General features: G+C 38.5%; 3 protein-coding genes and 1 pseudogene across 3 annotated transcripts in view; all 4 read right to left on the bottom strand.

The window, feature by feature from the left end:
- LOC109697443 (NXPE family member 1) overlaps nt 1–1,195 on the bottom strand; it is a 12,317-nt gene extending 11,122 nt beyond the window's left edge. The window contains exon 1 of the mRNA XM_020181051.2: nt 1,100–1,195. Within this exon, the coding sequence (XP_020036640.2) occupies nt 1,100–1,195 (96 nt within the window). The remainder of the gene's footprint in view (nt 1–1,099) is intronic.
- Nucleotides 1,196–15,672: 14,477 nt separating this feature from the next.
- Nucleotides 15,673–23,586, bottom strand: LOC109697444 (NXPE family member 4). Its single transcript, XM_074059628.1, is given in 13 exon segments — nt 15,673–15,956; nt 15,959–16,108; nt 16,111–16,202; nt 18,659–18,726; nt 18,729–18,800; nt 18,802–18,863; nt 20,132–20,208; nt 20,401–20,440; nt 22,154–22,471; nt 22,474–22,554; nt 22,557–22,721; nt 22,724–22,824; nt 23,453–23,586. Coding segments are annotated over 13 exon segments (1,644 nt in total).
- Nucleotides 23,587–36,176: 12,590 nt separating this feature from the next.
- Nucleotides 36,177–43,604, bottom strand: LOC109678938 (NXPE family member 4-like; annotated as a pseudogene).
- A 1,551-nt stretch (nt 43,605–45,155) lies between these two features.
- LOC109678937 (NXPE family member 4-like) lies at nt 45,156–62,464 on the bottom strand. The gene is made up of 5 exons (XM_020154312.2): nt 62,366–62,464; nt 58,877–59,610; nt 58,356–58,417; nt 56,069–56,272; nt 45,156–45,783 (listed from the first exon to the last, which is right to left on the bottom strand). The coding sequence occupies exons 1-5, from the start codon at nt 62,462–62,464 to the stop codon at nt 45,248–45,250; spliced, it is 1,635 nt and encodes a 544-aa protein (XP_020009901.2). The 3' UTR covers nt 45,156–45,247.
- Between the last annotated feature and the right edge of the window lie 9,625 nt (nt 62,465–72,089).

The following is a 72,089-nucleotide window of genomic DNA, read 5'->3' as shown; positions in this document are numbered from 1 at the left end:
ATAGCTTTCATGTAAATTTACTAAAACCAGAGACACGATAAATGTGGAATTGATGACCTGATGTATGATAGCAAAATAACATTAAACTACCTAGGTAGATGTTTCACGTGTCCGATATTTACATGAGGAAAATTCATAAAATACTACTTAAGATTAAAAACGAAGGAGGAAAACAACAATCTTGGTCAGAAAACATCATGAAGATACTGTTTTTCTTAAAGTTAACTTACACATTTAATGAAAAATATGCTCAGGATTTTCTGGACCTGATGGGTCAATTAGAAAGCTCACTTGAAATGACAAATAAGAAAGAATAGCTAAAAACATATGGGGGTTAAAAGCAGAAAGATGGTGGGTGTGGGTAGAATCTTTAGAATTAAAATAGGGTGGTAGTGATGCATGAATAAAAATACAATAGAACAGAATCAAAACTTAGAAACAGACATCATTGTCCATGAAATTTCAGTATGCTAAATTTAATATGCAAAATCAGAGGGGAGTAAGATTGACTTTTTTATTAAGAGATTAGTATAAGTGGACAGCCATTGGGAAAACTTAAATTAGATGAGTACCTCAAGTCATTTACAGAACAAACTCTATCTAGTTACATATAGACAATGGAACTGTATCAGTACACATATAAGAAAACACAAATGGATTCCTACATAATCCTGGAGTTGGAAAGTTTTTCTAATTATTAATTAATATCCAGAAACTATATGGGATACTGGGTTACTAAAAATAATGTTTGCCTGGAAAAGGAAATCAGAGGCAAAATAAACTGACAAGGCAAACTGGACTTAGATGGTTAAGGAGTAACCTGGTTTTAGTGACACATATTTAGTGACTTGGAAGTTGGTTACCTCATCAAAGGACATTTTGGGGGCATTTGGGTTATAGGATCCTGATTAGAATGGATTGAGGATAATAAGAATGGAGGAAATGGATAGTCAGTGTTCACAAGCCCTGTGAAGTGAGGTATAGCAGAGAAAAAAGCAGAGTTGGAGTGGGAGAGGAAAAGCAGGATTGTTAACGGGTTCTGGCAATACAGGTCCCACGGGTGCGGGCTTCAAGCTGAAGTGGAGAAAAATGTTCCTACTTTTGTGGAGTTTTGAGAAATTGTGAAAATTATCCAAGCAACTACTAAAAGAGATGTCAACACCAGCATTTTTTGAAGCATCATATTTGAGGACATGATGAGTGTCCTAGGAAAGACGACACAAGAGGGAGAATCACATGAGAAGGGAGTCCTTCTGCACTCATTACTTTATTTTTCATCTGTAATTTGCTCTGAGACTTCGTTCCTGCTGGTGAGCCATTTTCTTCTTTACCCATTCTTACAGACATACCACCAATCCCATTGTCTGCCTATGGGCTACTGTTTATCCACCTTTTAGTTAGGATTGTTGTTTCCTCCTTCTTGACCTTGACATGGGAATCAAAGCCCCTGCATAGTCTCTCCTTTCACTCTGTAGTTTCTCATTCATAACAGTTATCATAGTTGAACTTTGCACAATTTCAGTGAGAAGCAGAAACATTAATTCATCAGCATGTTTTTTTGGGAGTGAGGTCTAGGGAAATCTGATAGGACTATAAGCTTATGATCAATATGCCATCTAAAAATGCCCTTAAAGTTTGAAGCCAGGTGTTTGTGGCTCATGCCTATAATCCTATCTACTTGAGAGGCTAAGATAAGGAGAATCATGGTTTCAGGCCAGCCCCAGAAAATGTTTTTAAGACCCCATCTCAACCGATAGCTGGGCACAATAGCACATGTCTGTTATCCCATCTATGGGGACAGGAAGCTTAAAATAGAAGAATCATCAAAAAGAGAAACCCTATCTCCAAAATAACTAGAGCAAGAAGGGATGGAGATGTGGCTCAAGCCAGAGCACCTGTCTAGCAAGCATGAAGCCCTGAGATCAAACCTTAGTACCACCAAAAAATTTAAAAAAAGAAAGTTTAAATATATGTTGAATGAGCAATTTAAAAAACAGAATCTGTTTTTTTAGACCAACTCCACTATCCTGATGCTCACTCTAGTTTTCTGACTTTTAAGTGAATTTTATAATGTGTGAATTACAATATGTGGTCTGATTCATTTTTCCTTTCCTAGAAAATAGTGTATCTGGGTAAGTTTCAGCAATACTGAAAAAAAATCAAGCATGGTTACAATTGTACTTTTAGGAATTCTAGAGCCTCAACCTCCTTTTCATAGATATTTATGCTCATTCTGTTTATTCACTTATTATTTTTTTTAATATTGAGTGTTTACTCAATATGTGTCATGTACCTTGGAATAAACTGAAGATAAAGAGAATCAATAAAGTTAACATTAACATTGCTGTTGGTCACTGACTAAGCTTTATTCTTTTTTTTTTCTCGATACTGGGACTTGAACTCGGGGGCCTTCACCTTGAGCCACTCCAACCCTATTTTTGTGAAGCTTTTTTTGATATAGGGTCTTGCAAACTATTTGCCTGGGCTGGCTTCAAATTGTGATCCTCCTGATCTCTGCCTCCTGAGTAGCTAAGATGACAGGTGTGAGCTACCAATGCCTGGCAAAGCCTTATTCTTCAGTACTTCTTAGTAAGTGCCAGCCCTCTACTGCCTGAAATCTCCAACCCCTTACCCCACTACACAGACACCCTCCAATCCCCACCATGCTCCAGTAAGTCTGGAAAATTCCTGTTTATTTTTTGACTTTCAGCTTGAGTACTACTTTTCTTCCCTCACTAGTTTTAGTTAATAAGTTATTCCTTCTGTGATCCCCTAATCTATTATGCATTCCTTAGTTACACACTGGGTTGTATCATCTTAAGTTTCTGTTCCTTCTTGGGCATTCTATAAGCAGATTCTCTCACCCAGGAGCAGAATCATTTTAGGCCTCATCTACTCTCAGTGGATTGCTGATCTGTACAGCACAAGATCTGGTCCTGACAATCAATCAATTCTACTTCTAACATTTCCCTGGTCTAACATTTCCAGTTATACACTATAAATTGTCCAGAGTTGGCTTCTTTGAGAGTGGCCAGAGTGCTTCTTTCTAAGAAAGAATTTCTTAGATAACAGAGTCTTGGCAATTTATTAATCCCATCCTACATACTGCAATTATCCCTGCATTTATTTCTTAGACTGTTAATCACGATTTGTTTGTGTGAACCCAAAAGAAAGGGGGTATGGGGGAGGGGGAGGTGGCACAAACAATATATACACATGTAAGTAAATGTTAAAAATAAAATAAAGGGAGAAAAAAATTTTTTTTTTCCTTTTCACAGTCCTCTGCCTCTTCCTCCTCTTCCTATCTTTGTGACTGGTCTCACCATTCTTCTTAACGTATTTGGATCCTAATGTCTTATCTGGTCTTCCTCAGACATTATTACATCAATGTGCAGACACAGCTTTCTTATCCCTTCCACCATTAGTAATGGAAACTTGTGGCTGGGCAGGTGGCAGCCCAGTTATATTACATTTCCTGGCCTTTGGGTATTTAGGTATGGCCTTGGGACTTTGTTCTCCAAAATGGAATATAAACACATGTTCCTACAACAGCCTCTCTTTCTTCTTCCTACCTGCTGCAAACTGTATCTGGCAGCAACTTTGTCTTGGCCATGGGCATGATGAGAAAGTCCTAGAACAAAAGGTTCCTAACACTTCTATGTAACATTGGATCCTTTGGCCATCTGATGAAGGTTTGGAACTTCTCCAAATAACATTTATATGTGTAAAAGAAGATATAGAGAGTGATAATCAAAGCCAATTATGTTGAGGTTCAGTAATCAACATTTTAAACAACTCAGTTTGTTAGATAGCAATTTTTATTAAAAATTTAGCAGAGAGGTATTATATTTACAGTAACTTCAAAGCATTTATAAATATGAATGGTATTTCAAGGTTATTTTAAAATGTAATATGAAAATACCACAAAACTAATTTGACTGTTGTCAAATAATTGAAAGGATCACTAAACTTTATTTCGTGGATAGTTAAAATAAAGATGCAATGTTTTTTTCCCATTTAAATTCAGAAACCTCCTAACTTCTCCTCATGGGCCCATCAACCCCATGTTGGACCACAGGCAGAGGACAACAGAGCTTCTAAGACATCTGGGTTCTTGGTGACTTCAAGGTCAGAACCTAACTGGACAGTTACTCCAGAGAGAAATCAATATCTATTTTGTTTTCTTGTTTGAGTCATTGCATTTTGAGATTATTTTCTCTTCTATAATGGCTTAATCTGTCTCGATCTACTTAATATCTTTTCAATATGGTCTATTTTCGGTCATCAATATTGCTGCTTGGTACAGGTTATTCCAACTTATTGGTTATAAATTCTTTGATTACAAAATATTTTTGAGGTGTAGTTTACATGCAATAAGAATACATGAATTTTAAGCATGTAGTTTTGTGGATGCTGACAGATGTGCGCATCTGAGTCACCACATTCACCATCGGAATACTACCATTACCCCCAAAAGGTTGCTTATACATTTTCCCGTGAAATGTCTCCCTCATTCTGGCCTCAGGCAATCACAGATCTGGTTTTTGTCACTATTGATTAGATTTGTTTTTCTAAGATATCATATAAGTGGAATTATGCAAGATGTACTCTTTGGGTTTGGCTTCTTTGACTCAATGTGACGCTTTTGAAATTTCATCTGTGGCTGCATTTGTCACTCCTTTGCTTTCATTATTGAGTAGTATTCCATTTTATGGATGTACCATGATATTTTTATTTATTCATCATTTTATGAACATTTGAGTTGTTTCATGTTCGGGACTATTGCAAATAGAGCTGCAATGAATATTCATATACAATAATTTCTATAGACAAAGATTTTCATTTCTTTTTGGTAAATATACAGAAGTGCAGTGACTATGTCATGTGATAAGTAAATGTTTAACTTTTTGTTTTTGGTGGGACTGGAGTTTTAACTTAGGGCTTCATGCTTACAAAGCAGGTACTCTACCATTTGAGACACACCTCCAGTCCATTTGTTCTGGTCATTGTGAAGATGAGAACTCTTAAACTATTTGCCCAGGCTGGTCTTGAACTCTGATCCTCCCAATCTCATCCTCTCAAGTAGCCAGGAATTATAGGCATGAGCCACTGTTGCCCAGCCAGTGTTTAACTTTTGATACATCTACAAAAAGTCTGCTCAAATTTATTGCTCTTAAGCTGGAGGTAAATTTGGAGAGAACTAATCTAGTCACAATAGTGAGTCTTCCAATTTTTGCACACAGTTTAAATCTCTCCATTTGAACTTGTGAAGACTTTGCTTTATACAATGAAGGTGGGTATTGAGAAGCAATGGCCTTTTGCCAACTTTCTCTACTTTATCGGAACTCAAACTGCAAATTCTAGGCTCTGTGGAGTCTCCCTTGTACACATGCAGCTCTGAGGTCAGTCAATAACTTGAAAGAAGTTTCTTTCCACATTTTACAGCTCTTTTTCTCTGAGGCTTTTTCCTTCTGGGGTTTTCTTGCTCTGTTTCTGGTCCCTCCTGCTTTATTGTGAACTTTGTCATATGATACTTCCAGGCCACAAAAATTTTCTGCTTGAATTCAAGTGGCCCTGCATGCTGCGTAATTCTCCCTTGGGTATATATGCCACATTTTCTTTATCTGTTCATCAGTTGATGGGCACCTAGGCTGATTCCGCATTTTGGCTATTGTGACTAGTGCTGCTATAAACACAGGTGTGCAGGTATCTTGACTGTATGTTGACTTACATTCCTTTAGATATATGTCCAGGAGTGGTATAGCAGGATCATATGGTAGTTCTATCTTTAGTTTTTTAAGGAGCCTTCATACTAATTTGCATAGTGCCTGCACTAGTTTACATGCATTCCTACCAACAGTGTATTAGGATGTCTTCCGTCTTCTCTGGTACGTCCCCACCCTTCATGCCTCACATCCATGCTAGCATTTTTTGTTTGTTTTCTTAATGATATCCTTCATGACTAGGGGGAGAGTGAATCTCAGTGATGTTTTGGTTTGCATTTCTTTTCTGGCCAAGGATGTTGAACATTTTAAAAAGTATTTCTTAGCTATTTGTACTTCTTCTTTTGAAAACTATCTGCTCAATTAATTTGCCCATTTATTAACTGGATTATTCTGTATATTCTGTTTTGTTTGTACTGGGGTTTAAACTTAGAGCTTTGCAGTTGCTAGGCAGATACTCTACTACTTGATACCACACCTCCAGCACGTATCATTCCTTTATCTAATGGCTATCAATCCTTTATCCAATGAATGATGTGTAAAAATTCATTCTGTAGAATTCTGGAATTCCAGAATCTTTTGATTCTGGAAATTGTTGCCTTTGCTGTGCAGAGGCTTTTAATATGAAGCAATCCCATTTTTCAGTTCTTGTTCTTATTTCCTAGGCAGTTGGGTTTCTGTTGAGAAAAGGGTTACCAATGTCTTTACCTTCAAGGGTTTTCCCTCTGTTTTCCTCTAGTACTTTCAAAGTTTCTGGTCTTGGATCAATTTGGAACTGATTTTGGTGAGAAATAGGGGTCTAGTTTCAGACTTCTACATGTGGATATCCAGTTTCCCCAACACTATTCATTGAAGAGATTATCTTCAAGGTAGGTTTTTGGCACCTTTGTCAAAAATCAGATGACTGACTGTAGCTGTGTTGGCTTATTTCTGGATCTTCTATTCTAGTAAATTGATTAATATATTGATTTTTGTGCCAGTGCCATGTCATTTTTTGTTACTATGGTTCTGTAGTATAATTTGAAGTCAGGTATTGTGATACAGCAGTGGAGAACAGATCTTAAATATAAATTCTTGCTCCTTGAAAATCCAATAGTTGACATGAAGATGTGCTGCACTCTCAAATCTGCTACCATTTTCTCTATACCTGGCCTGAGAGCTCTTGAATGTTATTATTGAAACCAGCCAGATTTACTCTGTCAGGGAAGATCTAAAAGACTGGCCTCTAAATGACCTAGAGGCTGTCTGGTTTATGAATGGTAGGAACTTCATAGAAAAGGAGGAAAGAAAAGAGGTCTATGCTGTCATTTCTTCACAACAAATTATAAAGGTCCAAGTCCTATCTCCTCATACCTCAGCACTACTAGCTGAACTCATAGCTCTCAGTCAAACTCTAGAAGTAGGAAAATGAAAACAAGCATCAATCTATACAAATTGCAAATATGTCCTTTTGGTTCTACAGACTCATGCAACCAAATGGAAAGAAAGAGGATTCCTAATTGCTAAATAAATGCCCATCAAATATGAGGCCCAAATACTCTACCTACTCAAAGCTGTCCATGTAGCCCACCAAGTTGCAGTAATTCATTGGAAGGGGCACCATAAAGGGGCAATAGCTGCAGGAAATAAACTGGCCAATCACCCTGCTAAAACTTAGGTTCTCTTCCTTCCATCAGAGCCCTATTCATACCATACCTGCCCTGTCCTCCTGAACCTTCACCCAAATGCCTCCAACTCAAGGTTTTAAATGTTTCCTGGTCTTCATAGACACATTGACTGGGTGGAAACAAGCCTTTCCTACTCAGTTGGGAAAGGCCCATGAGGTTGCTAAGACTCTCCCCAAGGATATAATCACTCAGCTTGAACTTCCTCACTATTCAGAGTGACAGTGACCCTTCCTTCATTTTCCATATCACTCTAGACAGTCAAAGATGTCCAAATTAAATATTACATCCATGCTTCCAGGAGACCAGAAATCTTAGGTAAAGTAAAAAGAGCCAACCAAACACTAAAGAGAATTTTTAGCAAACTGTTAGGAGATGGCACAATCATGGATAAAGCTATGCCCATCTCACTCCTGTGTTACTAAAGTGCTTCCAAGGATATCTTGCAATGAAGTCCTGTGAAATCCTTTATGAGAGGCCCTCCCTCAAAATGGGCATTCTATTCAACTCTGAAATGTTAGAAATTAAATAATATATAACAAACCTTAATCAAGAACAACCCCAAATATTCCAGTATGGAAGACATTGTTGCCAGCCCCTACCAAACCTGAGGGCCTAATTTTTACCCACTTGTGATTCAATACTCATTAAAACCTGGAGGGATGGATCTCCTAGGGTCCAATAGGAACCCCTCTAGAAGGGCCCCTGTAGTGGCTTGCCTTCTACCCCCACAGTGATGCCAGAAATACCAGCTACCAGAAAAACTCAGTTGAATCCACATCTCCAGAGTCAAGCCAACAACTGGCCAAGATCTTCAAGAAGTATCAACCTCTTCCCAGTATACCTGTGAACCAGTGGAGGACCTCAAATACCTCTTCAAAAGACATGCAGGTAAATTACTAATGAGCTCAGACCTAAGTGACTCTCCCAAGGCTAGAGCCCATTTGTTCTTTGATTTTTGAATGGCTACAACTTGACCTAATCCTCTTGGTTTCTCCTATTGATATCACTGTCTATATCCAAGACCTGTTATCAACCTCTTTGTGCAGGGTGATCTTATGGACTTCATACCTCAGGAAGTTGTCTGTTTCATGTCTCAGGTGTGCTCTTAATATTTCTGTTCATTTTCATTGGCCCCTAATTCTCAACGCATTCACAAAATTCTTTTCCTGTCATTTACAGAGTATCCTGTTTCTGTGACTATCAACTACCAACAAATCCTGTCTCCTCTGGATGCAGTTGCCCTCTCATTCCAAGACAGTTATTATCCCTTGGAACAATAATTGTCCCATGAACAATTGTTCCAAGGGACAATAATTGTCTCCTTACTCATAACTTCACCCTTATCAGATGCTGTCATGGCCCCTTCCTCATCTTCAACACAGAGAAAGGCTGCTGGCTCTATCCATCCCTACATTATCTCCTTTCAGCTGTAGGCAGTTAGATGAACATTGATGCCTATTTTACCTTTTAAGATTTTAGGCTGAGAGTCCTTGAGGGAGATTGCTAGAGTAAGTGAGCAGAAAGACATGAGTGGGAAAGGGAACTGGCCCTTCTCCACTTCCCTGAAACATTTCAAATGTAATTCAAATTTCAAATGTAATAAGCACCCTGTGTTTATGATCAATGAGCAGCTACAGAGGATTCCCAAGCCAGTGATGGAAGAAAGGACCTGAACAATAACTTGATGCGTTGGTCCTTATTCTGAACTGCTCTCCACACTCCTCAAGGTGTATGTCACCATCTGGACAGTCAGATTTTCTGAGAGATGCTCTACATCGCTTCAGGGATATACTACGAATTCTAATAAAAGCTTCTTCTCACAATGAAAGTCTCTTTCCCTAACTGTACCATTTTTCTTTTTCCTGCCTCTGGGGTGGTACTTTACTTTTAGACACTGTTTCCAAAGGACCGAAGTCATTGTAATGCTGTCACACCCGTGGACTTCTGAAATTGTAGGAGGTCTTCCTTATATTTTTGTACTGTCATTTGAGGGCATTATTCTATAAGTATACATTTGTAAGTAAATTTTCAGAATTCGATTTTGTGTGTTATTTTTCCTTCATATTGAACCATATTTGGGGAGTAAAATTGTATATTTTCAATTGCTTTTTATTTATTTGAATTTTGTGGCATGTGGAGTTTTAGTTTGTTACTTCATTTTTCTTTTCTCTCCCCTCCTCCCCCCATTTCTGTCTGTCTGTGGCAGTACTGGGTTTGAGTTTGGAGCCTTGTTCTGGCTAGACAAGCTTTCTTCCACTCGAGTCACTTCCCTAGCCTTGTTTTGCTTTAGTTGTTTTTCAGATGAGGACTCATGTTTTTGCTTGACTGGCCCACATCCTCCTACCTATGCCTCTGTCCATCTGGGACCACTGGGACACACCACCACACCTAGATTATTAGTTGAGATGGGGTATCTCTAACTTTTTGAACCAGCTGGACTCAAACTGCAGTTCTCCTAAATGCACCTCCTGTGTAGCTGGTATTTCATGTGTGAACCACTGTGCATGGCCTTTCTTTCTTTACTTTTTGATCCCGTTTTACTTCCTTGTTGGAATCTTGTGTCTCAAACTCTCACTGGTTCTTCTCTGAGCTTCAGACTGATTAAAAATAAAGTTATTCAGCTTTTCTGATAGTTGTTTAAAGGAAGTTACAAGTTGGTCTACTATTTTTTAATGTAAAACTATGTAAATATGTATAAGTATATATTATAAGACACATATGTATGTGTGTATATTCATTATGTGTATAGCATTTTATTTCATTTTAAAAATACCTTTTGTGGCTGATATACAGAAATACAGACTATTTTCATAGGGGTTTTATATCAGCACACACCCAGAACAAAGATGATTATGGTTGGCCATATTGGCTTTGCTCTGTTTCCACAAAGTAGTTTCAACATTTCACCAAGTTACAAGACACAGATGATGTTTGATGAGTGATATTTGCTACTTTTTGTTGCCTTCATTTGATTGAGAAAGTTGTCTTCTAAAAAACAATTTGCTAAGTATTTTTTACTTCAGTGAAAGTTGCATTACCATCAAAGGCTTTTCTTGGTTATATGATTATTAAATTGGTTATATGAGGTAGTTATTTGATTTTTAAATTGGTTTTTAAATGTTAGAAATTATCTTAATATATTTTCCAAGCCAAAAATCCTACCATTGCTGGCTGAAATCCAGGTCACAGTAAAGATCTCAGTTTTGACATAACTCTGCTGTGCTATTCATAAGAGTACAGATTGTTATAACAGTTTTGAAAGCAGTATGTCTCTGTTTCACTTGTTTGTTTTGTTTTTAATTGCATCTGAGTCTAAGCAATCTAATTTGGGCATATCACAGAGGTTTCCTGAGGTCTACCAGCAATCCCACAAAAATTTTATTTCACTTGATCATATATCTGTGAGTATAGGTTAGGAAATTAGATTGACTTTAATATGTATTACTATGAAATGGTTAAGAAAAATGTAATGGATATGTGCTGGGAGATACTAAGCATTTAGAAAGCAGCTCACTGGGGTCACATATAATGTGGTGTTCACTTAAAAACAGTGCTAACCCACCTAATCCAGTACATGGCACATACAGTTCTCCCTTACTGATCATTTAAAAGGCAGCTGTATCTTCCCTTTGGATCTTAGTTTCTCCCTTTAATATCTTCCTTTTGAATCTTAGTTTCAGTTTGGTTCCTTCTTGTGTATCTCAATTTTTCCTTTTAAGAGTTAAGATTTCTAAAATGGTGATAATAATTACAGTGACGTTTTTATTATTGTAACTTAGGGGTAAAGGGCTTTTTAGGTAAAGGAGTCCTTGATCCATAGAGCTATACATATATACATCCATGTATAAATACACAAACATACAGGTAATTTCTGTGTGCTAAAGACACACAATATTCTTGTCTGTATCTGGTCACCCCTTTCCTTACAGGTTTTTGGCATTATTGCTTTGTTTACCAAAACTGCTCAGTCTTTAGCACCAAGACTAAACTGTCTAAGCTTAACAAGTATGGATATGGAGACCTAAACAGCAGGTGAAATACAAAACCATGGCAATCATGTGAAGGAAGTACGAAAGCAAACTCTACTTTTCATGTCAGTTATTAAAAAGCAATCACCCTGGACTTTGGATAGTGTCAGTTGTTATTTCATATGTTTTGAATAAACTCTGATTAAAAGCTATTAACACCAGATGCCAGTGACTTACATCTGTAGTTCTAGCTATTTAGGAGGCAGAGATCAAGAGGATCGTGGTTTGATGCCAGCCCAGGCAAATAGCTTGTGAGACCCTATCTCAAAAAAACCCAACACAGCAAAGAGCTGGTATAGTGGCTCGAGTGGTAGAGTGCCTACCCGGCAAGTGTGAGGGCCTGCATTCAAACCCCTGTACCACCAAAAACAAACAAAAAAACCCATTCATGTTAAAGGTAAAGAAAATGAGTTGAGGAGAATAATAAGCATGATAAATATTTATCACAAAATTCTGTATGTAAAAACATATGCATTCAAGGCATAGTATAAGGATACATACATAATCAAAAACACACATTCTGATGTTATGAACATCCTGTTGCCCACCTGGAAGGGTTCAGCCCTTCATCAGTTCAAACTCGGTAGTCAACCAGTCAGTCAGTCCTCAAGGTGGGACCCATTTACCTATTTTACAGAAAGATTTCCACAATAATCCTAGACTGCATTGATCTTGTCCATATTCTGAATTCCTTTGGCATATTTATACATTGTCCATCCAGACAATGTCACACATGAAACCAGACAAAAATAATATCAACTTTATGGAGGCACTTTGACATCTTTGTCCCTCTCTCTGACTGAGAGACTATCGCTATGCCTGCTCTCCATGGAGCACTGTATACTTTTGCTGGTTGATTGTTAGGGAAACATTTTACCTCCATGCTGTGTCACATTCAAAACTAGCTCATCCTTGTTAGGAAGAGAGAGGTTGTCACTTTCATTTTCTGTATGTCTGTTTTCCATATATTTCCTCTTACATTCCCCTTTTCTTGTCTTTCTCTTACTGGAGATACATGGTCTTTCTAATTTCTTTTGATTTTTCCACTTCCTCAGTGACCACAGGGAAAGAGAGAGAGAAAGAGAGAGAGAGAGAGAGAGAGAGAGAGAGAGAGAGAGAGAGAGAGAGAGAGAGAGAGGAGAGAGAGAGAGAGAGAATGAATGAGAATGAATATGAGAATGGCAGAGTGTCCATAGTTCTGCTTATTTACCTGTTACGAAGGACTCCCCACCTGGGTAGTTGGAAAAGTACCTGTGAGTTCTTAAGTTCCCCTTGCCTGTGAACACTTTTATTTTTATCAGATTGTAGTAACTGTCACTACAATCTTATCTTGGGGCATAGGTTTGAAAAAAGTTGCACAATTATGTGTACAAAGCTTCAGGTCAATAGGTAGGAGTAATAAGATCTAGTGGGTTTTTTTATTGTTTTATTATTCATATGTGCATACAAGGCTTGGGTCATTTCAGATCTAGTGTTTCTTGAACAGCACCATGGTTACAGTTAATAATAATGGATAGTTCGAAATAGCAATGAGGGAGAATTGTAGATGGTTTCACCCCGCCAAAATGCTAAAATATTGGAGGAGATGGTTATGCTGATTAGTCTGATTTGATTTCCACAATATATATGAGTCCAAAGATCACATTTGGAATTATTTATCAATTAAAAATACAGTTTTTAAGAAAAGAATAATCGAGTTAGAGAGTGTTATAATTCCACAGGCTGTGCTAACTTGATGCTTGTCAGGAATTGTTTGATATTTCTCTTTCTCTCCCCATATATTACTAGGGACTCTTGAGAGTAGAAACGTTAATTTTCAGCTATCTAAGGTACTGGAGATCATAGTGTAAAAATATTCATGGTGGCTCTCTGATGTGGGCAAACTTTCTTCTAAAAACCTGGAGACTCAAATCAGCTACCAATAAGCAGACCTACTGCCCATGAACACCATGCAGAGAACTGGAGGGTAGCTAAAATTCTGCTGTTGGCTTCCAGTAAATGGAGAAAGCATGTTTGCCCTGTGGAGTGGGGAAAGGGGTCGTGGCACCTTTCATTATTCTTTTATTCTGCCTCTATAGTTTTAGAAGTTTTTCTCCTTTTCATCTTCACTCTTTAATTTTTCATTTCCCTCTTTCTCTTTTTTTCCCTTTCCTGCCTTCTTCCTCCCACATTATAATTGCAATAGGATTCCACGTCCTTCCCATATCATATATATATATTTTTTGGTAGCACTGGGATTTGAACTCAGAGCTTTGTGCTTGCTAGGCAGGCAGTCTACTGTTTAAGCAATACCTCCATCCTTTCCCATAGCTTTGACAATATTCTAGGTCTTCTGGTCCCCTATTGTTCTTTCTGCAAACCAAATTGGACCAGGCTTCATGGGTTCTCCACTTGACCTTCTTTCTCTAGGACCTCTCTTTCTCCATTTCTCTCATAGCTGCTTCCTTTCTATCATTCTGATTCCACTTGAAGTACTTCTATAAAATGTTTTTCTGACTAACTAGCCATCTCCATCTCCAGCACATGACACTCTATCACTTTTCTTGTCATGTGCTTCCTTTTTTTCATAGACTCTTATATATTATTCCATAATATTTTCCTTTATTAATAGGTAACATTTTGATGACAGATTTCCATGTGTTGTTTTTAACCACTGAATCCTCAAAGACTAGAACAGTGCCTTGGATTTAATAAATATTTTAGACCATTTGTATATATATCAGTCACTGAAATGTGAATTTATTGTGATTCATTGACAATAAATAGTAACTCCCTGGACAAAGGAACCTGAGTAAAGGGATTTCAGACGTTTTATTGTAATTGTTTTCTCCCAGATGCATCAAGAGCAGGGTTTGACCCTATGTTATGTGAGGCACAGGGAAGATTACAAAATTCAGGAATATGTTGCCAAATTATGTTGTGATAACTACATTGCCCTTTTTAACTAAAATTATCATATTAATCATTCCTTTTTGGTTAGGTTTGGGGAAGGCCCTTTAGAATGTAAATGAGAGTGATTAAAATGGTAACCTACATGTGTAGATTATAAAAACTCATGTTGACCTGAATAATGGCTTTCAAACTTGTGTTAAGGTGTGGAATGTTTTTCATAACAAAAGGTCATCCAGAAGTGCTGTATACATATATGTAAGAGTAGCTAAACTCTGACTAAAGGGGTCATAGTGAACTCGTACCCTGTCTATCAGGTACCTTTTCTGAATTCTGTCCCTTAAGAAGGTTTCCAAAGGATTACCCATTGCCCCTAATCTACACCAAGGATGGTTCAGGATCATAAATCATAGTGAACCCTTCATTAGGGAAAGTGAGGCCCAGGAAGCTGACCTGACTTTTCTAGTGTCTTATAATTACTGAGAAAAAAACTAAAGCATAACTCCTTGAATTATAGTGCACTGGGCCTTCACCTCTATTTCTGGGTGACAAATGCTATGGAATGAGATTGGAGCCTCTCTGCAGTCCCTACATGGAATGGAGAGTTGGAGTTTTTCATCATTCTGTGCCCTTGCACACAAATCTGCTCCTCCATGACTCTGGGAAAACCACCTCATGCCACTTGTCTCTTCTTTTGAAGATCATCTTGAGTCTGTCTTTAGTGATAGAAAAAGTAAATAAGACTGCTTTCTCCAAATATTTATTTTACAATTACTTTTATTGCTCTGAATTGGCCTTTCATCAGAAAGAAGAATTTTAACTCAAGTGGTCTTAACTTCCCATTGCTGAAGAGCAGCATGACTCTGATCAAGAAGGGTAGAAACTTTCCGGAGCTCTTTGGAACTTCATTTTTAAGGAGATACCTAGTTTATAAACCTTGTTTGACTGAATCCATGAATATTAGCTAGAGTGCAGATGATCTTCTCAGGCTAACTAGGAGTTAGATAAGGCACCTGTCATGTTTGCAGATAGTAAATAGATTTTTAAAATATTTTTTACATATTAACATGATTTATTACTGCTTTTTAAATTTTTTTATGCTTGACATTTTTATTAGCATATATATGTATATGTACATATCTATATTATACAGGGGGGATTGAGCCAATTCTGAATAGCCTTACATTATACATTGGTTAGTTGCTCCCATCATCCTCCCCCCAGCAACCCCCTCCTTGACCCACTTAAAGCAATTGCAAGAGGTTTTGTTGGTCTATTTCATATATGAATATAAAATCCGTCAACCATATTCTCTCACCTTCATCAGATCTTTTTATTTGAATGATTTTCAGAGATATATGTTACCTAGCAAATATAGTTTAAGAATACATTAATTTGATTTCCAACTACATGTTGAGGTGGGTGGACATCATTTGTGCCATATGCAATTGTTATATCCCAGGCATCAATGATGCCCACTTGGAGATCCTGGAAAATGTCCTTAATGATGAGATATTGAATGTAACCATGAAAGTCACTGAATCTTTCTGCATCAATTAACATCTCCCTGATATTTTCTGTCTTGATGATAACCATAGTGTCTGGGCTTCTCAGAAGAAGATGTTGAACAGCTTTGTAGACACTGAGGCCCTTAGGATAAAAACATCAATGGGAAAGATTCTGAAATGCTGGCCCAGAGAAATAACAATGACAGTATTCTTCTCCCCTCCAGTTCTGACAATTACTCTGGCCATGTTCATCACTTTGATGGAATAGCGCAATGATCCAATCAAGGGGTAGCCAGGTTTTGCCACTGGATGTTGATATGCCTGTCCAAGTCCATAACAAGCTGGTGTTATAATTTTCCAGATTCATGCAGATTAACTGACTTAGTGCTGATAACAAATGAAAGGAGAAAAGAATTACAAAGATTTGCCAATCATAAGAGAAGAGATTTTATGTTTAGAGTTAAGCCAATTATGTCTGATTTCTTACATGTTTGAGGGCATAGTTTTGAAACTTACTTACACAGTTAAAAGGTTTACACAAATATGAGAGATTATGTTTGCCCACTTGAGGAGCCAGGCAGATTGAAATGTGCTGGGGATGGTTAGACATTGAGATAAACTTCATTAGACAATGATGTGGTGAGTTTTGTAATTTTTTGTGGACTTCCTGTCTGTGGCCTGAACTAACTTGAGGATTCTGCTAACTGATGTTACTTACATTGAAAAACTCAATAAACAAATTTCCCCATCTACTCTGTAAATTCAGTTAAGTCTGAAATTATGTTCTATACTTTCTTTCATATATATGGAATAGCACTGAATACATCATCTATAAAACAGTACTCATTAGTGAAGTAATTTACAGTCTACACAACATTTATTTGGACCCAAACTGTCACTCTTTTCAATGACACTGATATTGTATCTAATTGTCATGTTGTAGAAAACCAAGAAAAGAAGTGAAACTGCCTATGTTTGTGAAAGAATTAGCACTCAAAGTTCCCCCAATTCTTGTGAAAATTGTCTACCTGATCTTGATGTTTCTACAAACAAGCATAGCATGAACAAAATAGGATGAAGTCATTTATTCTTATCAAGCTACTTAAACTCTTATCAGAATATGAAGGCCACCTGTATTATAGCTAGAATTTCTTAGGAAAACATATGGTCAATGATTATTAATGCTTTGTGCCATATTATCATCATAGCAGTAAAGGGCTGTGTTTGAAATTTCAAAAGTGATGTGATAGAAGTAGGAAAATGACTGTTTTCTTCATTTGTGTCAAAATAACTTTAGTTTTCTTTTCCAAAGCAAACTTGGGGCATAGAATTCAACTTTTAAGGAAATGTGCAAGAGATATCTTCATAGTAGGACTTACAACATGAATTGAAGAGGATAGGTAACTCTATAACCCAGTAGTTTGGATGACCTAAGAGGTCCGCATTGTACAATGTGGTGCTAAAAGTTATCACCAGACCCTTAGTTTTGTAGCTGAGGGAAATAAGGTCACAAGGTGTTCATTTATTAGAGGTCACAATTTAAAAGTATCCCTTATTGGGAATTCTTCTTGGAAAGTTCTTCCTTGGAACTTAGACCCTATCAGTTTGCCCTTTTTAAAATTGAGTATAAGCTTTCTTCCTAAATTGGAGATTACCAAAGTGGCCTTATATCAAGAAGGCCAGGATGATGCCTTAGTGTCTACATTTTCCTCAGTGATAAGAGCTAGGGCTCAGGGACGTAGAGGGGGCAGGTAGTGATGGTTTTCTAGGTGGGATTGCTAAGATCTATTAGTGGATTCTGAGTTATTTCTGGTGGATACTTGGTTTAATAAATAGAGCAACTAAACTAGTGTTCTGACACTAGCCCCAGCTGTGACATTAGCCAATGATAATAGCTGCAGTTTGTATCACATTTTGGGCAATTTCTATGTGCCAGTGTGCCTTGCAATGTGTTAAGTACTCTCTATCCATTACTTCATTTCATATTCAAAACATTCACCAGTACTATTATTATTCCTGACTGACAGATGAGGAAAATAAGGCAGAGAAAATAAATAACATGCCTTGGTAATAGTTTCTCTTTGGCACAGTCTAGGTCTGTTAATTGTACCCCAAGCTTTTAACTAGAGTGTCTACCTGATGCAAAATTATTACCTTGCTTTTGCATTTGCCATATAATCAGGTAACGATGGAGAGATGATAGCTTACACCAAAGAGAGCTTACTTCTCTTGTGACAGACAATATATGAAATGTTTCATAGATATTACTTCATTTTACCAGGTGGATATTCTTGATTATCCCAGTTGACACATAAGGCAAATGAGGGAGAAAATGGTTATGGAATTTTTCCAAGGTCACACTACCACAATATAAAGTCAGGTTTTGAACCCAGGACATCTGCATCTAGAATGCATACCCACAATCATTGTGTAACTATTGAAGGGGGACTGTTTAATCTCTTAGATCTTCTTTGTCTCTATCAATATTTTTTAAACACATTTTTATTAGTGTATCTTACTGCACAGGGAGTTTCATTGTAACATTTCCATATATGCTTATCTTGGTTAGGTTCATCCTCACCAGTCATTCTTCCTCATCCTGCTCTCCATCAATAATTTTCTAACCCTGCTTCATAAATATTGATGTAAGAATAGAAAGTAATGTACATTTTTCTATACTCTTTCCCTTCTAGTAGATAAATGTATTTTTTAAAGAGAAGTTAATAGTGTCTTGAGAAAACTTTTGGTGTGTTGTGATTAAGAAATATGGTAAAGAAGTGGCATTTCCCACAGTCCTTTCTCCCCCTGAAATGAGAGATGTGAATAATGGCTTCTACTCAGACATACTTTTGATACTGGCTGTGAAGTATTCCATCCACTGGTGGTTTGTGGAATCTCCCAGCAGATATATGTAAGTTTTCCTGCGAGGCAGGCTTTCATTTCCACTGAAGCCAAACTGCGGAAGATGGAATTCCATGTGTTTTTTCCACGCATGGGCACTGGGGATTGTGGATGGGATTCCAGGCTTGCATTTCTCTTTCATTGGAACTATTTATTTGTCAAAGAATAGCAAGATAGGATATTCTAAGACACCAAATTATCCATCAGTATTCATTAAGAGCCTTCTGTCCTTTCTGAAGTGTTCTCTTAACTAGCAGTGGTGGGTAGTAGAAAAGGCTTATTAATGTATCCTTACAATGAAACATCTATTGTTCAGTAAAATTTTTCCCTGATGTGATTTTTCTAAATGATACTCTTATATGTTCATTATAGGATCAGAAGTTTTCTTCAAGAAAAAGTGACTTTCTGTTACAATGTATTTATCAACCTTGCTATGAATGCAATGTTGTCAATTCTTGCATAGTGTGAAAGCTCATTCATCCTCTCATTTTATCCGTTTGCCCCTAAGTTTGTCATACACTCTCCCAGTGTCTTCAATGCCCCATCAAACTATACTTTCTCCAAATTAGAAGCAGAGCATTAACAAGTATTACCAATTAGCTTGGCTTGGAAAGTAACCAATCGGAATGGGTATGGTTGCAGACTTCAGGGAATGCTGGAGGTCCAAAAAGGCCCAGTTAGTCACCCTTGTCACTGGTTTATGAAGGGTCTGAGAGAACAGGATTTCAGTGCCAGGTTTAAGACAATTATTTTTCATAATCCAAGTGAGTAGTTTTTTAATTTTAACAAACGGTAGATGTGTGTACCCACATATCAGAGGTGAAAATACCATTTCTACAATCAGGTACATATTTTTACATCAGTGTGGACAAGTGTTTTAACAATTGTTAAGCTATTAATACTTAAGTTAGATATAAAAGCATTTCAGATGGGTTTTTAAAGCCATTTAGAGTTAAAGAAATTAGTCATTGTAAACGTAGGAATTCTACCTTGTAAAATGGTTGGAAACGTGATAAAGACCAAGAGGTGAGAATGGTAATGAATTGACTGTTAGAAGACAGAATGGAAACTTCTGCATGGTGATTCTTGGGCTACCAGTGATATGGGAGGTGGAGTGGAAAGGGTGGTCGTTGTTAGGTGAAAAACTAAATAAGATGGGAGGGAGTTTTAATGCTCAAAGATCATTGTGTAAGATGGCAGGTAATCTATTACCTGAGGAGTAGATTGGTGAAGAGATTAGAGCAGTTATAAAATACCCTAATTACTCCAACCATTCACTCAAAGAGGGACCTGGTACCATGGCCAGCCTTGGTTAAATAGATGAGCAAAAAGCCGATGGGACTGAGGCAGTGAACAAGTCCAGCAGAAAAACAAAGCCCTTTAAGTGGATTTAGTTGTAAAATCACCAAACCAACACAAGTATGGGAAGAGAGCCAACTTGGCTCTGTGGGTGGCAGGCTGCTGAGATGGCTGATGAGGATGAAGACCCCACCTTTGAGGAGGAAAATGAAGAAATTGGAGGAGGTGCAGAAGGTGGACACGGTAAAAGAAAGAGACTTTTTTCCAAAGAATGTATGGATTTGGGGTGACCAGAATCCTTACTCTGAGGCAGTGAATGTTCTTGAAGACCTTGTCATAGAATTCGTCATGGAAATGACTCACAAGGCAATGTCATTCGGAAGACAAGGTCGAGTGCAAGTGGAAGATACTGTCTTCTTGATTTGAAAAGACCCACGGAAGTTTGCTAAGGTTTAAGACTTACTTACCATGAATGAAGAATTGAAACGAACTAGAAAAGCATTTGACGAAGCAAATTATGGATCTGGACACCCTTTGTACTTTCTGAACATTTACTTCTTCTGTGGAAACCATATATGATAAATGTGTTTTCTATGGTGATGTCCCGCTATCTAGGCATGTAAATGAAAGATGGAGAAACACTAGGTTTTCAGCTTTATTTTCATGTCTTCAATTTTAGAGTAATATTTGAGCCGTTAACTGTCTGCCTTTATACAACCATACTTAACTCACTTTTTGGCTTTTAATGACTACATTCAAGTTAAAGTGTTGCAAACCATGTAGTTCCTTCTGACTTCTCACCTAGCTAAAGGATAAAGTAGTATTTACGTGTAGATAGATTTGTGCCATTATAAGCAATGCTGTAGCTTTTAATATGTGAGCTCTAAATGTCCTTTTGACTAACAGCTAAGATTTGCATTTCATGCATTCTAAGGTTTTTAGACAATAGTGGACTGAAAGATTCGTGAAGGTAGTGAACTGGTTTGTGTTTATTTAAGGAGATGGCATAGGAAACTACAAGTTTTCAAGAATGTTTATCTGTCTTAATTTGTTTTAATATTATCTTCTAAAGGTAACAAGAGGGTTTTTTGTTTGTCTGAAAAACTAAGTTTCATATTAGTGCTTCTGTGTTGAAAGACTTCATTTACTATTAGTTAAGTTTTAGAAGATCTCATTTTCCCACATCAGATTAGAGCATCTAAAAATGAATGCTTTCAGTAGCAGAAATGGCAGTGCTTAAAAAGCTGATGGCAGGGTGAGTAGCTAGGGTGGTGTTTATTAACATACTTGTAAGTACCAGTTCATTGTGGAAGTGTGTACTTGATGAAAACCAGATGTGGATGTAAGCAGGATTTTTGCATTTAGCTTATGCATTAAATTATTGTTGTACTTAGTTTAAAATAAGGATCAACATTGCATTTAAAGAGATCAATGAATATTACTCTTTCTGAAACTGAACTTTTTGTGGGACTTATAAACGTCACTTATAAATCAATACTTGGGAAAATTTTACGTTCTTAATTGATTTTATGTTCTTAATTGATATAAGGGATTATTATGTTATTAATTGACATAAGGAAAAAATACAAAAAATTAAACAGAAAAAAAAAAGTATGTACTGTTGCGTTTGGAAGCACTAAACACTTTGAATTTTACCATATTCTCAAAGCCCACATTTGACCTTAATCTGTGGGTGGTTACAAATCAAAAAAGACTCAAGAAGCTAGATTATAGAGTACTTCTGTTATTTCTTAGAGATAAACTGATTTCGGTATCTCCAGATTCATACCATCTAGTAAATTTCCATTTTTCTTTGTCTCTTACTGGCATAGGTCACAGGTACACAGGAGGTGTGCAAGTCAATTTATTGAGATGCAGGAAGAACATTTTAGAGGACATATGTATATTTCTCAATCTCTTTTAGTCTTTATTCTGCCTTTTTTTTTTAGTTCATTGATTATGAAGAAATATCCAAACAGTTTGGGAACTATTGTCAAGTAAGCAATGGCTCCCAAAATTCACAGATCTGTTCTCAAATGACTCTTCTTAAAGCATCCCAAATTTGTTATAACCACGGAGCTTTCCTTTAGAATGACACACAGGCTATAGCACTATATTGTCCAGTGTAGAATCCATGCTAAGATGAGAAACTTTCTTGTTCTTGGACTGCATGTGGGTGAGCGCAGCACAGGGAACATGTGGAGGTCTCACGCAGTAGAAAGCTTCTTGATCTTGACCATCAAGATACTGGCCCAGGTCAGCAGTTGAATTTAAAGCCAGGCCACAATCACTGTAGACCTGGGAGGCACCACTGGAAAACTGGCCTGTGAAGATCACCCTGTCATAGCCTTGGTTCCTTGCCCTCCAGAAAGCAGACACCCCTTCACTGGGGTGGATGAGTAGGACAGACAGTGAGACCTGGCCCTCCCAGAACAGAGTGAAGCTGACAAGTTGATGCTGTTGTTGAAGTCTGTTACCTTTCCTGAAGCTCCTGCATTCCGGGCTGGGGAGGACATCCTGGCCCTCAGAAAGTCCCCCAAGATTCCCTCCTGTGTTCAAGGTAGTCCCGTGCCTCCAGCAAGACATGCAGCTGGTCCCCACTGCAGTACATGTCTCGAGGGTTGAAGGTGGCTCTCTGTGTTTGTTTGGAGCTGCTGGTGGTGTTCATGTAGGTGAATGGTCTAAGTGGGAACTGCTTGTATAGTTCTGAAGGATTTCCATGACACTCAGCTCAGTTCCTGTTGGTGACTTAACCAGTGTCACTGCTGTTTTAGGTCATGAAGATTTCTCAATAGTTTTAGTTAAATATCTGTATTGCACAAAGTAAACAGGAAAAAGAAAATATCAGTGGGGGAGAAGACTGAATTTGTATTAAGTGGTTTAAAATAATTGGAAAGGAATTGGGAAAAGTTAAATTGATAAATACCCTATGCCATTTACAGAACAACCTCCATTGTGGAAGATATTTGCATATAAACAATGTAACTATTTCAGTATAGATATAAGTAAATATGAGTGAATTCCTACATAGTCTTAGAGTGGAAATAACTTTTATAATTATTAATACCCAATAGACATAAGGGAAACTGGGTTACTGAAAAATAACTTTGGCACAGAAAACGAACTCATAGGCAAAAGTAGCAGACAAGGGAAACTGGACCTAGGTGGTTGAGGAGTATATTCACCTGGTTTTAGTAACACGTCTTTAGTGACTTTGAAGTTGGAGGCCTTATCAGGGAGCACTTTGGGTTGTTTGGGACATAGGAGTTGGATTAGAATGCATTCAGGACGAATGGGAAAGGAAGTAGAAGTAGAGATAGTCAGTGTCCACAGGCCCTATGAAATGAAGTGTAGTACAGAAGGAGAAAACAGACTTGAAATGGGAGAAAAGGGGCAGGAGTGCTAACCAGTTCTGGCAATAAAGATCCCATGAGTACAGGCTTCAAATTAAAGTAGAGAGAAATGTTCCTATCTTTGTGGAATTTTGAGAAATTATAAAAATTATCCAGGCAACAACTAAAAAAGATGTCAACATCGGCAGTACTTTTTGAAGCATGGTATCTGAGGACATGATGGGAAAGATGACATAAGAGGAGGAATCAGATGAGAAGGGAGTCCCTCTATATACATTGATTTTTTTCCCCTGTAATTTGCCTCTGAGACTTTGTTCCTGCTGGTGAACTGCTTCCTTCTTCACTCTTCTTTACAAATGTACCATATGCCATCGTCTGCCTGTGGACTTGCTACTCCTTATCCAATTTTTAGTACTGTTGCTTCCACCTCTTGACCCTGACATGGGAGTCAGAAACACCTCCTGTGTTCTCTTCGTTTATTTTGCAGTTTGTCAGTCACAACAGTTATCAGAGTTGACCTTTGCACAATTTCAGTGTGAAGCAGAAACATTAATTCCTCACCATGTTCTTTGTTGGAAGAGTAGGGAAATCTGATGAGATGAAAATATTATTCTTATATTACAAAACATGCCCTAGAAGACGTCCTTAAAGAATTCTTGAATTATGTTAAATGAATAATTTAAGAAACAATCTTGGTTTTCAGTCCAACTCTACTACCCATCCAGAAACTACCCCAGGTTTCTATCTTTAAGTGAATTTCATAATGTGTGAGTGACAATGTCGGGTCTGATTTATTTTTTTTTTTTGCCTAGAATGTAATATATAATGATAAGTTTCCCCAATACTGAAAGAAAATCCAACATGATTATAATTGCCCTTTTTTGAAACTGAGAGTCTCAATCTCCTCATAGATTTTAAAAAGTGTAGTCTGTGTTTTTACTTCTTGCTTAAAAATATTGAGTATTTACCTAATATGTGTCTAGTTCCATGGAGTATATGGACAAAGTGAATGCAATGACCAGTCATGCAGGTTAGAGTATGGTAATAGTCGGATACTCTTGGTGGCCTATGGAAACCTATTCTTCACTGCTTCTCAGTGTTGTCTGCATACTCCTGCTTGGCAGAAATTTTCATAACCTCTTCTTGCAGTGCACAGACACCCTCCATTCCTCCCACACACTGGTAAGTCTGGAAAATTCCTATTCATTGTTGGAATTTCAGCTTGAGTACCCATTGTCCTTTCCTTAATAGTTTTAGTTAATAAGTCATTCCTCTGGGCTCTCCTACTCTACTATGAGTGTCCAGGTTCTTAGAAACCGCATATTCTTAAAAGCACTGACTTCCCATGTGGGCCCACAAATTAATTATAAGTAAGAACAAAGCATGGCATTTCTTTCCACTTTGTATTTGTCTTTGCTCTGAACCATTCACCTTGCAGCCACCTTGGAATCCAGAAAGGGCAACACTGATAACATTTTTACAAGAAGGAATAAGGGAAATTGACTCTGAGGAAAGGAACAACAGAACCTCTGCAAGACAGACCACCTGCCAGGCAACAATTACTTGTTTATCCTCACCAGATTGCTCCACTCAAGTGATGGCTGGATAAGTTATTCCAAAACCTCTGCCTAAACCAGGACTGAGATAATGACAATCAGACAATTCTTTGACACAGACTGTTTAATAATTGTGGATACCTTTCATCCTCTGCCTCAAAGTCTTTATTTAAACTTAAATCTCATATCTGAACCCCAAAGATGTCCTCAGGTGCATCTTTGCCTCTTCCTGTGGTACAACCAAGGTTTCTCCTGTTCTTGCCTTTCACCATTACCCTTTCCTTACTGGCAGTATTGGGTGCCAATAGTCAGACCTGACATGTGGAACTCCTGGAATTTGGCCTGGGGTCTACAACTCTGGTTTCATGCATACTTTCTTAATGCATTGTGTATCTCTCCTTAAGTTTCTATTCCTTCCTGGGCATTCTAGAACAGATTCTTTCATCCAAGCGCACAATCTCATCAGGCCTCACTTTAAGCTTCCTTAGTAAGTGTGCCATTCAAATATCTGTGATTTCAAATTGTGGACTGAAGCATAGGTATTGCAATAACTAGTTTTATCTCTTGTCACTATTCATAGTGGAATCCACTATTGCTGCCTGGTACAGTTATTTCCATCTTTGCTGGCAAATTTCTTTGATTACATAAACTTCATTGAGGTGTAATTTACTTGTAATATGAATACATGCATTGAACGTACAGAGTTTTATGAATGTTCACAAAAGCCCACATTTGTGTAGCTGCCATACTCAACCCATAGAGAATTATCAGTATCCCCCTACCATTTCCCTGTCAAGTGTTCCTCTCCTTTCCCCTGCCAGGCAGTGACAGATCTAGATTTTAGCAATGTATATTAAATTTGTTTTTCTACAGTAACATAATAATGGAATTATATGAAATGTGCTATTTTGTGCCTTGATTCTTTGAGGACTTATCTGTGTTGTTGCATTTATCACTCCTTTGTTTTCATTATTGAATAATACTCCATTTTATGGATGCATCATGACCTTTTTATCTATTCATCATTTTATGAACATTCAAGTTGCTTCAAATTTGGGGCTATTGTGAATAGGGTTGGTGGGGATACTCATTTATAGTATTTTCTATAAAAATTTTTTTATTTTTCTTTGGCAAATACACAAAAGTGGAATAGCTAAGCCATATGATACATAAATGTTTATCTTTTGATACATCTGCAACAAGCCTGATGGAATTTATTGTCTTAATCTGGGAGTAAATTTGGAGCGAACTGAGCACAACAGTGTGTCTTCCAATTCCTGCATGTAGTTTAAATCTCTGCATTTGAACTTGTGAAGATTTTGCTCTATGTACTTCAGGAGGGTATTGAGAAGCCTGGGCCTTTTCCCAATCTCTCTGCTTTATTAGCATCAGACTGCAAATGGGTTCTCTGCAGTGTTTTACAGATAAAATCCCTGCTGGGTTAGATCTCTTCCTAGCTGCTGTTTTCTGCTGGGCTCTATGGAGTCTCCCATGTACATCTGTAGTTCTGGGGTTAGTCAAGAATTTGAGAGTGGTTTCTCCTCAGATTTTGAGGCTCTTTCTGTGGCTTTCTCCTTGTAGGATTTCCTTGCTCCATTTCTAGACCCTCCTACTCCCTTGAACTTTGTCATGTTATACCTCCAGGTCACAAGTTTTCTGTACTTTTTGGCTTGGGTTCAAGTGACCATTCATGGTGGACACTGAGACTTATTGTCTGGGGGAAAAGGCTTTATCTGTGTAGCTCCCACCCAGTGTGAGCTACCCCTCTCAGAGTTCAGTCTTCTCCTCTTCTCCTGTGCTGCCAGTTTTTCATCTTTCTTTCATTCTTTCGAGTAATTTTCAAAAATTTGTAAGGATAAGAAATAGACACAACTACTGACAGCCCTACTTGGCAGAGCTGCCTGATTCCAGGTTTAAACTACTAGTCAATTTGTGATAGTGTCCTGCCACAGCTGCAGGAAGGTGGGGCACTGGAAAAGCAAATATCCCTTTTCCCAACCCCTCATGATGGTCTGCCCTCGTTGTCCTCAGACAAGACACTGGGAAAATGACTGTCCCTCTGATGAATTGAATGGAGGTCTAACTCGTGCCATGGCCGTGGCCATGGCTACAGACTGAGGAGGCTGTGGGTTCCAGATGGCTCCCAACCAGAACATTGTTATTGCTGGAACGGAGCCCTGAGTGACTGTGCATGTGGCAAGTGGAACAATAGATATTCTTTTGGATACATGAGCCTTCTATTCTGTCCCACTGCATTCTTTGGTAAGACCTCATTTCATTTTGCTCAGTTATGGGAAAAGGAGGAAAAGCAATGGAAGTAAAATACACCCTCCCTTTCTGCTGTAGTTGCAATTGAAGGGTCTTTGCTCACCTTTTCCCGGTCATTACTCAAAGTGCAAAACCCCTCATTGGCAGAGTCCTACTCACAAAAATGAAAGCAAGTCTAATTTCACAAAACCCCACTAAACACCATCATTTCTTGTGGAACTAGTGGAAATCACAGAGTCCCTCCCATCTGTACTGCCTGACTTCCTGAAGCTTGATCCTACTGTTTGGGCAGAAGGGATATCTGGAAGAGGGGTCACTGCACTTTCTATAAAGATTCAGCTGAAAATCCCAATTACTATCCCAATTAGAACTCATACCCTATAAAGCCTGAAGCAAGACAAAGTATTGAACCTATTACATCAGAATTCCTCCAATGTCAGCTACTTGTGCTCAGAAACTCCCTGAATAATACTTCAATTCTTCTGTTAGAAAAGGCTAATGGGAGCTGGATATATTGGTAGCTATTCAGAAGGTGGAGGTCTTGAGAATCATAGTTAAAAATCAGCATGGGCAAAAAATCACAATAAGACCCCTTCTCAACCAGCAGCTTGGTTTGCTGACACACACCTGTTATCTCAGCTATGGCAGGAAGCATAAATAGGAGGAACTCAGTCCAAGCTGTCCTTGGTAAAAATGGGTGACCCTATTCTAGAAAAAATAACTGAGAAAGCAAAAACCACTGGGGTCATGGCTCAAGTAGTAGAGCACCAGCCTAGCAAGTGCAAGACCATGAATTCAAACCCCAGAATCACCAAAATAAATAAATAAACAAACAAATAAAAAAGCCAATGGACACTATTGCCTTGTTCAGGATTTGAGACTCATCAGTGAAGGGCTAATCCTCATCCCTCCTATGGTGCCCAATCCCTACAACCTCTTAAGTAAAATCCCCACAGAGGCCAATTGCTGTTCAGTCCTAGAACTCAAAGATGCATTTTTCTGCATTATCCAGGACTCAGACTCCCAGCTAATCTTTGCTATTGAGTGGGAGACCTCAACAACTTACCTGCACAGTCCTTCCCCAAAAGTTCTGGAATAGCCCGCATTTGTTCAGACAGTCTTAACTAGGGACCTGCAATACCTTATCCTTGAAGGGAGGCTTATCACTTCAATATGTAGATGACTTACCAATCTGTTCCTCACTAAGGAAATGGCCTACTTCAATGTCACTCAGACCTTCAATTTCCAGGCCCAGTCAATTAAATAAAAGATAAAAATAAAATAAAATAAAAATTAAATAAAATTAAAAAAATTAAACAAAAGGTAAAATACCCAAATCTTTCCCTCAACACTGTGAAAAGGGAACTATCACGGGGTGGGATCAAGGCTCTAAGGGCTCTCCCATCATCATCACTAGGATGCAGCTCCAGTTCTTCCTGGGAATGGCAGGATTTTGGGGGTGTTGGATCTCAAATTATGGGCTAATTGCAGACCTCCATATGAGACCATAAAAGGAGCAGAGGCTCAGAACCCCTCCTATGAGAAGGACCATACAATTGGGTGTACCAAGACATAAAATTCTCTCTCACCCAGGTATCAGCCCTAGGTAGACCCAGCTTTGATTAGCCTTTCCATATGCTTGTCACTGAAAGGCAAGGCATTTCACTGAACTGATGAACCAAACCCTAGGACCAGCAAAAGCAGTTGTAGGATATCTTTCTGTTTGGGATTTGTACCTTCCATCTGGTGTAGCCAACTAGTGTAGCTAAAAGTTGTTCACAGACAGCAGAATTCTTAAATATCAATTTCTACTCAATGAAAATCCAGAGATTACTCTTAAAGGAATGCTGTATACTGAACCCAGCCCCCGTTCTACTTTCTCCTGACCCCAAAACTGCTGAATATGACTATGAAGTCACAGGGCCAATGTATTCTAGCAGGGAATACCTCAAAGACGGGCCTCGAAATGACCAGAGGCTATCTGGTTTATGCATGGTAGTAACTTCATGGAAAAGAGAGAGAGAAAAGAAGGCTTTGCTGTTATTGCATCATACAAAATATAGAGGTCCAAGTCCTAACCTCCTAACACCTCAGCACAACTGACTGGACTCATAGCTCTCACTCAGGTTCTAGATAAAGACAAATGAAATTGAGAATCAATCTGTACACATTCCAATTAAATCCTTTGGTTTTACAAATTCATGTAACCATATGGAAAGGATGATGTTTCTTGACTGCTAAATATATACCCGTCAAATACGAGGTGCCAACCCTCTCCCTACTCAAAGCTGTCTATATGCCTCACCAGCTTGCCATAATACATTGTGAGAGGCACCATAAGGGGACAGATATAATAGCTGCCATAAATAAACTGGCCCATCAGCCTGCCCAAAAGCCTGTCTTAGGCCCCTTTCTCTCCATCAGAGCTCTTATTTCTACCCTACCTGCCTTTCCTTCTAACCCTTTACCCAAATGCCTCCAACTCAAGACTTTAGATGTCTCTTGGTCTTCACAGACACATTGACTGGGTGGATTTAAGCATTTCCTACTCGGATGGAAAAAGCCTTTGAGGTCACTAAGACTCCTTCCAAGGAGATAATTTTCCACACTCTATTCAGAATGACAATGACCCTTCGTTTTCCATATCACTCAACAGATATCCAAGGATGTTCAAATCAGATATTACCTCCACACTTCAAGAAGACCACAAGCCTCAGGCAAAGTAGAAAGCACCAATCAAATGTAAAAAAGAATTTTAATAAACCCCCATTAGGAGATGGCATAATCATGGCTAAATCTATTGTCCATTGTCCTCTTGTTTTTCCTCAGTGCTCTCAAGGATCCCCTCCAATTAAGTATTTGAAATCCTGTACACTCCTGTAAAGGCCCTTTTTTCAAATGGTATTCTATTCTACTCTAAAATATTAGAACTTAAACAACATATAACACATCCCAATTGAGAACAAGTCCAAATAGTCCAATATGGAAATATATTATTGCCAGTCCCTAAAAACCTGAGTGCCTACTCTTTACCCACTTATGATTCAAATACTCATTAAAACCCGGAGAGTTAGATTTCCTAAGATCCAATAGGAACCCCTCTGGGATCGCCACTTCAGTAGATTGCCCTCAGCCCCACAGAGGTGTCAGAAATACCAGGTGCCAAAAAAACTCAGTTGGACACACATCCCCAGAGTCAAGCCAACAACCCATCCAGAGTCTCAAGAAGTACCAACCCCTTCAGGGTATACCTGTGAACCAGTGGAGGGCCTCAAATACCTTTTCTAAAGATAGACAGGTAAATTTCTAAGCACAGACCTAACTGACTCTCCCAAGGCCAGAGCCCATTTTTTCTATTGTTTTTGATTGATTACAACTTGACCTAATCCTGTTGGCTTCTCATATTGATATCAATTTTTATATCCAAGACCTGGTATCAACCTCCTTCTGCAGAGTGATCTTATGGACTTTATACCTCAGGAAATTGTCTGTTTCATGTCCTAATATTTCTGTTCATTTTCTTTGGCCTCCTAATCCTCAATGCATTCATGAAATTCCCTTCTTGTCGTCTATGGAATATCCTGGTTCTGCAACCCTATCAACTGCTAATAAATCCTCCTTTTCTTCTGGATGCAGTTGCCCTCTCATTCCAATACAATCATTGTCCCATGCAACTAACCAACATGAGTAAAAGTCATGAGTATGAAAGGGAATGAACCCTCACCCCCTATCTGGAACAGTTCAAATGCAATAAGTATCCTGCGTTTATGATCAATGAACAGCCTCCTACAGAGGCCCGCAACCAGGGAATATGTTTAGGTAGAGTTAAGGGTGTACCCAAGAGTGTGTTTGGACCAGCAGGTTTCCTACCCAACAGTGGAAAAAGGACCTGAATGATGATAACTGGATGCATTGGTCCTTACCTGAACTCTTCTCATTCCTCAAGGTATATTATCACTATCTGGGCGGTTGGTTTTTCTGAGAGATGCCCCACATCTCCTTGCATGGGCACAGTGGCACATATAATAAAAAATAAAAGTCTCTTTATTTCTCACAATAAAGTCTCTTTCCCTGCTGTGCTTTCCTTTGCCTGTTTTTCCTGTTCCTTGAGCGGTGCTCCACTTTTACACCTGTTTCCAAAGGACCAAGGTCATTGCAATGCCTTCACATCCATGGACCTCTGAAATCGTAAGAGGTCTTTCTTATATTTTTGTATGGTCCTTTGAGGGCATTATACTTCATTTCGTAAATCTAAAATTTGTTATTGACAAATTCTCAAATTTCTATTTCTGTCGTATTTTTTCTTACTATTTGAGGCATATGTTGAGGAAGCATGATTATGTTTTTTGTTTGATTTTTTTGTGACAGGACTTTGAATACCTTACTTCATTTCTCTGTGTCTCTCTCAGTTTTTAATTATTGTGCCTGGGGTACATTGTGGTATTTACAAAAATTCTTATAATATATCAAGTGTGTCATACTTGAATTCACCCCCTCCATTGTTCCTTTATCCTCCCTACCCCATTCCTACAATAGTTTTAACAGGTCTCATTTTTCCATTTACATACATGTGTACACAGTATTTGTAGTATATTCACCCTCCTACACCCTTTCCCTACATCCTCCCCTCTCCCACTGGTACCAAACCCCCAGACAGAACCTGTTCCCCCCTCCTGATCTCTGATTTTGTAAAAAAAAAAAATGACATGTTTGTTTGTTTAAGATAGCTATCCAGGAAGTTTCCTTGTGACATTTCTATGTATTTGTGTACTATAACCTGAATTGATTCATTTCCTCTGTTGTTCTTTCTAGCTTAGTCCTCTTCTTTGGTGATTTCAAGAGATTTAAAATTCCCATATTCATTCTTGTATTGAGAGTAAATCAACTATATTCACCTTCTTAACTTCCTTCTTTTACCTTCCCTCTCTCTTATGTGACCTTCCTTTAGCATGACCTTTTTTCATAATATTGCTGTACTTGTATTAGGTCTATATTCCAAACATGTCTCTCTCTCTCTCTCTCTGTTTCTGTCTCTCTATCTCTGCAGTTCTGAGGTTTGAATTCAGAGCTTTGTACTGGCTAGGCACGCATTCTGCCACTTGATCCATGCTCTCAGTCCTTTTTGCTCTACTTATTTTTACATAAGGGCTCATGATTTTCCTCATCTCTCCTGTGATCCTCCTACCTGTCCCTCCTGTGTAGCTGGGACCACTGGGACAAGCCACCGCACCTGGCTTATTTCTTGAGACTGGGTCTTTCCACATTTTGCCCTGGCTGACACTTCTAAGTGAGCTTCCTGAGTGGGTGGGAATACAGGAATCTACAATTGAGCCTGAACTTCCTTCATTTCTTGATTTTTGACGCAGTCTTACTTCCTTATTTGGATGTGCTCTCAAGCCCGCTCTGGTTTCTCTCTTGTGCTCCAAACTGACTAAAAGTAAAATTATTCAGCTTTTCTTATTGTTCTTCAATGGACTTTACTTGTTAGTCTATTATTTTAGGATGTAAAACTACTTACATTTATAAACATATGCTATAGACATATATATATGTATATATATATATATATATATATATATATACATGTGTGTATGTGTACATTCACTACATATGTAGGATTTTAATTCATTTTAAAAGTAACTTCTTGTGGCTGGTATGGGCAGCTCCCCTTGTTTTCATAAGGTAGTGTCAACCTTTCTCCATGTTACAAGACATAGCTGATGTTTGCTACATAACATTTGCTTTATTTCAGTGCCTGCTATTAGGCTGAGGGAGTTCTTTCTTAAAAACAGTTTGTTTAGGATGCTTTACATCAGTGGAAACTGCATACTGTCAAAGGCCTTTCTTAGTTCATTGAGGTAGTTATGTGATTTTTACATGTTTGTAAACTTGTTAAATTATCTTAATATGTGTTCAAAGTGAAAAGTCCTACCATTGCTTGCTGAAATCCATCTAGGTCACATTAAAGATTGCAATTTTGATGTAACTCTGTTGTGCACTTCATAGAGTACAAATTATTGTAATCAGTTTGAAAGCAGTATGCTACTGTTTAGCTTGTTTGCTTTGTTTTGTTTTTAAATTGTGTCCACATAGGCCCTAAGTCCAAGCAATCCAATTTGGGTATATCACATAGGATTTCTGAGGTACACCAAGAATTCTGCAAAAAATTTTTTCAGTTGATTGTGTCTCTCTGTGTAGAGCTATGGAATTAGATAGTGTGATATGTTATTACTTTATAATGATTAAGAAAACTGTACTGATATGTACTGTGTGACACTGTGAACATTTAGAAGCAACTCAGTAGGGTCATGTAATTTATTTTGATTTTCCCACTCCCTAAGCGATCACAGGAAAGATATGGGGGGAGAGGAAGGGAGGGAAGAAGAGAGAGAGAAGGAGGGAGGGAGGAAGGGAAGGAGAGAGAGGGAGAGAGAGAGAGCGAGTGAGAGAGAAAGAGAATGAATTAGAACGGCAGATTACTCTATAGTTCTACTTACTTACCTCTTAGAGAAAACTCCCTGCCTGGGTAGTTGGAAAAGGACCTGTGAGTTGTTAAGTTGCCCTTGCCTGTGATCACTTTTGTTTTCATCAAATTGTAGACACTGTCACCTGGTTTATTATTGGCTTGGGCGTTGACATGAAGAAGCAATAAAAATTGTATGAGGACAAAGTTTTAGGTGGATAGTTAGATAGGAAGAGTAAGATACCATGTTTTATTGCACAGCACCGAAGCTGTAGTTAATAATAATGGATAGATCAAATAGCAGAAGAGTATTCTAGATGTTTTTACCCTCCAAAATGATAAATAGAATTATTTGATCTTTCCACAATACATACACATATTAAAAGATCACATTGTACCCCATAAATTTAGACAATTATTTGTCATTTAAAAATAAAGCTTTCAAGGGAAGAATAATCCAATTAGATGGTGTCATAATTCCATAGGTTCTGCTTATTTGATGTTTCTCAGAAATTATGTAAGATTTCTGTTTTCTTCCCCATGTGTTAAGAAATCTGGAAAATAGAAATTGTACTTCCAAGATGTGTAACATATCTTTACACTCCTGTTATTAAAAAAATTCCCAGTGGCTCTCCTCTAGAAAGTAGGCAAACTTTCCTTTGAAAACCTGGAGAAAGTGAGCTTCCAAGAGGGGGATGTACTCCTGTGAACACCATGTAGAGAATGAGATAGTATTTTCAGCTTACACAGTAAACAGAGAAAGCTTATTTTCTCTGTGGAGTAGGGAAAGGGGGCATGGCTCATTTTATTATTCTCTTCTTCCCCCACTATACTCTGGAATTTTTCCCTTCTCTTCAATCTTTTCTTTTCCATTTCCTCCTTTCTTTTTTTCCCTCCCTGACTTCTTCCTCTCTCAACTATGAACCCATAGCAATTGTAATAAAATTCCTACTCCTTCCATTGCTTACAAAGCCGTACAGCATCTTCCTCCCTAACTTCTTCTCCCTGTCTATCACTGTTATCGATAGTACTACAACACATCCTCCCTCCCTGTTCTGCTTCTGTTCTTTACAAAAACCAAATTGGACCAGGCCTCATGGGCTTTCCGCATGGCCTTCTTTTTCTAGGATCTCTCTTTCTGCATATCTCACATGGCTGTCTCCTTCTGTCATTTGGTCCCACTTGAAATACTTCTTCAACTAACTGGCCACCTCCATCACCACCACATGGTACTCTATCACATTTCCTGTCATGTGCTCCCTTTTCTTATAGTACTTTATGATGAATTATTCTACAGTATTTTATCTTTTTTGGTTTTTGTTGATTGTATTTTTCCTTTATTAGTAGGTGAGGTCTTTGATATCAGACATTTTGGGTGTCTTCTTGACTGCTGTATTTTCAAAGACTAGAACAATGCCTGGGATTTAATAAATATTTTTGGCCATCTGAGTATATACTAGGCACTGAACTATGAACTGTGGTTTACTGATAATAAATAGAAACCTTCTTATTCCCTGTCCAAAAGAACCTGCATAAAGAGATTTAAGATATCTTATTATAATTGCTTTCTCCCAGATGCATCAAGAGCAGGTGAGGGCCTTGTTGTATGTGATGCACAGTGATGAGTACAAAATTCAGGAAGAATTTTGTATCAAATTATGTTATAATAATTACATTGCCATTTTCAACTGATATTTTCATAATCACTCCTTTTTGTTTAGGCTTGGGAGAGGTCTTTTAGAATGTAAGTGAGAGTGATTCAAATGTTAACTTTTAAGTGTAGTTTATAGGAATCAATGTTGTTGGTTATCTCCATAATGTTTTCAAACTTGTGGTGAGGTGTGGAACTTCTTTTCAAATGAAAATTCTACCCAGAAGTATAACATACATCATGTTAGAGTAGCTGAAACTCTGACTAAGGAGTCATAGTGGATCCTGTACTCTGCCCACTTCTGAATTCTTTGCCTAAAATCGTGTCCAAAAGATAACCAGGGAGCCCACAGCTGCACACAGCAAAGTTCAAGATCACAGATGTTAGATCAATGCTCTCATATGGGAAACTGAGACCCAGGGAGCTGACCTGATTTTTCCAGTGTCCTAAATGACCAACCAGAGGGCTCTAGCCTAACTCCTTGAAATGACCAACCAGAGGATTCTACCCCAACTCCCAACTATGCCCTTAACTTGTTTATTGTATATTCATGGGTGATGAATGCTAGAGAATAGTATTGGAGCACAGTGAGAGTTCCTAAAGGAAGAGAAGTCTGAGAAACTTTTAGGCTCCTGGGACCTTGCTGATAAGTCTGGTGCACCTCCATGACTGTGGGAGAATCACGTCATAGCACTTCTCTTCTTGTTTGGAAATCATCTTGAGTCTGTCTTTAGTGGTAGAAAAAGGAAATGAAGCTGCTTTCTCCAAATACTTATTTTACAATTACTTTATTGCCCTGAATCTGCACATATTATAGAAAAGACCTTTACCCATAGGGGCAAGGTCTATGGGAAAAGGTCTTTTCTCTAATAACATCCCATTGGTGAAGAGCAGCATGGCTCTGATCAGGAAGGGTAGGAACATGCCAGATCTCCTCTGAGCTTCAGATTTAAGGGGAAGCCCAGTTTAGAAATACACTGTTTGGCTGAACTCATGAATCCATATCAGGCACAGTGCAGATGCTCTTCTCAGGGTAGCTAGGAGTTCAGAGTCAAATAAGTCACTTGTCATGTTTGGAGACACTCAGTAGATCTGTTTGCTCAAATGAATGATTTTCAGAGATATGTGTTACCTAGCAAATATAGTTTAATAATACATTAATTTGATTTCCAACTACATGTTGAGGTGGGTGTACATCATTTGTGCCATATGCAATTGTTATATCCCAGGCATCAATGACACCCACGTGGAGATCCTGGAAAATGTCCTTGATGATGAGATATTGAATGTAACCATGAAAGTCACTGAATCTTTCTGCATCATTGTGCATCTCCCTGATGTTTTCTGTCTTGATGATAACCATAGTGTCTGGGCTTCTCAGAAGAAGACGCTGAACAGCTTTGTAGACACTGAGGGCCCTTCGGATAAAAACATCAATGGGAAAGGGTTTGAAATGCTGGCCCAGAGAAATAACAATGACAGTATTCTTCTCCCCTCCAGTTCTGTCAATTACCTGGGCCATGTTCTCCATCTCTTTGACAGAATAGTGTATAGATGTAATCAAGGGTAGCCATGTTTTTGCCACTGGATGTTAATATTCTTATCCAAGTCCCCAGCAAGCAGGTATTGCAGTTTCTAGATTCATGCAGATCCACTGACTTAAGTGCTGATGACAAGTGAAGGGAAAACAAAATTACAAAGATACACTATTCATAGGAGAAAGGATTTGTTGTTTAGAATTAAACTAATCACATCTGATTTCTTATATGTTTAATTGAGAGCATAGTTTTAAAAATTACTTGCCAATTAAAACGTTTATACAGGAGAGATCAAGATGGCAGATTGCTGATAGACACCAGAACTCCAAGCTGTCTGAAGCTTGAAAGATAATCTTATCTTCATGTCAGCTAGGTTAGGTGGTCTGACTAGTTTGCTAAATCAGAGGCTGCCAATATATAGGCAGACTATATCTACAATGATCAACATCTATATAGGCTTTTAAAACACAAAACTGCCCTGGGTGTGCAGGTTTTGCCAGCAACATGCTGGTATGTGTGGGTTTTTTTTCCCCTGCACCAGATTAGCCCCCAGTACATGAAAAACCATGTAAAGTGCTAAAAATCAACACACATGGCTGTAAGCCCTGTAAGTGCCTGGGGATTCCAAGACTGCAGAGAAAGGGAAGAACTGCTGCCTGCCAATCATGGTCGCACCCTGCCACAAACTGACCTAAGTACCTCTCATACCAGAGAGTTGCCTAAAATCCCTACAATCCATTTAGGTAAGCTTGTTGCTTTTAGTTAAGGGGAATATTGCATATTCCAGCTCATCTTATGGGCATATGATTTCACTCTTTGAGGAAAAAGTTTTGTCTTTATGAATAGAGTGTAATCTCCCACCCTGACTTGTGTGGAAGGGGCACTATGGGTCATGGCTCCACCCATACTTCTTTTACAAAGAAAACAGTGTGGATGCAGGGTAGCCACACCTGAGCTCAGTCATTTGGAAGTAACTCATTTGACCACCTCTGAGAAGCTGAAACTGCTCTCCCAGAGAAGAGCTTTTGGCCAAACAACCTGAGCTAAAGTTCCTAGACTTGTCTAGTGGTAGAGGTTGTCCATTGCTCTTTGCTATGTGCTTTGTGCAACCACCTCAGAGAAGCCTCAAGCCAAGGAAGCTGAATGTCACTGTCCACCACCCCAAGATGAACCTGTCACTAAACAGCCTGAGTGTGGAGCCCCCTAAACATGGCTAGTAGGGAGGGGCACCACTGATTGCCACTCAGCCCAGAAGACCTATCCCAAGGAAGGACAAGGATCCAGAGAAAGTCCCTGTGTAAAGGGACACAGACTTGTACAACAGGGGAGGACAGCAACTATAGGGGTCATGTATGAACTCCAGACAAAAACCTGAGGGCAAGAATTGTAAGGGAGCATCCATTGTACTCAGTGAACACAGAGGAATTTCACTGTTCTCACAATAAGGAGGAAATTTGGACTTTAACAAAATTATTTCATTTTTTTCCTTACATTCTGTTGAAGTTTTGTCTATCCTTCTTGTTAAGTCGACGCAGATGGAAAGGTCAAATTGGAGCCAAATAGTAATGCAAACAGGCTTAAAGCAAGCTTTATTGAGAGTGCGCTCTTGGGCGAGGTTCACCATCCCAAAGAGTAGGGCCGGAGAAGTCGCGCCAGAGAAATGGCAGCCCAATTTTTTTATAGCGTGGCGAAGTCAAGAGCTTAAGGTATTATGGGGCATTGGGATAGGTCGAGGTTTGGTGGGGAGGAGCTCAAGGTAATATGGATCTGTAGGATAGGTCAGGACCCATTGCCTGCCAGCAGGAGTTGCCATATACTCAATAAAAGCTCTGATTAAACTAGGAATAGAAGGAATGTATCTTAACCTAATAAAGAATGTATATGACAAACCTATATCCAATGCCATACTAAATGGGGAAGAAATTGAAACCATTTCCTCTAAAGTCAGAAAGAGACAACTATGTCCACTCTCTCTACTCTTCATCAACACAGTTTTGGAATTCCTAGCCAAGGCAATAAAACAAAAGAAGAAATGACAGGAATTCAAATAGGAAGGAAAGAAGTCAAATCATCACTATTTGCAGTTGACATGATCTTGTACCTTTATCACTGCAAAAATTTCACCAAAAAACTCCTAGACATCATAAACACCTTTAGTAAACTATAGAATACAAAATGAATATACAAAGATCAGCAACTTTTCTATATACCAACAATGAAGAGACTGAGAAATGATTTAGGAAAATAATTCCATTTATAATACCCTCAAAAAATAAAATATCTAGGAATAAACTTAACAAAGGAAGTGAAAGACTTCTACAATGAAAACTATAAAACATTGAAGAAAGAAATTGAAGAAGACATCAGAAGATGAAAAGATCTATGCTCATGGATCAGAAGAATTAATATTGTGAAAATAGTTACATTACCCAAGCAGTCTATATGTTCAATGCAATCCCCATCAAAATTCCAATGATATTCCTAACAGAGACTGAAAAAAACCAAACCTAGAGTTCCTATGGAAACACAAAAGACCTCCAATAGGTAATACTGAGCAAAAAGAAAAATGCTGGTGGTATCACAATTCCAGACTTCAAATTATACTACAGAGTCATAGCAATAAAAACAGCATGGTACTAGCACAGAAATAGACACAAAGACTAAAGAAACAGAATAGAAGACCCAGATAGAAATCCATGCAGCTACAGACAACTGATTTTTGACAAAGTTACCCAAACATATGATGGAGAAAAGACAGCCTCTTCAAGAAATGGTGCTAGGAAAACTGGATATCTGTATGTGGAAGACTGAAACTAGAATCATGTTTTTCATCTTATACAAATATCAATTCAAAGTGGATCAAAGACCTTAATGTAAGACCTAAAACTTTGAAACTAGTGCAGGAAAGAGTAGAGAAATCACTGGAACATATAGGCATAGGAGCTAACTTCACAAATAAAACTCTAATGGCTCAGCAACTAAGAGAAAGGATTGACAAATGGAACTTCATGGAACTAAAAAGCTTCTGCACAGCAAAGGAAATGGTGACTAGACTCAATTTTCTCCTCAGAATGGTAGAAAGTTTTTGCTAGCTATCCATCTGACAAGAGATTAATAACCAGAATTTACAGAGAGCTCAAAGAAAATCTAATCCCAAAGAATGAATGACTCAATGAAGAAATGGGTAAATGAACTGAACAGAGGTGCTTTTTCAAAGGAAGAAGTTCAAATGGCCAAAAAAACTCATGAAGAAATGTTCAACATCCCTGGCCATAAAAAAATGCAAATCAAAACCACATTGCGTTTCCACCTCAGGCTGGGTGGCAGTGGCTACAGTTTGTGACAGTATTTGCACTAAAAATTCCCCCAGTTCTCATGAAAATTGTCTACCTGATCTTGACACTTCTGAAAACAAACATAGCATGCACACTATTGGATAAAGTCCTTCTATTTTTCTCATGCTAATTAACTCCTATCAGAATATGAAGGCCAGCTGTATCATAGCTATAACTGCTGAAGAAAACACACAGTCAATGATTATTAGTGTTTTGTACCATGTATTGTCTTATAATTAAAGGGATATGTTTGAAGTCTGAACCAGTGAGAATGTAAAATATTGATGCTATAAGATGGTTGTAGGAAAATGGCAGTACTGTTTTCTTCATTTGCTTCCAACTAACTCAGTTGTCTTTTCCAAAACAATTTCACATTTACTAGAGGCCAAAATTTAACACTCTCCTTCAGCTGGGAATTCTTTGGAGCACAGACCCTATAAGATTGCCCTTTTTATTAAGGATAAACTTTCTTTCTAAATTGTAGTTTACCAAAGTGGACTTTATTAAGAAGTCCAGGATAGAGTCACACCACCTTTATTGTTGTCAATGATGAGCCATGGCTCAAGGACATAGAGGGGCAAGTAGTGATGGTTTTCTGGGTGGGATTGCTAAGATCTGCTAGTGGATATATGGTAGGTGCTTGATTTAGTACAAATAGCCATTAATTAGGGTTCTCATTCTAGCCCCAACTGTGACATTGACAAATGATAATAATTGTAATTGCTATTGATTTTGGGGGCACTTTGTATCTGTCATTGTGCCTTGCAATTTATAAAATACTCTCTATCAATTACCTCATTTCATTTTCAAAAAACACCAGGTACTATGATTATTTCTGGTTGATAGATGAAGGAAACAATGCAGAGAAAATAGATAACATGCTTTTACCAAAGAGAACTTAGTTTGTGACAGATAATATTCTAAATGCCTCATAGATATTACCTCATTTTACCAAGTAGGTATTACTTTCACTTTCAGTTGACCATGAGGACACTGAGGCATAAAATGATAATGGAACTTTTTCAAGGTCACCCAGATACTATGTGATGACAGGTTTTGAACCCAGGATAGCTACACCTAGTATTCATCCCCTAAGTCATTGTGCCAATGCAGAAGGGGACAGTTTAACATTTTGAATAATCTTTGTCTCCATCAATAACCTAAGCATGCTTCATGAATTTGATGTGTCAATTCACCAGGGATAGGTAGTAATATATACAGTAATATACACTTTCTCCATTGCCTCCCTTCTACAAAGATAATGTGTTTTTAAAAAGTGGAGATAATGTCTTATGAAAATTATTGATGCATTGTGATTTAAAAAGATAATGAAGAAGAGGCATTCCCCATCATTCTTTCTCCCCCTGAAATGAGAATGAAGTTCATAGGAAGGATGTGAATAATGGCTTCTACTCAGGCATACTTTTGATACTGGCTTTGAAGAATCCCATCCACTGGTGGATAGTGGAATCTCCCAGCAGATATGAGTTTTCCTGGAAGGCAGTGTTCTTCGATCGAATTTACCGCACCAGTATCCTTCCTTTTTATCTCCTCCTCCCATGGATTCCCACTGATAGTCCACCACATATAGATATGCCTCTTTATCAACATTATTTTTATCACTATCAGATGTTTTTTAAAGATCATTTAGAATCAAGTAATTAATGAGAAATCAGTAAATATAAATGTGGAGGTTCTATTTTGAAAACAAATGGTTGGAAAAGTGATAAAGATAAAGAGGGAATTATAGCAGTGAGCTGACTCCTAGATGACAAGATGGAAACATCTAGACCGTGATTATTTGGGAACTGGTGATGTGGAAGATGGTGATGAGCGTGGTGTGGAGAGGGTGGGAGGAGAGATGAAGTACTGTGTAAAGATTGGGAATGAGTTTTAATGTTTCAATATTATTGCGCATGATGAGCAGGTAACCTATTACACGATAAGTAGATTAGTGATGAGAGATATGTTCCTAAGGCAGGTAAGTGATATCCTAGTGATTCAAACATTCACTCACGGATGGACCTGGTGCCTTGGCCAGCCTCAGTGAAATAGATGAGCAGGAAGCTGACAGGACTGAGTCAGAGAGAAGTCCAGCAGGAAGAGGAGATACTTTAATTAGTTAATAGTAAATATCACCCGATAAGCAGAAGCACTCACCGCTGCATTTGGAAACACTAATCATTTTGAATTTTGCCATAATCTCCACACCCACATTAGACCTTAAAGAGAAAAATGTAGAAATTAATCTGTAGGTGGCTGCAAACCATGAAGGACTCAAAGGCACAATTATGCATTGCTTCTGTTATTTCCTAGTGATAAGCCTATTACCCTGTCTATGATTTAAGGCCACTTAGTGAATTTCCATTACTTTGCCTCTCATTTCATAGGGTATCGATAACCAGAAGTTATGCAAGTCAATTTATTGAGATGCATATAAAACTTAGTAGAGCACACACACATATTTAACTTTTAATCTGCCTATACTTTTTAGTTCATTAATGAGGATTAAATATCCAAAACTTTGGGTACTACTGGGGAGTGAGAACTGATCCCAAATAAATTTTTAGATCCTTTCCCAAATAGGTCTTCTTAAGAATTTTCATTTGAGATGACATATAGGCAAAAGCATTATATTTTCCAATATAGAATCCAGAAATAATCACTTACCTTTCAAAGAGGCTCCTTTCCTGTTTGGTAAGATAAGAAACTTTCTTGTTCTTGGACTGCATGTGGGTGAGTGCAGCACAGGGAACATGTGGAGGTCTCACGCAGTAGAAAGCTTCTTGATCTTGACCATCAAGATACTGGCACAGCTCAGCAGTTGAATTTAAAGCCAGGCCACACTCACTGTAGACCTGGGAGGCACCACTGGAAAACTGGCCTGTGAAGATCACCTTGTCATAGCCTTGGTTCTTTGCCCTCCAAAGAGCAGACACCCCTTCACTGGGGTGGATGAGTAGGACAGAAAGTGAGACCTGGCCCTCCTAGAACAGAGTGAAGCTGACAAGGTAGGTGCCATTGTTGAAGTCTGTCACCTTTCCTGAAGCACCTGCGTTCAGGGCTGGGGAGGACATCCTGGCCCTCAGGAAGTCCCTGCCATATTCCTTCCTGTGTCCCAGGTGGTCCCTCACCTTCAACAGGATGTTCAGCTGATCCTCTCAGTATGTATTTTGAGGGTTGAGGATGGTGGCTGTGCTGTGTTTGGCGCTTGTGGTGGTGTTCACATGGGTAAAGGGTCTGGGTGGGATCAGCTTGTTTAGTTTCTCCAGGATCTCTCTGGCTCTCAGCTGAGACTCTGTTGGTAAATTGACCAGTGTCCTTGGTGTTTCAGGGCATGAAGGTTTTGTGGAAGTGTTCATATGATGGAAGGAAATGGATATGTTCAGAGCAGACCAAAGCTGTAATGACAAGAAATGTGTCATTGTATGAAATGTCCCTGTTCTCAGTCATTTTTACTTATGATGGGTATGAGTATTTATTTTCATGCAATCATCTGTGTCATTTAACCTGTGACAGTTTTGAATAAAGTGTAGACATTTATGTTTTTCCTCAATATTTTAGAGATGGCCTGAATTTTTATGAATATATTCAACCTAAAAAACAAAGCTTTTATACATGGGTTTTATGTTGAGGAAGGAGAATTTGCTTTTCCTTTTCATATATACCTTTTTCTCAATAAGTAACTTTTCGTAGTTGTACCTGTAAGTCTCTTTCACCTTGTCCAATAGTCTATTCCTTCCCACTGTCTTCCCTGCATTAGACTAGAACAATTCTTTGGATTTAATAAATATTTTTGACTATCTGAGCGTACACTAGGTTCTAAACTATGAACTGTGGTTCACTAACAATAAATAAGAGCTGTATTATTCCCTATACAAAAGAACCTGGATAAAGAGTTTTAAGATGTCTTATTCTTATTGTAATTGTTTTCTCCCAGATGTGTCAAGTGCAGGTGAGGACTCTGTGGTATGTGAGACACAGTGATGAGTACACATTCAGGAAGAATATCGTGCCAAATTTTTTTATGATAATTGCATTGCCCCATTCAACTGATATTTTCATAACCACTCCTCTTTGGTCAGGTTTGGGGGAGGTCCATTAGAATGCAAATGAGAGTGATTAAAATGTTAACCTACAAGTGTAGATTATAGGAGCGTTTTAGGTTACCTCCAAAATGGTTTTCAAACTTGTGATAACTTAGGGACCTTCTTTTTAAACAAAAATGCTACCCATAGTGCAATACACATCATGTTAGAGTAGCTGACAGCCTGGCTAAGGGGTCAGAGTGGAACCTGAACTCTGCCCACCATGCACCTCTCCTGAATTTTTGCTATAAAATAGTGTCCAAAGGATGACCTGGGGGAACCCATGAATACACAGCAAAGTTCAAGATGATAGATGTTAGATGAATGCCTCATATGGGAAACTGAAGTCCGGGGAGCTGACCTGATTTTTCCAGTGTCTTAAAATTACTAAGGAAAGAGCTCTAGCCCAACTGCATGAATTGTAGCACACTATGTCTTTAAGTCAATCATTGTATATTCATGTGTGATGAATACTGGAGAATCGTATTGGAGCACAGTAGGAAGAGAAGACTCAAATGCTTTTAGGCTCCTGGGGCACCTCCATGACTGTGGGAGATTCACCTCATAGCATTTCTCTTCTTGTTTGGAAATCATCTTGAGTCTGTCATTAGTGGTAGAAAAAGGAAATGAGACTGCTTTCTCCAAATATTTATTTTACAATTACTTTATTGCCCTGAATCTGCATGTATTAGAGAGAAGACCTTTACCCACAGGGGCCTTAACTTCCCAACTGTGAAGAGCAGCATGGCTCTGATCTGGAAGAGTATGAACGTGCTAGGTCTCCTCTGAGCTTCAGATTTAAGGGGAAGCCCAGTTTAGAAATACACTGTTTGGCTGAACTTACGAATCCATATCAGGCACTGTGCAGATGATTTTTAAAGCTAGCTAGGAGTTCAGAGTCAAATAAGGCACCTGTCATGTTTGGAGACACTCAGTAGATCTATTTACTCAAATGAATGATTTTCAGAGATATGTGTTACCTAGCAAATATAGTTTAAGAATACATTAATTTGATTTCCAACTACATGTTGAGGTGGGTGTACATCATTTGTGCCATATGCAATTGTTATATCCCAGGCATCAATGACACCCACGTGGAGATCCTGGAAAATGTCCTTGATGATGAGATACTGAATGTAACCATGAAAGTCACTGAATCTTTCTGCATCATTGTGCATCTCCCTGATGTTTTCTGTCTTGATGATAACCATAGTGTCTGGGCTTCTCAGAAGAAGACGCTGAACAGCTTTGTAGACACTGAGGGCCCTTTGGATAAAAACATCAATGGGAAAGGGTCTGAAATGCTGGCCCAGAGAAATAACAATGACAGTATTCTTCTCCCCTCCAGTTCTGTCAATTACCCTGGCCATGTTCTCCATCTCTTTGACAGAATAGTGTATTGCTGTAATCAAGGGGTAGCCATGTTTTTGCCACTGGATGTTGATATTCTTATCCAAGTCCACAGCAAAGAGGTGTTGCAATTTTCCAGATTCATGCAGATCCACTGATTTCAGTGCTGATGACAAGTGAAGGGAAAGTAGAATTACAAAGATATACTCATCATAAGATAAAAGATTTGTTGTTTAGAATTAAGCTAATCACATCTGATTTCTTATAGGTTTTACCAAGGGTGTAGTTTTGAAAATTATTTCCCAATTAAATGTTTATATAGGAGAGACCAAGATGACAGTTTGCTGATAGACACCAGAACTCCAAGCTCCCTCTAGCCTGAAACATAACCTTAGATTCATGTCAGCTAGGTTACATGGTCTGACTAGTTTGCTAAATAAGAGGTCACCAATATCTACAATGAACAACTGCTATATAAGTCTTTTAAAGCACAAATTTGCCCCAGGTGTGTAGGTACTGCCAGCAACATGCTGGCAGGTGTGGGTTTTTAGAATTTTTTTTTCCTGCACCAGATTAGCCTCCTGTCCATGAAAAGCCATCTGAAATACTAAAAATCAACACACATGGCTACAAGTCCTGCAAGTACCTGGGAGTTTCCAGACTGCAAAGAAAGGGAACATTTGCCCCTGCCACCTATGGCCAAGGCTCACCACCCATGAACCTATTTCCCTCCAATACCAGAATGCAGTGCCTACAATCCATTCAGGTGAGATTGCTGCTTTCAGTCCTGGGGGATATCGCATAGTCATCTAGGCTTCTGGGTATATGACTGTACCCCTTTAGGAGAAAGGTTTTGGTTTAATAAACAGAGTTTAATCTCCTACCCTGACTTGAGTGTGAGGCACACTATGGGTAGTGGCTCAGCCTATACTTTTCTATACAAAGAAAGACAGTGTGAGTGCAGGCTAGTCAAGCCTGAGTCGAACCTAGAAAATAATTCATTTGACCACCTCTGAGAAGCTGAAACTTCCCTCCCAAGGAAGGGCTTTAGCTAAACAGCCTGAGCTAAAGCTCCTAGAATTGTCTGGTGGGAGAAGTTGACCATTGCTCTCTACTAAGTAATTTGTGCAACTACCTGAGAGAAGCCTCAAGCCAAGGAAGCTGAATCTGACTGCCCTCCCCCACCCAAGATGAGCCTGTGGCTAAATAGCCTGAGTAGAGCCCCGCTAACCCTGGCTGGTAGGAAGGGGAACCACTGATTACCATTCAGCCCAGCAGACCTATCCAAATGAGAGGCAAGGACCCAGAGAAAGCCCCTGTGTAATGGGATGTAGACTTGTATGGTGGGGAAGGACAGCACCTAGAGGGGATATGTAAGAACTCCATACTAAAACCTGAGGACCAGAAATTGGAAGAGAGCATCCAGTGTACTCATTGAACACAGAGGAAATCTACTCTTCTCCAAAACAAGGAAGAAATTTAGACTCTAAAAAATTATTTTTTTCTTTTTAAAGTTTTAATTTGTCTATACTTCTTTTCTGCCATTTTTTTCTTTTCCTTTTTCTACTCCTCCTCCCTTCATCCACTTTCCCTATCTCTTCCTTACAAATCAGTCAATGAGTGGTTTATTCTACCATCTTCTTATATCACTCCCATCTTTCTAGCCCTCTGCAATCCCAGGCAATAGTACCTACCTCCACAATGACTGAACATCTCCTCTACACACATTAGGGTTTTGTTAACCTGATAACCCCCACACCTCACACCTCTTTACCCCCCTTCCCATTCTCCTTCTTCCTTATCTCTTCTTTCACTTCCATTATTAATTAATTAGCTCATTATTAATTAATAGGCTCAAAGAAGAGACACAAAAGGTAGTGTCTGATCTCAAAGAGGATATGAATAAACAACTAAGATTTTGAAAAGAATTCAAGCAAACAGATGAATGAAATTAAGAAGACTGTGCAGGATTTGAAAGAGGAACTCAATAAAGACATAGAAATTCTGCAAAAGAATTAATTTAAAATGAACAGCTCAATATCTAAAATAAAAATCTCAGTTGGAAGCTTGTTGAACCGAGTGGAGCAATTTGAAAATAGAGTATCAGGAACAGAAGACAAAGTAGAAGAATTAGATCAGATAGTAAAAGAACAGGAAAAAATCTTAAGAACTATGAATGGAAGATGCAAGACATCTGGGACATCATGAAAAGGCCAAACCTACAAATCACGGGAATAGAAGAAGGGGAAGAGATAAAAACTAAAGGCATAGATAACCTATTCAATAAAATAATAGCTGAAAACTTCCCCAACCTTCAGAAAGAGAGGGTCATCCAGGTGCAGGAAGCTTATAGAACACCAAACCGTCAGGACCAAAAAAAGAAATACCCCTAGACACATAATAATCAAAACATTCAGCATATAGAACAAAGAAAGAATTCTGAAAGCTGCAAAAGAGGACAGAAAGTCACATATAAAGGCAAATCCATTAGAATAACAGCAGATTTTTCAATACAAACTCTAAACACAAGAAAATCATGGAAAGAAATATTTAGGTCCTGAATGAAAACAACTGTCAACCTAGTCTAGTCTATCCATCAAAATTATCCTTCTTAATTAAAGGAGATATTAAAACGCTCCACCACAAATAAAAACTAGAGGAATTCATGACTACCAAGCCAGCACTGCAGAAAATACTTAAAAGACTCTTCAACACAGAAGGAGAAATTAGAATGAGACAGGATAATGAAATAAAGAATAAACCCTTTTGATCAAGCAGACCAGGAAACAAGGAATGGACAAAAAGTAAACAACAGGAGAATAAAAATGACTGGAAACACCATGCACCTCTCAATACTAACACTGAACATCAATAGCCTCAAAGCCCCAGTCAAAAGACATAGAATAGCAAACTGGGTTAAAAAACAAGACCCAACTGTATGTTGTTTACAAGAGACTCATCTAACTGAAAAAAATAAATGCTGGCTTAGAGTTAAAAGGTGGAAAAAGTTTTTCCAAGCAAATGGACCCCAGAAACAGGCAGGAGTAGAGATACTTATATCTGACAAAGTAGATTTCAGACTAAAATCAGTCAGAAGAAATATGAAGGTTACTTCATATTAACTAAAGGAATGATTCATCAAGAAGAAATATCAATTCTTAACATATATGCACCAAAGATAGGGGCACCCAATTACATTACAAAACACTACTGGACCTAAGAGAACAGATAGACCCTACCTGAGTGATAGTGGGAGACCTGAATAACCTGAATACCCCACTGTCATCAATAGATTGGTATCCAGGCAAAAGATCAACAAAGAAACTTTAGAACTTCTACACACGTTAGCCCAAATGTACATAATAGACATCTACAGAGTATTTCGCTCAACAACCATGTTATACATTCATTTCTGCAGCTCATGGAACTTTTTCCAAAGTAGATCATATTTTAGGACACAAAGCAAATCTCAACAACTTTAAGAAAATTGAAATAATCCCTCTATCATATCAGATTACAATGAAATAAAACTAGACCTCGACAAGAAAAGAAACAACAGAAAATACTCAAACATATGGAGACTGAACAACATACTGCTGAATGACTGGTAGGTGACCAAAGAAATAAGGAAAGAAATCAAAAAGTTCCTGGAATCTAATGAAAGTGAAAATACAACTTATCACAATTTGTGGAACACAACAAAGGCCATGCTAAGGGGAAACTTTATACCTATACGTGTCTTCATTAAAAAACAGAGGCTTCCCAAATAAACAACCTTAAGCTAGAAAAAAAAGAACAAACCAAACCCAAAACTTGCAGAAAGAATGAAATAATAAAGATCAGGGCCAAGATCAATGAGATCAAGACCAAAAGAACAAAAACAGCAACAACAACAACAACAAAACCATACTAAGAATCAATGAAACAAAAAGTTGGTTCTTTAAGAAGATTAATAAGATTGACAAACCCCTAGGCAACAAGACAAAATGGAAATGGAGGAGGGCGAAGACCCAAATTAATAAAATCAAAGATGCAAAAGGGGACATAACCACAAATAGCATCAAAATCCAGAGGATAACTAGAGAATACTTTGAAAACTTACATTCAATTAGACTTGAAAATCTAGACAAAATGTATGTATTTCTAGAGGCATATAACCAACCAAAATTAAACCAAGAAGATACTGACCACCTAAACTGACCTATAACAAGCAATGAAATTGAAGCAGCAATAACGAGCCTCCCCACAAATAAGAGCCCCAGACCTGATGGATTTTTACCAAACCTTTAAAGAAGAACTAATACCAACACTACTCAGTCTTTTCCAGGAAAAATAAAGGGAAGGAACACTACTGAACTCATTTTAAAGCCAGCATTACACTCATTCCAAAACCCAAGAAAGATGCAACAAAAAAAGAGATTTACAAACTAATATCTTTAATAAATATAGATACAAAGATTCTTAACAAGACACTGGAAAACAGAATTCAACAATACATCAACAAGATCATACAACATGACCAAGTCAGTTTCATTCCAGGCATGCAAAGATAATTCAACATGCATAAATCTATAAACATAATACAGCATTTAAACAGAAATAAGGACAAAAGCCACATGATCCTCTCAATAGATACAGAAAAAAGTCTTTGACAAAATTCAACACCCTTTCCTGATAAAAGCTCTGAAGACACTAGGAATAGAAGGAATATTCCTCAACATAATAAAGACTATATATGAGAAACCTATAGCCAACATTGTACGAAATGGAGAACAACTGAAATCATTCCCACTAAAATTATGAATGAGACAGGAATGGCTGCTTTCCCCACTCCTATTCAATATAGTTTGGGAATTCCTTGTCAGAGCAACAAGACAAGAACAAGAAATAAAAGGGATTTGAATAGGGAAAGAAGAAGTCAAACTATCTCCAATTTCAGATGACATGATCCTTTACTTAAAAGACCCTAAAAACCCTACCAAAAAGTATTAGAAGTCATAAACTCTTTTGGCAATGTAGCAGGATACAAAATTAACATATAGAAATCAGCATCCTTCTTATATACCAACAATGAACAGAATGAAAAAGAAATCAGGGAAACAATCCCATTTGCAACAGCCTCAAAAATAATAATGTACCTAAAAATAAATTTAATGAAGGAAACCAAAGACCTTTTTAATGAAAACTATAAACCACTGAAGAGAGAAATTGAAGAAGATATCAGAAGATGGAAAGATCTCCCATGCTTCTGGTAGAATGAATATTAATAGAATGAATATTGTGAAAATTGTCATACTACCAAAAGCAATCTACATGTACAATGCAATCCCTATCAAAAGTCCAATGACATTCCTCACAGAGATAGACAATCAATCCTAAAATACATATGAAACTACAAAAGACCTCATATAGCCAAAGAAATTCTGAGCAAAAGTCCAATGCTAGAGGTATCACAATACATGACTTCAAATTATACTATAGGGCTATAACAGTAAAAACATCATGGTATTGGCACAAAACAGACATAAAGACCAATGGGTTAGAATAGAAGACCCAGACATAAAACCACACAGCTACAGCCAACTGATCTTTGACAAGAGTCCAAAGCACACAATGGAGAAAAGACAGCATCTTCAACAAATGTTGCTGGGAAAATTGGATGTGCATATGTAGAAGACTAAAACTAGATCCCTGTCTCTCAACCTGTACCAAAATGAACTCAAAGTGTATCAAAGACTTTAATATAAGGCCTGAAACTTTGGAACAACTATAGGAAGTAGTAGGAAATAAACTAAAATAGATAGGCATAGGAAGTGACTTCTTAAGTAGAACTCAAAAGGCTCAGTATCTAAGAGAAAGAATGAACAAATGGGACCACATCAAACTAAAAACCTGCACAGCAGAAGGAGCAGTTACTAGACTCAAGAGATTGCCTACAGAATGTGAGAAAATCTTTGGCAGCTATTCATCGGATAAGGGACTAATATCCAGAATCTATAGGGAACTCAAAAAAGTCAACCCTAAAAGAATCAATATCCCAAAGAAGAAATGGGTACATGAATTAAACAGAGAATTCTCAAAGGAGGAGGTACAAATGGCCAGTAAATACATGAAGAAGTATTCAACTTCCCTGGCTATAAAAGAGAGGCAAATCAAAACTATACTAAGATTTCATCTCACCCCAGTTAGAATGGTGATATTTAAGGACAATAAAAACAACAAATGCTGGCAAGGATGCAGTGAAACAGGAACCCCTATACACTGTTGGTAGGATGCAAATGAGTACAACCATTATGGAAAGTGGTATGAAGATTCCTCATAAAGCAAAAGTTAGAACTGCCATGTGACCCAGTGATATGCTCCTGAGTACATACTAAAAGGAATGTAAGTCAGGAAACAATAGAGACACCTGTATACTGATGTTTATTGTAGCACTACTCATAATAGCCAAGCTATGGAAACAATCCAGATGCCCTCTAACTGATGAATGGATCAAGAAAATGAGGTATACATATACAATGGAGTTTTACTCAGCCATAAGGAATAATGGCAGCATGTGGTTTGAAGATGTGAGGATGCAATTGAAGAACATCATATTAAATGAAGTAAGGTAGGCTCAGAAAGACAAAAGCTGCATGTTTTCTCTCATATGTGGAAGACAGATCCAAACGATAAACATATACACAAAACTAAACATGATCATATACAAACTCATATGTAGAAAATGTTTGTAGTAGTGGAACTATTCTATGGAACTCAGGGAAGGAGGGACAGGAAAAGAATGATAGCACATCAACAATATTTAAAACATAACATCTGTGAAAGTAGAGGATATAAGGATGTATATTGAAAGCTGTTTAAAAATGAGGGGTGGGAGATAAAAGGGTAAGGGAGAGCAATGGAAGGGGTGAATGGACTAAAGTAAAGTATACTTAAAGCAGGGATACATTGTGAAAACCCTTTGAACATCAACTTAAATATTAATAATGAAACAGGACTGTAAAGTAGGTACAATGTATATGTTTGTGTTTGGGGGTAACTTGAGGGAGGGTAGAAGGTGAATGGAGAATAAGGTGAGGGTGTATGGTTGATAGACTTCATATACTTACATGAAATAGAAGAAAGAAACCTCTTGCAATTTCTTTAAGTGGGGCATAGAGAGGTTAAGGGGGAGAGACTATGGGGGTGATCTAAGCAATTTATAATATAAGCCTACCTGGAATTTTGCAATGAACCCCCCCATGTACAATGAATCTATCCTAGTAAAGAATAAAGCTAAAAAAATGAATATACAAAACCAGTAGCTTTTATACTTACTAACAATGAAAAGATTGAGAAATAATTTAGGAAAACTTTTCCAGTTATAATACCCTCAAAAAATAAAATACCTAGGAATAAACTCAACAAAGGAAGTGAAAGACAACTACAATGCAAATTATAAACCACTGAAGAATGAAATTGAAGAAGATATCAGAAGATGAAAAGATCTTCCATGCTTGTGAATCAAAGAATTATTATTGTGCAAATGACTATATGATCAAAAGCAGTCTATAAGTTCAATGCAATCCCCATTAAAATGCCAATGACATTTGTAACAGATTGAAAAATCAATCCTAAAATTCATGTAGAAGCACAAAAGACCACCAATGGCCAAGGGAATACTGAGCAAAAGAGCAATGCTAGCGGTATCACAATACCTGACAACAAACAATACCACAGAGCCATAGTAATTAAAACAGCATGGTACCAGCACAGAAACAGACATGAAGACCAATGGAACAGAATAGAAGACCCAAATAGAAATCCATGCAGCTACAGACAACTAATTTTTGACAAAGTTGTCCAAACATATGGAGAAAAGACAGCCTCTTTGAGAAATGGTGCTGGGAAAACTGGATATCTGTATATAGAAGACTGAAACTAGAATCATGTCTTCATCTTACACAAATATTAATTCAAAGTGGGTCAAAGACCTTAATGTAAGGCCTAACTCTTTGAAACTAGTGCAGGAAAGAGTAGAGAATTCACTGGAACATATAGGAGCTAACTTCATAAATAAAACTCTAATGACTCAGCAACTAAGAGAAAGGATTGACAAATGGAACTGCATGGAACTAAAAAGCTTCCGCACAGCAAAGGAATGGTGACTAGACTCAATTTTCTCCTCAGAATGGGAGAAAGTTTTTGCTAGCTATCCATCTGACAAGAGATTAATAACCAGAATTTACAGAGAGCCCAAAGAAAAATCTAATCCCAAAGAATGAATGACTCCATGAAGAAATGGGTAAATGAACTGAACAGAGGTGCTTTTTCAAAGGAAGAAGTTCAAATGGCCAAAAAAACTCATGAAGAAATGTTCAACATCCCTGGCCATAAAAAATGCAATCAAAACCACATTGCATTTCCAGTTCAGGCTGGGTGGCAGTGGCTACAGTTTGTGGCAGTATTTGCACTAAAAATTCCCCCAGTTCTTATGAAAATTGTCTATCTGATCTTGACACTTCTGAAAATAAGCATAGCATGCACAGAATTGGATAAAGTCCTTCCATTTTTCTCATATTAATTAAACTCCTATCAGAATATGAAGGCCAGCTGTATCATAGCTTTAACTGCTGAAGAAAACACACAGTTAATGATTATTAGTGCTTTGTACCATGTATTATCTTGTAAGTAAAAGGATATGTTTGAAATCTGAACCAGTGAGAATGTAAAATATTGATGCTATAGGATGGTTGTAGGAAAATGGCAGTGCTGTTTTCTTCATGTGCTTCCAACTAACTCAGTTGTCTTTTCCAAAACAAACTCAGGACATAGAATTTAACTTTTAAGGAAATGTGCAATGGATATCTTCCTACCACGAATTATTACATGAATTGAAGAGGATAGTAACTCCATAACCCAGTAGTTGGATAACGTAAGAACTCACGTGTATCACGTGGTGCTAAAGGTTATTACCAATCCCTAATTTTGTAGCTGTGGAAACTAAAGTCAGGAGGAATTCATATTTACTAGAGACCAAAATTTAAAACTCTCCCTCAGTTGGGAATTCTTCTTGGAGTGCAGACCCTATTCATTTGCCTTTTTAAATTGAGGATAAACTTTCTTTCTTTTACCAAAGTGGACTTTATTAAGAAGTCCAGGATAGAGCTGCACCACCTTTATTTTCCTCAAAGATAAGAGTCATGGCTCAGAGACATAGAGGGGTAGATAGTGATGGTTTTCTGGGTGAGATTGCTAAGATCTACTAGTGGATTCTGAATCATTTTTGATGGATGCTTGGTTTAGTAAATAGAACAACTAGTAGGTTCTCACTCTTGCCCCAACTGTGACATCAACAAATGATAATAATAGCGATTGCAACTGCAATTGCTTTTGCTTTTTGGGCACTTTGTATGTGTCTTGCATTCTGTAAAATACTCTCAATCCATTACCTCATTTCATCTTAAAAAATCAGAAGGTACTATTATTATCCTGGTTGACAGATAAGGAAAAAAAGACAGAGAAAACACATAATATGGCTTATACCAAAGAGAACTTAGTTTGTGACAGACAATATTCTAAATGCCTCATAGATATTACCTCATTTTTCTAAGTAGGTATTACTTTCACTTTCAGTTAATGTTGAGGATGAAATGGTTAAAAGACTTAGCCAGAGGAAAGACATTAATCAGGTGTCCGTAGAGAAGCCATTAATCAGGTGCCTCCTTAGCTTAAAGCTGAAGGGGGTTATGAAATATCTGATTCCCAAACAGAAGGAGCCGAAGTGGATAAACGGTTTTGTTGATTGTGTTCACTTATGCTTCGCAACGGCAACCAACAGCCATTGTTTTGCTTCTGTACCTGGGCTAGCTTGCTTCGCAACGATTGTCAAACAGGACATGGTTTTTGCCTTTTATAAACCCTGCTTAAAGTTAGAACGGGGCTGCTCTAAGGGCCAGCGACCTGTTGGTCAGAGCAGTCAGCTGGCAAATAAAGATTCTCCTTTGAAGTCTTTCTTGGGTGGTCGTGCCTCATTCGACACTGAGGCATAAAATGACAATGGAACCTTTTCAAGGTCACCCAGATACAATGTGATGACAGGTTTTGAACCCAGGATATCTGCACTTGGAATTCACACCCTAAGCTGTTGTGCCAACTGCAGAAGGAGAGGGTTTAGTATCCTAAATAATCTTGTCTCCATCAATAACCTAAGTATACTTCACAAGTTTAATGTGTGAATTCTCCAGGATAGGTAGTAATATACACAATAATATACACTTTTTACATCGGCTCCCTTCTATTAACATAAACATATTTTTAAAAGAAAAGATAATAATGTCTTATGAAAACTATTGATGTATTGTGATTAAGAAAGATGATAAAGGAGAGGTATTTCCCATAGTCCTTTCTCCCACTGAATCGAGAATGAAGTTTCTGAGGGGATGTCAATAATGGCTTCTACTTAGACATACTTTTGATATTGGCTTTGAAGTATTCCATCCACTGACGGATTGTGGAATCTCCCAGCAGATATATGAGTTTTCCTGCGAGGCAGTCTTTCATTTCCACTGGAGCCAAACTGCAGGAGATGGGATTCCATGTGTTTTTCCAGACATGGCCACTGGGGATTGTGGATGGGATTCCAGGCTTGCATTTCTCCTTCATTGGAACTGTTTCTTCTGTCAAAGGATCAACAAGATAGGATCTTCTAAAACATCAACTTATCCATCAGTATTCATTAAGAACCTTCTGTCTTTTTCCAAGTGTTTTCTTAATAGCAGTGTACTTAGTGGTGGTAGCAGAAAAGATTTATTAATGTATCCACATAATGGAACAACTATTTTTCAATAAAAATTTTCTCAAATGTGATTTTTCTAAATGGTACCATTTAATGTTCATTATAAGATCACAAGTTTTCCAAGACAAAATACATGTAGTTATAATGTATTTTTCAGCCTTACCATGAAATCCATCAATTCTTACACAGTGTGAAAGCTCACTCATTCTATCATTTTAGTCCACTTTACCGCTACATTTGTCACATACACTCCCAATGTCTTCAATACCCCATCAAACTAAAATTTCTTTGAGTTAGAGGCTAGCTAATCTAAAAAATATCAATAATTATCTTGGCTTAGAAAGTGGCCAATCAATAGGAGAAGGGGACCAGGAACTAGAGATAAGGTTAGTTTGAGAAGAATTAATTTAGAATGTAACACATATGTACAGGAAAGCAATGTGAGTCAACTCCCTGTATAGTTATCCTTATCTCATCTAGCAAAAACCCTTGTTCCTTCCTATTATTGCTTATACTCTCTCTACAACAAAATTAGAGTAAGGGCAAAATAGTTTCTGCCTGGAAGTAAGGGGGTAGAGGAGGAGAAATGACCCAAACAGTGTATGCATATATGAATAAAAGAGAAAAAAAAAGTGGCCAATCACAATGGATATGTTTGTAGGCTGCAGAGAGTGCCTGAGTTCCAAGAAGGGCCAGTCAGTCACCCCTTCATCACTGGTATATGAAGAGTTTGAAGGAGAAGATGATTCTGTGTCCAGTTTGGGATGGTGACTATTCATCATCCAGAAAGTGTATTTGTTATATTTTAACAACTGGTGGCTGACAGAGAGGCTCACGTGGAGAGTGCCTATCAAGAGTGAGGCCCTGAATTCCTACCTTAGTACCACCAAAAAAATTCTATTGAAGAGCTAATAGGTGTTTGTACCCACATATCTATAGTAATGATACCATTCCTACAATCAGGCACATATTATTACTTCAGTGTGGTCAAGTGTTTCACCCATAATTAAGATTTTAGTGCTGAACGTAGACATGAAGACTTTTGCCTAAATTATTTCAGATTTTTTTTACTTTATAAAAAGCTTCATTTTATTTTTGTATTACCATAACATAATGATATGAAGATACTTCATTGTGATAATTCCACACATGCCTGCAGTACACGTTGAGCATGCTCTCCTCCTCCATTATATTTCTATCCTAGTCCTCCCCCCATTTACAAACATTGTTTCATGGGTTTCCTTCTGCTATTTTCATATATATATATATTTTTTCATATATATATTTATACACTACATATATATAGTATTCTTTGATCCTGTTTACCCCATCAGTATCCTTCCTTTTTATCTCCTCCTCCCATGGATTTCCACTGATAGTCCACCACACATAGATATGCCTCTTTATCAACATTATTTTTATCACTATCAGCTGGTTTTTAAAAACATTTAGAATCAAATAATTAATGAGAAATCAGTAAATACAAATGTGGAGGTTCTATTTTGAAAACAAATGGTTGGAAAAGTGATAAAGACAAAGAGGGAATTATAGCAGTGAGCTGACTCCTAGATGACAAGATGGAAACGTCTAGACCGTGATTATTTGGGAACTGGTAATGTGGAAGATGGTGATGAGCGTGGTGTGGAGAGGGTGGGAGGAGAGATGAAGTACTGTGTAAAGATTGGGAATAAGTTTTAATGTTTCAATATTATTGCGCATGATGAGCAGGTAACCTATTACACGATAAGTAGATTAGTGATGAGAGATATGTTCCTAAGGCAGGTAAGTGATATCCTAGTGATTCAAACATTCACTCACGGATGGACCTGGTGCCTTGGCCAGCCTCAGTGAAATAGATGAGCAGGAAGCTGACAGGACTGAGTCAGAGAGAAGTCCAGCAGGAAGAGGAGATACTTTAATTAGTTAATAGTAAATATCACCCGATAAGCAGAAGCACTCACCGCTGCATTTGGAAACACTAATCATTTTGAATTTTGCCATAATCTCCACACCCACATTAGACCTTAAAGAGAAAAATGTAGAAATTAATCTGTAGGTGGCTGCAAACCATGAAGGACTCAAAGGCACAATTATGCATTGCTTCTGTTATTTCTTAGTGATAAGCCTATTACCATGTCTATGATTTAAGGCCACTTAGTGAATTTCCATTACTTTGCCTCTCATTTCATAGGATATCGATACCCAGAAGTTATGCAAGTCAATTTATTGAGATGCATATAGAACTTAGTAGAGCACACACACATTTCTCATGTTCTTTTAGCTTTTAATCTGCCTATATTTTTTAGTTCATTGATGAGGATTAAATATCCAAAACTTTGGGTACTACTGAGGAGTGAGAACTGATCCCAAATAAATTTTTAGATCCTTTCCCAAATAGGTCTTCTTAAGAATTTTCATTTGAGATGACATATAGGCAAAAGCATTATATTTTCCAATATAGAATCCAGAAATAATCATTTACCTTTCAAAGAGGCTCCTTTCCTGTTTGGTAAGATAAGAAACTTTCTTGTTCTTGGACTGCATGTGGGTGAGTGCAGCACAGGGAACATGTGGAGGTCTCACGCAGTAGAAAGCTTCTTGATCTTGACCATCAAGATACTGGCACAGCTCAGCAGTTGAATTTAAAGCCAGGCCACACTCACTGTAGACCTGGGAGGCACCACTGGAAAACTGGCCTGTGAAGATCACCTTGTCATAGCCTTGGTTCCTTGCCCTCCAGAGAGCAGATACCCCTTCACTGGGGTGGATGAGTAGGACAGAAAGTGAGACCTGGCCCTCCCAGAACAGTGTGAAGCTGACAAGGTAGGTGCCATTGTTGAAGTCTGTCACCTTTCCTGAAGCACCTGCGTTCAGGGCTGGGGAGGACGTCCTGGCCCTCAGGAAGTCCCCGCCATATTCCTTCCTGTGTCCCAGGTGGTCCCTTGCTTCCAGCAGGATGTCTAGCTGATCCCCTCTGCAGTATGTATCTTGTGGGTTGAGGATGGTGGCTGTGCTGTGTTTGGCGCTTGTGGTGGTGTTCACATGGATAAAGGGTCTGGGTGGGATTAGTTGGTCTAGTTTCTCCAGGATCTCCCTGACTCTCAGCTGAGACTCTGTTGGTGAATTGACTGGTGTCCTTGGTGTTTCAGGGCAGGAAGATTTTGTGGAAGTGTTCATGTGATGGAAGGAGATGGATATGTTTAGAGCAGACCAAAGCTGTAATGAAAAGAAATGTGTCATCCTATGAAATGACTCTGATCTCAGTCATTTTTATGTATGATGGATTTGAATATTTATTTTCATGCCATCATCTATATCATTTAAACTCTGACAATGTTGAATAAAATTTAGACATTTTTTTCCCTCAATATTGTAGAGATGGCCTGAGTTGTAAATATATTCAACCTAAGAATAAAGCTGAGCAAATACAGATGGGTTTTATGTTGAAGATGGAGAATTTGCTTTTCCTTTCATATATACCTTCTTCCCACTAAGTAACTTTTTCTAGTTGTACCTGTATGTCTCTTTCACCTTGTTTAATAGTCTATTCCTTCCCCCTGTCTTCCCTGCATTGTAATGGTCACTTCAAGTGTGACCTATTCAGATGTCATGAAGACAGTTGTGCTTTCTCTCTGTTTACTTTTCTCCACTGTAGCTAAGTCAAGCCTCTTAAAGTGAAACTCTGTGCATGTCTCCTGCTTCCTTAAACTCCTTCAATGACTTCTCCTCATTCTGGGGTAAAGTGTAGTCTTGGCATGGCTTTATGATTTTAACTTTTTAAATTCCCTAGTTCTTCCATTCTCTCCTGTATCATCTAAATATTGTACCATCTAAATACCAATGTAGTTGGTTTGCTAGGACTACCTTATTCATTAAATGTAAAGATTTGTTAATTTTATTTTTTAATTAAAATTTTTTTATCATTGTTTTCATCATTGTGACATTTACAAAGTTCTTAAAATATATCATAGTCAAATTCATCCACTCTGTCATTGTCCTTTATCTTCCTTCCATTCCTGGAATTGTTTCAACTGGTCTCATTTTCCCATGTACATATGTTAGTACATAATATTTTCATCATATTCAGCCTTGTACACCCTTTCCTTATATCCTATCCCTCCCACTGTGACCAACAGATAGGACCTGTTTTGCCTTCCTATTCTCTGTTTTTGAAAAAAAGACATTTCTTTTGTTTAACATAGCTATAAGGGTGTTTCATTGTGACAGATCCATGTACATATGTGTTATAACCCACAGTGACTCATCCACTCTATTTTTCCTCTTTCTACCTTAGTCTCCTTCTTATGGTAATTAGCAATACCACTCCTAGGGTTATAACTGAAGGAATGTAAGTCATATTACTATGAAGACACCTGTATACCCATGTTTATTTCAGCATTAGTAATAATATCTAAGCTATGAAAACAGCCAAGAGATTCTACAACTGATGAATGGATTAAGAAGATGTGGTATTTATATACAATGGCACTGTATTCAGCCTTTAAATGAAATTTTGTTGTTTGCAGGTAAATGGATGGAACTGGAGGGAACATAATGTTTAGTGAAGATAGCTGGTTCAGAAAGCCAAAGGTCGCATATTTTCTGTCAAACATGGAACATAGGCCCAATACAAATGCAAGCAATATTATAAAAAACAGGTCATTCTAAGGGGAGCTCAGTAATAGGAGAGGGAGGTAAAAGAAGGAAGTATGACTAACTTTTTATTTGGTAAAACTAATTGGATCATTTGTTTTGGCACTTGGTCTTTCCTAACACTTTCTTTTCTTCCTGGATTGTTGACAACCTCCTCCCACAAACCACCTAAACCTCTCTTAAGTTATCACTGAGAAGTCACTACAGAGTTAGATGTCACTGACACTTTTAGCACTGGACAGTGTTTTTTAGATCCTCAATTTCAATGGTTTCCAAAACTTCCTGATAGCCAGAAGCGTCTTCCAGGTTTTACTCAAAATATGGATTCCCTGGCCTTAGGCCACATGGACTGAAGCATGGTCACAATGTGTCATCCTGGAGTACATGTTCCTTCAAATACTCATAGGCCATCAGAAAAGTTTGAGAACCATGTTTATAGATCAGTGGTTTCCAGTGTTTTAATATTTTGGAAAATATGGAAACTTTTAAACTAACCAAAACATAAAAAGCTATGTTGAGTCAGATGACATGGCTAGCCTAGGCAAAAAGTTAGAAAGGCCATATCTCAATCAATAAGGTGAACATGTGGATACTTACCTATAATCCTTTCTACAACAGAGGAATATGTAGGAGGATCCAAGATGACCCAGAAACAAAATGTGAAACTCTAAAGGAGAAATAACTAAAGCAAAAAGGGCTGGATGCGTAATACAACGGGTAGAGCATCTGACTTAGCAAATACAAAGCCTGGAGTTAAATTTCCAGTATAACAGGTAAAAAAAAAAAAAGAAAAAAAATCAGTGAAGTATAGGATGGAATTTTTATTAAACGGTTTAGAATAATTGGACAAGCATAGGGAAAAGTTAAATTAGTTAAATACCTCAAGCCATTTACATTTTCTAATTATTAATTAATATCTAATAAACATAATGAAACTGACTTTCTAAAAATAACTTATGCATGGAAAAAGAATCATAGACAAAATTAAGAGACTATGGAAACTGGACCCAGATAGTCAAGGAATATATTCACCTGGTTTTAATGACAAGTCCTTATTTAGTGACTTTGAAGTTGGTAGCCTTCTCAAAGGACATTTTGGGTCATTTGGGACATAAGAGTCTGATTAGAATGGATTGAGCATGAAGGGGAAAGGAAGAAGTAGAGATAGTCATTTCCACAAACCCGGTGACATGAAGTATAGCAGGGAGAAGAAAGCAGAGCTGTAGTGGGAGAGGAGGAGCAGGATTGTTAATGGGTTTTAGCAAAACATTTCCCATGAGTGGAGTCTTCAAGTCAAAATGGAGAAAAGTGTTCCTACCTTTGAGGAGTTTTGAGAAAGTATAAAAATTATCCAGGTAATAGCTAAAAGTGATGTCAATATCAGCAGTACTTTTTGAAGCACAGTATTTGAGGACATGATGAGTGTCCTAGGAAAGATGACACAATAGGAGGAATCACATGAGAAGGGGGTCCCTTTGTACTCATTGTTTTGTCTTTCACCTGTGATTTGATCCCAGACTTTGTTGCTCATGTGAACCACTTTCTTTTGCACCCATCCTTACAAACATACCACGATCCCTTTACCCACATGTAGACTGGCTACTCCTTATCCAAGTTTTAGTTAGAATTGTTGCTTTCACATCCTTGACCCTTACATGAGAGTCGGAAGCCCTTCCTGTGCTCTCTTCCTTTACTCTGTAGTTTCTCAGTCACAACAGTTATTGTAATTGAACTTTTCACAATTTCAATGAGAAGCAGAAACATCAATTCTTTTATGGAAGGAAGGAATATTCCTTATTGGAAGACTAGGAAAATCTGCTGAGATGAAAAAATTATTCTTATATTACAAAACATGCCATAGAAGATGCCCTTAAAGAATGCTTGAATATATGTTAAATGAATAATTTAAGAAGCAGAATCTTGGTTTTCAGTCCAACTCTGCCACCAATCCAGAAACTATCTGAGGTTTCTATCTTTAAGTGAATTTCATAATGCGTGATTAAAATGTCTGGTTGATTCTTCTTTTCTTGCCTAGAGTGCAATGTGTATGGATAAGTTTTCCCAATACTGAAAAAAATCAAACATGATGATAATTACTCTTTTATGAAATTGAGAGTCTCAATCTCCTTCTCATAGATTATAAAAAGCATAGTCTGTGTTTTTACTTCTTGTTTAAAAATATTGAAGTACTTACCAAAGTATGACAGGTTCCATGGTAGATTAAGTATATCAACAAAATGAATTCAATAAATATTTGTGAGGATTAGTAGTCACATGTTGTTGGTGGTCTCTGAATTACCTTATTCTTCGGTGTTTCCCAGTTGTTGTCTGCATCCTCATTTCTTTTTGGGAGTCTCATAACCTCTTCCTGCAGTGCACAGACACTCTCCAGTACCTGCCACACTCTGATAAATCTGGAAAATTCCTATTCATTGCTGTAATTTCAGTTTGAGTACCCATTGTCCTTCCCTGAATAGTTTTAGTCAATAAATTACTCCGGTGCACTCTCCTAATCTACCGTGCATTTATCAGGTACTTAGAAACTGCATTTTCTGCAAAGCACTGACTTCCCACTTGCATGGGCCCACAAATTAACTAAAAGCAGAAACAAAGCTTGCCATCTCTCTCCACTTTGTATTTGTGTATCCTCTGAACTGAAAGAAAAATGATCTTTTCTATCAAAGTATTTGTTACCCTCTTAGATTACTTAAAAATTTCTCTGGTCACCATCTTAGGTGACTTGCATGTTTAAAGGGTCCTTCCTTCTTTTTCTGGATTCCTGTATGACTCCATTGCCTGCCAAACTGTATGCCTTAACCCATCCCCCAAGTCTTTTGGCCAATTGTGAAAGATTGTGAACCTTTGACCTGGAAAAATCCTAGGTGAGGGGCAGGTACAACTGCATCAGGGATTTAAGTAGGAGTCACTGTCAGTCGTTTTGTGCTTGTGTGTTTGCTTAGCTGGAGTGAGCACATGCTTGCACCCTTTTGATCAAAAGAGATTGCCTTGTCAAGATTTTGTCTGTCTGTTTTCAGCATGGAAGGGTCTTTAATTCCAACAATTTGGGGGCTTGGTCTGGGATTTTATATTCTGCCCAGGAAGGGGGGTTCCAGCCCTTCCCTGGGGAGATGCATCCTGCTGCCTGGTTGTGGCGGCCCTGAGGTTTGGCTGAGGGCGACAACTTTCTGGATCTGCTAATGAACTTGGACTCCAGAATTTCTTGACGATGTGGGTAAAAGAGCTCTGAAGACTGGGACCACAGTGGTCATGTAAGTTTTGTGCAGAAAACAAGACAAGAAATGCCATGGGGTGACCAAGTGATATCTTGGTGGTCAGGATACTGGAGGCTGTGTAATGTGTGAATGAGATGTGTCAGGTGACACAAAGGGAAAGTGGAGTCCTGATCCACAGTTCTGAGGCAACCTCATACTATTTAAGGTAGAATTAGATTCTTGAATCCAGGTCAGTAGTTTATATTGACCTGCCAGCTACCAAGAGGTGCCTCAAGCTCCTGTGAGGGATGTAGCTAGAGATGGACAAAGCAAAAGAGAATCAGAGTGCAAGAAATCTCCAAGGCAAAGGGGGGGCAGGGTTTGAGCTCCTGATAGAGCACAGTTGACCAAAGAGAGAAATGGGAAATGAAGGCAGCAAAAAGGGGGGTCAGAAAATGAAGGCCCAGGATAGAATACCTTCTGAGAGACCCCTAGGGAAGATGTTAAAATATTGGGATGATAGCCCTTATACTAAAGGGGGAAAAAAGCAGAGAATATTAAATAACGTTGTTTTATCTGGACCCAAGAACTGATCTCAAAGTCTTTGGTTTTTTTGACCAAAATTTGGGTCTGACGAGGACTGGGTCTGTCAACTATTAATTGAGCATGTAAATGACAAGAGCCCAGTCACTCAAGAGGAGATGGAATATGCCCTCTGTTGGAGACAGAGTCCTGTAGTCCTGTTTACACTTAAAGAAAAGGAAAAAAAGAAAAAAAAACCCAACTCCTTCTAACTGGGATTTACTTTTCTCCCTCCCCCCACTTATAACCTTGCTGTTCCTCTGGCTCAGGCACCAGAGCTGGCCCCCATGCCACCACCCCAGGCTTCTGCCTCTCCACCTCCCCCTCCTAACCGTTCCACCTCTACCCCCTTCCCTCCCTACCCCAAACCCCTCCCTACCATGACTTCAAAGGTAGTTAGAACAATGTCATCAAGACATTGAGAATCTACCTTTTCCTCAGTCTGAAGAAGAAAAACCCCACTCCCTCTTTCCTCTCAGGAGATTCCCCTTGGAGGAGGTGAAATTGGGTTTGTAAATGCCCCTCTTACCAGGTCCAAAATTTTAAAAAGGAGTTGTGACCCCTTCTTGAGGATCCCTTCAGGGTCTCAGAACAGGTTGATCAATTTCTGGGACCACAGATATATACTTGGGCTGAGTCAATGTCTATTTGGGGAATTCTCTTCTCAGGGGAGGGAAGAGCCATGATCTGTAGAGCGCAATGGCTATCTGGGATCACGAACATCCCCTGGGACAAAGTGTCCTGGCAGCTGGTATTAAGTCTCCTAATCAAGATCCCCGATGAGATAACAACACCCCAGGGCCCTGAGAAAATATAAGAGACTTGAGAGATTTAATAATAAGGGGATAATCGGGGGGAGGTGATTAAAACAACCATTACCTTTATAAATTTCTTGGGAAGCCAGGGACTTTGTATTTCAAAGAATAACTTACAATTTGCTGTGACTGAAGTAAAATATCTGGGACATTTAATCGGTAAGAGCAAATGAAGGATTGGTCCAGAAAGAATAGAAGGAATTACTGGTCTCCCTGTCCCAGGGACAAAAGAAGAATTGAGAACATTCCATGGCTTAGTGGGATATTGCCATTTATGGATAGATGCATATGCCTTTAAAAGTAAATCTTTATATCTCAAATTGACCCAAGAGGGACCAGACCCCCTTTTTTGGACCTTGAGGAGATAAAACAAGTAGATGAGCTAAAACAAGCCCTTATCACAGCCCTGATGCTAGCCTTGCACTCTCTTGAACAGGCTTTTCACCTCTTTATAAATGTAAACAAGGGAGTTGCCCTTGGGGTGCTAACACAAAAATATGGGGGTCAACATCAACATGTGGACTTCTTATCTAAATTCCTAGATCCTGTCATCTGAGGTTGGAGTGAATGCATTCAGGCAGTAACAGCTACAGCCCTTCTAACTGAAGAAAGTAGGAAAATCACCTTTCGGGGAAATGTAATTATTAGCACTCTCCATCAAGTTAGAACAATCTTAAACTAGAAAGTGGGTAGATGGCTGACATATTCTAGGATCCTAAAGTATGAGGCCATCTTGCTAGAAAAGGATGACCTGACTCTAACTACTGATGAGGCCCTAAATCCAGCCACTTTTTTGGAAGGGGAAGCAAGAAGGAGGAGCCCTGCACATAAATGTTTAGATATTACTGAATACCAGACAAAAGTAAGGCCAGACCTCAGGGAAACTCCTTTCCAGACTGGGCTCTATTTCTTTGTGGGTGGATCCTCTGAGGTAATTGAGGGAAAAAGATATAATGGGTAGGCCTTGACTATAATAGAATCAGGCTGACTCCCTAACAATTGGTCAGCACAGACTTGTGAATTGTTTTCTCTAAATCAGACTTTTAAAAATCAGCTCACTAAATTAGTCTTAGAGACCAGATTACCTTGGATTAAATGCCTTCCCATGGCACTACTCAGGATAAGGATGGCCCCTCTGAAGGACATTGGCCTCTCCCCTTATGAAGTGCTTTATGGTCTCCCTTACCTTAGCTCTGTTACTGATGTGCCTACCTTTGAAAAAAAAGACTATTTCTTCATAAATTATAACTTGTATTGTCCTCCACCTTACTTTCTCTTAGGAAAAAGTGGTTGTAAGCACAGGCTCCTCCACTTGACTTTCCCGTTCACCCACACCAGCCTGGTGATTATGTGCTGATCAAAACCTGGAAAGAAAATAAGCTTGAACCAGCTTGGGAAGGACCCTTCCTGGTCCTGCTGACCATGGAGACAGCTGTCCAGACTGAGGAGCGGGGGTGGACTCATCACACACTGATAAAGAAGCCACCCCCACCTGGCAAGAAGGAGCAATGGGCTGTGCTCTCACATACAGGCAACACCAAAGTGACTTTAAAAAGACTATAGTGGAAATATTCTTTCTCTTTCATTTGGGAAATGGTATGCTTATTATTAATGTAACTCAAAGTACTTTTCTCTTAATTGTTGAATTTGATGCATGTCAGGTCCTTCCTTGCAGAGACCTTATGTCCCAACTTCAACTCCAAGGATACTCCCTTTATATGTTTCCCATCCCGGGACCCACAGGGAAGCCTGGTATCTGTCCAGAGTGGATGGATGTGCAGTGGAACACTGAATATAAATGATATACTTCCCCCTTTTATGAAAATTGTAAGGGCTGGACTAGACCTCAGGGTACTGGAAAGACTCTGATTTCCACCATACAAAATAATTGACAGTCTTTTAACACACTACAGTCAAAATTACAGCTGTTTTGGACACACCCCTCTCCTTCTTGCAAAGATAAATGGTGTGACCCACTTAGATTGGTCATAGAAAGCCATTGGAGTATGACAAAAGAACCATCCATATTTCATAAATATGGGTTGGGGGTGGATGTCTCAGGAACAGACCCTTTAATGTGCCTTGAGCTCCATCTAGCTCGCAAACCCTCTCAAGGGACACCCAGGTCTACCTCTGCTCCAATGTTACCTCCATGTTTATACAAGAGTCGAACTCAGGTAACCATAGTAGAAGTCAAGGACCTAAGACAAACTGTGGCTATTGAAATTGGGTATGGGGATGCAAGTGCTTGGATGGAATGGATAAAATACTCTGCCCACACATTAAATAAGAGCAATTGCTATGTTTGTACTACTGGTAGACTAGAGTCTCAGGTGGTTCTGTTTTCATTAGGATGGTCCTTGGACCCAGATGGAATGTATTGCATGTTGGCTCTGTTTCAGGATGCCAAGGCTTGGGGCAACAAATCCTACTGGATGCTATCATTACTGTTCCCAACGCTCAGAGGTCCTGTGGGTCAGCTCCCAAGGACTATTAGGCCACCCTCCATAGACATCAATTATACCTCATGTCTCACCAGACAGGAGGGACAATTGGCAAATGTAGAAAACCTGATGGGATGCAGTGAAAGCCAGTCCTTCAACAGCCTCACAAACCAGTCCTCAGTCTCAGTAGGCAGAGCTGATATCTGGTTGTATGGCAGAGGATCTTTACTTGAGGCTCTCCCAGGTAACTGGGCAGGCACCTGTGCTTTGGTGCAGTTGGCAATCCCTTTCACCCTAACATTTAGATCCCCATCCCATGCCACAACATTTAGAAAAAGGAGAGACACAGACATAGACACTATAGCCAAGTGCAGAGGGTCCTTTGATCCCCATGCTTACATTGATGCCATTTGGGTTCCTAGAGGGTGCCAAATGAATTTAAAGCCAGAAATCAAATTGAAGCAGGATTTGAATCAGTGCTCTTTTGGTGGTCCACTATAAATAAAAATGTTGAGAGATTCCAAGATGGCAGCTAGAGGGAGGAAACAGAAAGTGTGCCTCCTATAGTGAAATCTTGGAGAGACGCTGGAGACACACCTTGCAGGCAAAACCACCAAGAAGAGGCAAAACTTTGACCCCTCCACACCTCCAGCCAGCACAGAGCATCTCCACTTCACATTAAATGGAGAAACCAGGAGGGCCCCCGGGCCGCCAGTTGCCCACATCCAGACAGCTTGGGAAGACACAGACAAGGTGAGCTTAGTGGTACCGCGGTATTCTCACAGACAACGCTGGGCCAGAAGAGCATAGCCCCCCCGGACAGACTGAACCACACCCGGGGGAAAAAGAGAAACTGAGTAATAAGCAATAAGAACAATAAAGACACGTGGAAAAGGGGGTGGGGTGCCTGAGCACCAAAGATTGGGGGAAGGGAATCCTCCCCGGAACTATAAATAAACAAGCCGGGCCGGTGGGAGCGGGGGCGTGCATCCAGCAACCAGGAGCAGGAAAGCTTGTGAGAGTGGTGGAGGGAGGAAAACTCCACAGGAGAGGAAGGAAGACCCACCTCCCACATGAGCTGTAAACAAAAATGGTGGCTGGCAGGAGCAGCAGCACTGCCCAGTAATCAGGAGTGGAAAAACTTGTAAAAGTGGTGGTGGGAGGAAAACTCCACAGGAGAGGGGGGAAGACCCACTTTCCACATGAGCTGTAAACAAACATGCATGCTTGAGAAAGCAGGTGCAGTGTCACCTCCTGCAGTGTGCTTGGAAAGGGGAAAGCTTGTAGCAGAGGCTCGCACACAGGAGAACTCTGAGTAAACAAAGCCTGAGGGGCTAGGTGAGTGTTAAGCTCACCCCTGAGATCTGCATAAATAACACCTCCAGCAACAGCAGGCTGACAGCAGCAGGCAGGCAAGCCACAGCCGCAGATACCATTCACAGAACTGTCTTCAGACTCTTTTTTTTTTCTCTCTTTGATGAGAAAACAACCAAACTACACCTGCATGCTGAAAAACCTACCGAAACTGTGTTGCATTTGAACTTGGGACACTTTGTGGGTTTTTTTTTGTGTGTGTGCAGTTTTATTCTACTTTATGCATTCCCTTTGATGAGACAACTACAGAACAACATCTGAGGCACCATCTCCAGGACTGGAGACTGAGATGGACACCAAAATTATTAAGACTGAAACTTCATTGCATTTGAACTTGGAGGGTTTTTTTTTTTAATTTTCTATTTTTCATTTTGTTTTATTTTATTTTTATATATACATTTCTTTCATTTACTTATTTTTTATTTTTATTCTTATCTTTATTCTTTTTATCTTTATTTCAATCCTTTTTCTGTCTCTCTAATGCCTGTTCAGCTTACTGTCAATTAGTACACTAACGGTCCCTGTTTATACCTTTGAAACTTTTTTGTTTGATTCCTTGTTTTGTTTTTTCCTACATGTCTACTTGTTTTTCTTTTTTCTTTAACTTCTTGCTTTCCATCTCCTCTCACCCTTCCATTCTAAATATTACCATTGTTATTATTACAAGCTAGAAAATACTTAATTGCACACAGTACAGGAACAGTAACAACACCAAGGACAATGACAGGAAGACAGAAAAAAACAGGGAAACAAGTTTCTCCACAGCAAATATTAGTACAGAAACCAGAGGGGAATGAAGAAAACAGAAACTCAGATCCAGACTTCAACAAAATGAAGATAAACTATGCCAAAGAACCCAATGAAGCCCACAAGAATAATTTAAAAGAAGACATACTACAGGTACTTAATGAGAATTTTATAGAGATGATACGGGATATGGTCAACCAAAATGTACAAGAGACACTCAAGAAACTCCAAGACAACAAAAATAGAGAATTTGAAAAAGCAAAAGAAGAAATAAAGGGAACAATGGAAGCACTGTATAAACACTAAAGTGAAACAGAGAACACGATTAATAAACAAATAAATGAACTCAGGACAAAAATAGACAACATTAAAGAGGAAACCACCCAGGATATGGAAAACCTCAGAAAAAAGAATGAAACAGAACTGCAAAACAAAACGGAAGGCCAATCCAGCAGAATAGAACAAACAGAAGACAGAATCTCAGAACTCGAAGATGAAATGGTAATTAAAGGAAAAACCAAAGAACTATTAATTAAACAACTCAAGACCTGTGAAAAGAAAATGCAAGAACTCACCGACTCCGTCAAAAGACCAACTTGAGAATCATGGGCATCGAAGAAGAAGAAGAGGTGCAAATGAAGGGAATGTGTAATATATTCAACAAAATAATAACAGAAAATTTCCAAAATCTAGAGAAAGATATTCCCATACAGATGCAAGAGGCCTCCAGGACACCAAACAGACTAGATCAAAATAGAACTACCCCACGACATATCATCATTAAAACAACAAGTTCAGAAACTAAGGAAAGAATATTGAAGGCTGTAAGAGAGAAAAAACAAATACCATACAAAGGTAAACCCATCAAAATCACAGCAGACTTCTCAACAGAAACATTAAGAGCAAGAAGAGCTTGGGGTAAGATCTTCTGGGCACTGAATGAAAATAACTTCAACCCCAGGATACTCTACCCAGCAAAACTATCATTCAAAATAGATGGAGCAATAAAACTCTTCCATGATAAGCAGAAACTAAAACAATATGTGAATACAAAGCCACCACTACAAAAGATTCTTCAAGGGATTCTACACACAGAAAGTGAAACCCAACTTAACCATGAAAAGACAGGCAGCACCAAACCACAGGAAAAGAAAAAGCAAGAAAGTAGAGAGTAACATCAACTTAGGTACACACAATCAAACCTTCAGACAACTAAGACAACTAAATGACAGGAATCACCACATACCTATCAGTAGTAATGCTTAATGTTAATGGACTTAATTCACCCATCAAAAGGCACCGCTTGATGAAATGGATTAAAAGGGAAGATCCAACAGTTTGTTGCTTACAGGAGACCCATCTCACCGAAAGAAATAAGTATAGGCTTAGGATGAAAGGCTGGAAGAAGATTTACCAAGCCAATGGCCCCCGAAAACAGGCAGGAGTAGCGATACTTATCTCTGACAAAGTAGACTTCAAACCTACATTGATCCAATGAGATAAAGAAGGATATTCCATACTAATAAAAGGGGAAATAGACTTAAAGGAACCCTCTTACACTGTTGGTGGGAATGTAAACTAGTACAACCACTCTGGAAAAAAATTGGACGCTACTTAAAAAGCTAGACATTGATCTACCATTTGATCCAGCAATACCGCTCTTGGGGATATACCCAAAAGACTGTGACACAGGTTACTCCAGAGGCCCTGCACACCCTGTTTATTGTGGCACTATTCACAATAGCCAAGTTATGGAAACAGCCAAGATGTCCCACCACTGACGAATGGATTAAGAAAATGTGGTATCTATACACAATGGAATTTTATGCAGCCATGAAGAAGAAGGAAATGTCATCATTCTCTGGTAA

This window comes from Castor canadensis, chromosome 2 (genome assembly GCF_047511655.1).
Source record: "Castor canadensis chromosome 2, mCasCan1.hap1v2, whole genome shotgun sequence".
NCBI classification, from domain to species: domain Eukaryota; kingdom Metazoa; phylum Chordata; class Mammalia; order Rodentia; family Castoridae; genus Castor; species Castor canadensis.
The sequence above is the reverse complement of the archived record's forward strand: the minus strand, read 5'-3'. Positions and strand labels throughout refer to the sequence as shown.

Excerpts from the sequence above, each read along its gene's own strand:
- LOC109678937 (XM_020154312.2), bottom strand. The coding sequence starts at position 62,464 with ATGTCCTCAAATACTGTGCTTCAAAAAGTACTGCTGATATTGACATCA. Across the intron at positions 56,273-58,355 it reads TAGTGTTTCCAAATGCAGCG|AAACAGTTCCAATGAAGGAG; the intron begins GTGAGTGCTTCT and ends CTTTGACAGAAG. Across the intron at positions 45,784-56,068 it reads CTTCAAAGCCAATATCAAAA|CACTGAAATCAGTGGATCTG; the intron begins GTATGTCTAAGT and ends ACTTGTCATCAG.